Raw genomic sequence first — 60,948 nt, forward strand, 5'->3', positions numbered from 1 at the left:
TGGATCGTTGGCCCAGCCAATTGGAAACTTTGCACCAAATCCGTCGAACGGGTAAAACTTTCTTTCCAAACCCCCGTCGGCTCCCCTCCCCTCCCATAGCGCTATCTTACCTTCTTCAATCAACGAGCGAGGCACGGGGGACACGTACGAAATGTGCGAAAAGTGTCGAAAGCAAATCCATCACTTGAATGTCTTACGGAAAATCCACGAAAATTCCTTTCTCCCCTTCCCGCTGCCCAGGACAAGAGGCAATGCGAAAGGTAACACAAACCGTACCGCTCGTAACTTTCTTGGGCAGCCAATGAAATAAAGCCCAACGCCGTCGTCACCCGTCGTTTCTTCGCGAAAGTTTCAACGAGCGATGCGTCGCCACCAACTAATTCCAGTGTTTTATTTCCTTCACCCCTCCCCCCCCCCCCCCCTCCACGGCACAACTGCACAGCTGATGTAATGAAGATGGTGCGAGGACAGGACACATCCGCTCAGGACAATACCAACAAACAACGGGGCCAGCAAAACAAAAATCACAACAACTTTATCATGCCAACATTCCCATTCCTCTCCAGCGCGGTTGAAGGTAAATTTGTGAATCTTTTAGCAGCTCCCATTCCACCTCGCGCCCTAGCGACAATCGTGCTGCACCGGGAGGGCTGGAGGAGGATCCATTTGGAAATCGAAAATTGGCTCCGTCAATGCGGAATGCGGCACACAATCTATGCGATGGATTAAAATTAATCGCGCCAATTATGGGCTACAAATTGGTTCGCCGTTGAATTTTACTGATATGCCTCCTTTCCCGCTCTCCCTCTTACGCTTCTTTAGGGATTTTCAGCCTCCTGTAACATAGTACGTGATGAGATTATGAAGGACACACGCATTTCGGTACGGAAAATCCCACGGACCGAGTTTATTGAATCCAATTAATATTGCAATAAACTTCCATTAATTTTGCGCTGCTCTATATGCCTGCCCACCCACTGCCACTAGCAGTAGTTGCCTTTTTGCTATTACACACTACATTCGGCAAACTGCTTCCCTACCACTGGAAGCACACACACACGCATGACGAACTGCGAAGAAAATGGGACGAGCGATTCACGGGGCACGGGGCGAAACCGTTCTAATGCGCATCCTAATCCCAGCCTACCTACACCACGGCTAGCGCCAAGCGAGCCCAGCACAGCAGCAGGAGCTTAGCATTGCGGCAATTTGTTTGACTTGGTACGGAAAGCGCAGCTTCTCCTGCTTCTGCAATCCCTCGCGCTCAATCTTGCCACCCGGGATTAAGGCAAATCGGAAACGGGAAAGCGGTGTGCAGCAAAATTAGCTAAATTTGTCATCATTATCGTTCGGTACGCAGTTGGGTAAGGAAAAAGCCACACAAAAACAGGAACGCACGCGTGTTGTTTTAGCTTTTTTATACGTTTAATAGTATCACGATTTTATAATATATATAATATATACTTTTGTTTAGTGTATTATACATAGTTCCATAATAAATTGCCTAATTTTTTGTTTCACATTCAATCCCCCGGGCTTCCCTCATCTTGTTTGCCATTTATCTGGTTTAATTCTTTGTTTATTTTTCGGCATTTTCCCCCTTTCATGCTTTTTCTCCTTTCTTTACAAGCCTTCTTAGTCGATTCGTTTGCCTCTGGATTCGGCAAACCTTTTACACATCGTGTGCGTGTTCGTTTCGTGCTTTCACCGCTCACTATTTGATTAAACATGGGCCATTAAGTTTTTTAGACATTTGTTTTTTTTTTTTCAATCATTGTTTTTGTTTTTCGTATTTTATTTCAACACTTTCTCCACCATCTTGCGCACTTCGTATTTGCTTCATTATAGCAGAGTCTTTCGTTTTCAGTTTTTTTTTCTTCTCCAAAATGTATCCCTTTCCCCACTCGGCAATTTCATTTCCACACTGAGCACTCCGCACTGTACCGCTTCAGTAGAGAGTTTGCTTGTTTATTCGTAATTTTGTTACCAAAAAGTATTGGGGTGTGGGGTGTGTGTCAACCGGAAAGAAAAATTAAGTAACATCCAACAAGTGGGGACTCAATGGAAGAAAAATTATCAAAAACAAGATGAAAATTACGTGTAACACTAGCTGCTCGACAAGCAACGAAAGGAAGTTATCGAGGAAATCCTGATCACGGCACCATTTCTGTTCGTAGATTCTGCTAGTACTGGCGACGAACACAGCACGCGCACCGCTTGGACGTTGTACTGGTATGTGTGTATCAGTCACAATGTAATGATTTTCTCATGGCAATTTCTCCCCCATTTCGCCCCACACCCCCTCTCTCCCACCGCCAGTTGGCCAGCATTCGTTGCAAATCAATTTCATAACAAACAATTCGTTTAATCGTAACATATAGCCTAATATTTACAAGAGCTAGAGACGCGACCAGCCAGCCAGCGCTTTGGAGGGAGGCATAGGAAAACGGAAAAGTCTTGCCGTGCAGAAAATCGATACCTTAACTAAAGCCTCGACCCACGTTACTCATTAGTCAACAAGAAGGAGTTCAAATTCATACTTTCTTTTTTTTTCCTTTTTTGAGTAAATAAACGAAACAAAAAAAATGACATAAATTCAAACAATAGAAAGTACAGCGCTGAAGCAAACAAAACCCTCGTCCAGCTTCGGCTCCGATGATTCCGAGACTACTTACTACTATTACCACGCGTTACCTGCATACTTTCGAGCTTTTCCTTTTTTCCCCCGAATCGGCAAATGGAACTATTGTGGAGTTTGGCACAAATTCACCCTACTAACTTAGTGATGGCTGCCGATCGTTGGTAATAGGAGCTTTTTTAGAAGAAACCAGAAAGCCACCGAAGGGAGAGTAGATTAAGAGAACATGTGTGAGTGTATGCATGTGGTTGGAGTACTCATTACGTTGTAGATAAATGGAATTTTGGCTGGAAGCTTGAAATCTTATTTGTTTCCTAGTAAGAAAATGAAATTATTAGAATACTTCGGCCATGTAAGACATAACCAATGTAACGAGCCTATTTTGATGTCAACGGAAGGTAGGAGCTTCTTGAACATTATTCAAGACGTCATATACCAAATCGCATACATTTCACAAAAACTATGAAACACAACTTAAACAACTGAAAACTTACTTATTCTACCATCCACACAGCTCATTTCATCTCACTCTCTTTCATTCTCTTTCTCTCCCTTCTTCAACTCCTTCAACCTCACTGTGCGCTCTTACGTTAAGGAACCATCATTTAGCTGGCCGTGCTGAGGGCCGCCTTGATATGGGCCGGCGTACCGAACGGCGACGGCCCGCCAGCAAGTGCGGCGGACAGGCTGCTGCTGTTGTTGTTGTGATCGCCACCACCACCACCACCGCCAACCCCGGGTCCACCTCCAGCCCCGCCACCACCTCCTCCACCGCCCGCTCCAGCACCACCTGCTCCCGCGTTGCGCTGACCGACCAGCCCCATCAGATTCCCATTGGCCGGCCCGTTCTGCTGTGGCGATGGCATACCTCCTCCTCCACCTCCTCCTCCGCCACCCACCATGCCCTGTCCTTGCATCGGTGGTCCACCATTACCGCCACCAGCACCACCGCCGCCGCCACCACCACCGTGGCCATTTTGCATTACAGGACCGCCGCCGCCGCCCTGCGAGATCTGCCGCTTCAGCATCGGATGGTTCGCCATCGACGCGAACACTAGCCGCTCCTCGTAGTCGTACTCGCACAGGATCTTATTCTCGCACAGGTAGAACTTGTCGCCGACGCAGAACCTGCCGGTGTGGTTTTGGGGAGAAGAAAAAAAAAACAGAATTGACAATCAGTCGAAACGGACGTTAACATCACAAGCAGGTCGGGGTAGGACACAGGCAACCGTTCAAATATAATGAGCGCTACGCGAATGGTTTGAATGTGTGTGTGTGTATGTGTTTGTGTCATATGGATTTCCGCGTTTTGGCAGCTGCGAGTGGTAGCAGAGAGAGAGAGAGAAGGAGAGTCGTTGTGGGAACGTGCCGTGGAAGGGTGGGGATGTAATTAATTCAATCACGGCAACCCTTTTCCCAAAAACGAGTCGTGACATGGTGACAAAACGATCACACCCGGTGTAGCTAATTTCAGCTGCATGCAGAGCACAGCTTGCAACATCAACTGCAATTGCCCTCGCCCACCTCTCCCCCTGCCGGAGCAGCTATTTAAACAGAACAAAGCGGAAGGGGGGGGGAATCATCATCATCGCACCGGTCGCAGGACACAGGATGCGCCTGCATGTGAGATAAGGTAAAATCGAACGTCCAACGATACCCACAATGCGCACTGGGGAGGGAGGGGAGTTTTGTCACCCGAAAATTTGTGTGTCACCCATCCCCCCACGCCGGTGGTGCTCATGGCGCTCTCCCTGTTGGTGATGGGCCCATCGCTCTCTACATAATGCACTACACTCAGTGATGGGTAAGGTTAGCAAAAAAGTCCGGAGTCAACTCCGATCCGACTCCGATAAATTCGGAATCGACTCCGGAAGGTAGGTCCGCCCTGCATTATCCGGAGTCGTCCAGAGTCGTCCGGAGCTGGAGTCGGAATATGACTAATAACAATCGGAGTCGGATCAGAGTCGTGGGTGCGCTCCGGAGAGTACATCACTACACTACACACACACACACAGCATTTGTGTGTGGCCCCAACATTCATCTCCATGCGAGGGGTAATGTCCCTGTTTTGTAAGGTTATCTTTTTTGCAGGAAGCGGTTGGAAAACCGCAAAATTCATACCGGAATTGTGGCGCTGGCTGAACGGGATAAAAGAGGGGGTCAAACTCAACCACCAAACAAACTGCCACAACTATCTGGCACTGCACACTTTTGCTCTCATCCCTCTTCCCTCGCTCTCTCTCTCTGTCACTCACACCCACAGAGCGTAAATTTATATGTCGAGGATTATAAATCAAATTAAAATAATATTATATGGTAGAATAATTTTCAACATTGTGTCCCTTTTGCGCCCGAGATTCCGCACGAGGGGGCCACCTGAAAGTCATTACTGGCGTAGGATGCAAAAAGGGCCGGGGGGAAGGGGTTGGGAGTGCCAGTAAGAAGTGAAATAAATACCAACAATTCCCCCTTCTCCAATGTCTCCTTCTCTCTCTCTCACACTCCCTTGCTGATTGGATCATTTTTGGTGGGCAGATTGGCCAAACGTGGCGTGGAAGCGAAGTTGTGTTGTGCGACATTGATTCTGGCAGCTCTGCCTCCCTCTCCCATACACTTCGGCATTGTGTGTGTGTGTAAGTGTGTGTCTGTTTATGCTCGAGAGGAAAGGGCTGACACGATGCGGAGCATTTCGAGCAGTTTAGCTGCACTTGACACCGACGACGAACCGAGAGTGCGTGCGTTCGCGCTCGATGTTCGAAAAACGGAATGAAATGTGACGCTCATTTTCCACACACCCACACAAACACAGCTTAAGCCTCCCGCTGCAAACCCTTCCACGACCCGGGCGGAAGTGGAGATCATGGGCACAAACAATAAATGCTCAAGTGTAATTATGAAGACAATCGTAATAATTTCCCTCGCCGCGCCGGTGCCCTGTGAGCCTGTCGGTGACAGTGATGCCTGCCGCCTGGACCGCCGCCGGATGCTCGAATTTGACAGCGATGCTGACGGTTTGCCGCCACTCGGCGGCATACCCCACCACACCCCCCTGCCATGCTGGACACAATGATAATGATGAATTTGATCTGGCCCCGTGGGCGAGGATGGTAGTGGATGCCCGGAAAGGGATTTTATTCAAATTGCATTACATTAGGCGATGGTGCCCGTTTGGCAGTGGCCGTGGTTTTTCAATCCATCTTTTCCGAGCGGGGAAGGGGAAATGAGGATGGAAACGGATGGACACACACAGAAGAAAAGTGGCATCATAAATCAAGCGATGTTTAGTAAATAGTTTTTCCCGCGGTAGCGGAGGGAGTATGAAACGCAGGGTTTAGGGCATTGTGTCCTTTTTGTGGTTCTCTCTCTTTCTCTCTTTCTCTCTCCGGCGCGCTCTAATCAGTATTCCGGTTTTGTTGTGCGTCAAAAACTTTGCTGCACGGTCCATGTGGAAGCCGCACTCGGGGCGGGACGGGAGGGAGGGGACATAATTTCATTTTTCTGCTCCAACAACCTGCCCGTCCCGCCGCACACGCTTCGCACGGGTTTCGGGAGTTTCGAATCAAACCGACATTTTGACCACGAGTGTGCTCCAGAGTGATCGGCGAGGCATGGCTGAGGATGATTAATCATTTCTCACACCGTCCTCACCGTACTCCGGTTTTGAATATAACTTTCCCCAGTTAGGGGAAGGGGAAAAAAGGGGTTGAAAGGGACCGGACCGGAGAACCATATGCGACCGGATCGAGAGCCCTTTTTCCTGACCGGTTGCTGATTTCCCCCGCGGCCCATTCGAAACGGTTCCAGTACCAGAACCAAGCGGGCAGAAGGCGAATGAAAGGGTAGGCCAGAGCGAGACTATTGCTAACCGAACTGTCCGGAGGCTACTGTCAGGAAGTGGGAGAACTTGTAGGAGAAAGGAGGAGTACCTCATAAAGAATGAAAAAAAAAACGAACAATTTCTCTCCAATGTCCACGAAAACAATACATACCGATGGTTACACTGCTGACAGGCGAAGCACTCCAGATGGTAGACGTTGTTCCGGGCACGCATCACCATCTCAAACGCCGGAATTACCTTGTTGCACGCAGCACAGAAGCCCGTGTTGCCGAACAGTCTGCGAAATAAAGACGTTCGCTCGTTAAGTACACGCCGCTCAACTAATGGCCGTCGAATTAGCTCGAAGACTGCCATAAGACTGCACACCCATCAGCAACTTACCGCAGGTAGTCACGCTTGCACAGCATCAGGTTACCCTTGGTGTAGAGCGTGGAGCCCACCTCGCCGAGCCGGCAGTCGCAGCAGCCACACTTGAGGCAATCCTCGTGCCACAGCAGATCGAGTGCACGGAGCAGGAACCGATCCTGGATGTGCTTGCCACACCCCGCACAGAGCTGCTGCTGAGGGTGGGGTGGTCCACCACCACCACCGCCGCCACCTACCGGTCCGCCACCCACGACGGATTGGTTGGATTGTTGCTGAGACTGCGGCTGCTGGGACTGTTGTTGTTGTTGTTGTTGTTGCTGCTGCTGCTGGGGACCGGTTGGGACGAGTCCACCGAGTGACATGCTGCCGGTATTACCACCACCTCCACCCATACCAGCCGCAGCCGAGGGAAGCTCCGGCTTCGTGACGTCCATCGTCATCATCTGCAAAGATACGGGAAGAGGGGATATTAGTTGGACACTCGGAATCTTCGCACGGGCTGGTAGGTTTTTAGGATCTATGCTGTAGTTTACTTCAGGGCAGAGATGTTATCATCCAGACATTGCTATTGTGAAGAAAAACTATGCCCAACAGTTTTTATCGGACATTACAGTTGATAAAGTACCTGTCCCAACACCTCTTCAATCGACCACGGACTGAACAGCGCAGAGGAAAACATTTCAAACCTTTCGATAGACATCCCACAGTAAAAGAAGTGTTAACAGGTAGATATGTTGCCAGTACAATGCTAAGGAACTGCCCTTCATAACGTGTACCACGAAACAAGAGACCACACTGCCTGGGTCATAAAACACACAAACGATTCTCCCGCAACAGCATCCATGTTCGCCTTTTACGAGCGTGCGAACTTTTCCAATCACCCTAATGGAGTGGAATGGCCGGAAGTTCCTTCTACAAGCACTGTCTTCCGAATGTCTTTTACAGGTGCAGCATCTGAGCTCACCTGGATGATAAGAACGTGCCGATCAGCGCGGCTGCTGATGCAATTTGCGCCAATGAAAGTAGAACGGGTTGAAGTGGAAACGAAAATCGCATATCTTTAAACTTTTTCCTGCAGAATTTCACATTTTGTCCCCTCCTCTACGTCCCTCATCCCTTGCTGGTATAGCATTTTAATCTTTTAATTAACTTCAACGGGACCTCCAAAACGCCCACACCGAGTGAATGGGACCGGCACTCTCGGCAAACTCCAATAAATCTTGCACCGCCACCGGACGCGACGGCCGCTCGGACACGGTGTTTTCGTCCACTCGGTAAAGTTCTGTTCCGCCCAGGCAAACCAGTTTCAAAATCACCCACGTCCACTCGTTCGCGAAAAACTGATGGCGGGGTTAGGAGGGAGTGTGCGGGTATAGAAACAACACGTTCGAAAATATGTTTTCCCTCAGACGAGTAGAACAGCAACAAAACAACATAAAAGCTCAAAACAGCGGGTAAAACTTATTCACCGACGATCGAAACATTTGCCGTCGACGGCTTCCTTCGCACAGTTTAGTACACCCCCACTCTGGTGTGATGTTAATGGAATTGCAATGCGAACAGCACTCACACCATAGCCCGAGCAGGAGGCAAACGTCATTGCAGAAAGGAACAAATGCAAGAAGTTACTCTATACCAACAAACGAAGCGTCAATTGCACCAAAGCAAAAAGTTGGTTACCAGGAATTCCGCTGTTGGAAAAACTGCACTCAGCATCAACAAAACAATGGAAATGGAGAAAGAGAGAAAAAACAACGAATGGCTAAACAAACAAAAAAGTATGAGGGAAGCCTGACTCCGCGCGTTCAAGAGTTTTCAAGTTGTTAATGAGGAATTCCGTTCAATGTGTCACGTTTTGCAGAAGGGGGTTTCAAACTTACTACACAACGTCCCAATAACAACAGACATGTAATATCTGAACTCAGATTGGACGTAGGCGTTTCAAAAAACATATTTTTTTTAATTCATATAAGTTGGATTAAAACAAAAAAGGTACTACAAAATATGAAATACAATATGATAAAGTTGATAAAAAATTTAAAATCGATAGTCCCTTCTTTTGTGTTCTTTCTCTGATTCCAAAAACTGGCAACAGGATGCAAATTAATTATTTGAAGTATCATATTCATAAATTATTTGACCAGCAATTTAATTCTATGCCAAAACTATGCACAAATATTTATGTATTTCTTTCTCCTCCTTCGGGACATCAAATGAATGAACTGCTGGAACATTTTCCACGGTAACAGGATTTAAATGTTTAGAATTTTCACTAAGAAATACTTTAAATAGCATAACATGCATTTGTGGATGTTTTAGGTACATCTTTCCTTTAATGCACTCACCGTCACCCAGTGAGAAAAACTGATGCACTAGGCGTAATTACCGCAATACGGCTTCGTTGTATTTTCTTTTTTTTTATTATTCTTGCTCCCTTTGGTATGAGGTTGAAAGCGAAAGAACTCCTCCAACTGCATTCTTTCATTCTCGCCCCCTCCCCCACCCAACTCGGCTTGTCAGGTGAAAAAAATGGAAAGATTTAGTGGCCGTTTGTACGCGGAAAATGTTTGCACCTTCACCGCCCATCGGCGGGCCGAAATGTCACAGCAAAGTAACGAGTAAAGTGTGCAAAGCACACAAAACGCAACGGGAAACGCTGGCCACGCCGAAAGTAAACAAGGGAAGGGAAGTTTTTACAGAAGGAGTAAACCTGTAAAAAAAAAAAACAAGGAATGCCTGCTATATCGTTTCCGTGGCACTAGCTACGAGAAGATTGTTTGTACTGCTTTACCCTCCCCCATAATTTTCGCCTCGTGAATTTTCGCTTGGCGTATGTTTCTATTTTTTTCCTTACTTTTTTATTTGCCTCATTCATTGCTGCTTAATTTTGTGCTCAATTGCTTCTGGTGGCGCGTGCCTGCCTCAGCATCACGTTGTTGATGGAGCGATGTTAAGCCGGCTGCAACGCTTCTTGTTTCATGATTTTGGTGTGTGTTTATTCTTTCTGTTGGTTAGTTTCTATTTATTTATTTCACCGCTAGCTCGCTAGCACCGCTGTTTATATTTTGTTGTAAAGCCGCCGTCAGTAATCGGAGAAAATGGTTTGCATTAACACATAATAATAAATAACCTGCCAATGGTGCCAAGTAAAGGCGAACAAGTATGCTGATAACTTTCGAGGTAGATGAACACGAGCCCTTTAAGCAAAAATTTGCAGCTTTTGCATGTTGTGTTGTTTTGGTTTTCTTACATTACACAGTTAGCATGCCTTCCCCGCCATTACCTATACGGGACTGAGGGTTTTTGCAAAGCTAACCGTATCTTAGTACTAATGTTATATTTTTTCCAATCTCATTTCCAATGTTTTCTCAGACATAAAGTCTAACAGATTTTTTTAGGAATTTAGGCATTTGACAATTGTCACAATTGATGTGTAAGTAGGAATGAAAACTAGTTAAAACGATGTTTACTACGCAATAAAAAAAATTACGTACTATTTTCAAACAGAAAACTGGAACGTGCTGAAAATCCAATTAGAGGTGCAATAATTATTTGTACACGATTACCTAAACGTAATGTGGTGGAACAAACCTGTCAATTGAGTAAAGACAAAAAAAAATCAGTTGATGAATATGAACTAAAACCATCGCAAGCGATAGTTGTTGTATTTTTTGATAGCGATAGCGCAGTATATTTTAAGACAGAACGCTGAGCATGCAGCCTGCCAGAGGAACAATATTCATCATCCGGATAGTATCCATTGACAGCTTTGTACTGCCATATTGGATTTCAACCTTTGTTTCCAAGCAAAGAAATTTTTACAATAATTTTGTTTTCGTTCGGGCTTTTGTGTTGTTTCCTTTTTTTAATCTGTGGCTTTTGGCGTATGGTTTTCTATCGAGTGTTTGATTTCAGCGAACTTGATTTCAGTCGTCAAGTGTCAAACTCCATACAATACAGCAGACAAGCGCCGTAATACCATTATTGGATTGAAAAAATCGATCGACAATTTTTCAATATCTATAAAATACGTAACGCATCATCACAAGGAGTACAACTTATAAGATAGGTGATAACCGCGGCATTTGTCCGCTAACAGGAGCAAGGAGCAGTGCTGCAAAATGTCACTGTCAATGTCATAAAAAAAATCCATATCAGCGTCACGTACTCAATTGTGATAATCAGAGGTGATACTCAAAACTCGATTGGTGTGACCAATACATGCTCATGACATGTTTGCGACCATCGCTTGGTCAGTCACTATATCACGACTTTTTTTGCTGTGATCAAGTTTGCAAAATGTCACTGACCTAGTCATGACAAATTACGGCTGAAACAAAATCATGTCAGCGTCACGAGCTCTACTGTAATAATCAGAGGCGAGCCTCAAAGAGTTGGTGCGACCATCACATGCTTGGTGACATTGTGTGCAACCAACTCTTGGCCAATCACTTAGTCGCGACATTTTCAGTCGGTGATCATCGCGATGATCATGGGAGATATGCGGTGCGTGCGAGTGGTTTCAAGAAACAAAATGAGCATGTTTTCTCGCTCTGTTTGACCCGACAGATAATCAAAATAGATAGAGGGAGAAAGCATGCTCATTTTGTTGATAGAGCCCATGCGCCAAGTATATTCCAAGAATTTCGTGATTATCGCCGACAAAAATGTCGTGACCAAGTGAGTGACCAAAAGACCAGAAAAAAACATGATAATGCTTGCGCCGGCATTAAGCTAAGCTTGTCAGTCAGAGTATCGCGTTGGAATCAAGAATTCACATGTCGTGTTCAGCGTGTCTTGACGCACTTTTATTGACTATCAGCAATAAGCATCAAGCTACCACGTATATGTTCATTGTTTTCGTTGGCGAAAATCTCGTGATACTCATGACATTTTGCAGCACTGGCAAGGAGATGTTCATACTTTGCATTCAGTTACGTAATGCATAGATGTCCCCTTCACTACTATAAATGCTCTTAAAAAAAACAAACACACATTTTATAACTTATTGTCCTCGCAGATTTGTGTACAACGTTCACTATGTTTCGAATTGCAGCAAAAACGGGCAAAAAACACACAACCTCACCCGTAACACGAATCCATTGATTAAATAACGTGCTCTCCGTATCCCTTCGAAAGTTGAAACAAAAAGGCAACATGATGAATTGATGGACAGCGCCGTTTCACAGTTGGTACCTCCGCTGTACTGGCTTGTTGCCGTTGCGCTTTTTTTCAGCTCCACCACCACCCCCTCCCGCACAAAGAATCCAGTCAGGCATCGAATGGGCAGTCCACGGTCGAGAGCTCCCCTCGACTCGTTTTTAATAATTATTTTAATTGCAACTGTCGCAAATCGTCACGGTGCGCAATTTTCCCACATCTGTTGCACACGGGGGAGAAACTGCCGCCACTTTTCACCCGCTGCACCCCCTGCCGAAATGACACATAACGGGCGAGAATTTGCTTGGGCCAGAGCATGCGGGCACCGGGTTTCACATTTCACCATGCAACACGCACAGAACCGAACAAACGGTGTGCGGTGGCGGCGAATATTAAAACATCATCAGCAAAATCAGACTTCCCCCAAAAACAGTATCAAACCCAACACTACCGTTAGCTTGCGAAGTGGGGAAGAGATCGGGGTGTCGCAAAGGGGTGTTATTCGAGATTTTCCACCCGGAATGCAAACACCACTACACCCGAGAGCCGACGGTCCTTCCGACGGACCGGCGATGGATCAAAACATACTTCTGGTTTTGTTGATTTTGCCTTTCCCCGTTGTGTTTTTTTCTTCTTCTTTCGCTTCTGTTCTATTTTTCCCGCCGGGTTGTTGACTTACCCTTGCTACGTTGCTCCAAGTCTCCAAACACATTCAGTGTGTGGTCACCGAAACCAGGAGTTAGAAGCGACAAACAAGATACAGCAGCAGCAGCAGCAGGACACGAGCAAAGACACGAGGTGTTTGATTCAATTATATCCTTGCACCGTCTGTCTGTACGATGCCGGCGACCCTCGGAGCGGCCTACCACAAAACCGGCAATCGTTAACATTCTCATCAGCCACTCATCAAGCGTCATCTTTGGTTAGGACGGCCAGGCCAAAAAAAAAATAATACTGCAACCATGTTTCACGTACGTGCAGCAGCGCTGGCAGGTTAGCGATTCGCTAGCCTCCACGATTCCCGCACTGTGTGTGTGTGATTTACGAAATGAACCCAAAAGCGTGATCCCTTCGCTCTGAGCTGCCACCACATGCGGGGAGTGTTACGGGTTGTTGTAGCTACTCACACCCATAAAACAGTGTCGTGTGCTCTACATGGGAAAGTGAAAGAAAATTGACCACGGCAAGGCAAGTGGCGTGCGGCACACAGTTGGTGGCAGCAATGTGGGGCCGCCAGAGCGTTGACATGTCCAATTCAATTTCGTACTGCTGCGCAATGTTCAGTGTCCTGATATTGGTTGCAAAAATTGGGAAAATCCGACGCTTTGCACTGTTTCCGGCAAATCGAGCTCAGCTGGCTGGAGTGGCTTCATTTTTTTTCACTAGCCCTGCTCTGTCCTCCGGCTGGACAGTATCAATTAGTGAGCTGTTTTTCCGGGTGGTAATTATTTGCCTCGTTCCGTTTTATCGAACTCGATGTGCCACCATTGTGCGAGGTTGTCGGACAAGCAGTGCAAAAATAATCTCTTTAAAATGTGGCATGTGGCGGATACCAGTTTCCTTTTCCTTCATGCCAAGCCCACACACACACACACACGTGGCATACCGACACTGAATATCTTGGTAGACATCCTTTTCCATAGTACACACACACACATTCATATAAATCAATCGGACGGCTGGCTGGATGAATTAATGATTGAAAACCACCGTCGGGCTCAATATTTGATGAGGCGTCGATTTTGGTCCTTCGAACCGGATCCGGTTACATACGCTACCCGGGCAAAGATTTGGTGTGCGGACCAGTTGAAAATTGGAAAATTGGCTCGGCAACCTTTCTGTGTATGCGCTTCGAAATCCTCGCTTCGTCCTTTATTTAACCCCACGGGATGGGAGAAGAAAGAGACTTCAGGAGAAAGGGATGAGTAAAGATTGCTTCCCTTACCCATAAAAAGAAGGGGGGTTAGTGCAAAGAAAGTGAAACTATGTCTTTCACCTCCACACACACACACACACACACAATTGGCTGCAAGGCATTCGGGATTAGCACACAACGCGTAACATGAACACTAACCTTCGGTTGCAGCGACATGCCAAGACATACCAACCAGCACACCACCCCATGGCAACATCTAGAGCAGCTCCAATCCAAGGAGAAAGCGAGTACATTCTTCGGATGTCTCCGGCAAACTCGAATTACTCTGCCCCTTCCAACTCACCTCCCAACCCCCCGCCAGGCAGCAGTAAACCACTTAATATAAAGGTAAACATAGACATTTTGGAGCAGTGGGCGAAAACTTTTGGCTCGATGGAAAATTCCATCTTTGAACTGGCACTGCCTGCACACATTCTTTCGCTCAAATCCTACATGCGTCGGACGTTCTGCTCCCGCTCCACCCCCGAGTAGTGGTGCCTCTCGCCCTCGCTACCTTGGCTTGTCGACCCCTTTAGATGTGGTTAATTTATTTTGATCTTGCCATCCGCTGCCAGGCAATGATCAGAGAATATCCGACGAAACTTTGATCGATCTCTCCTCAAGCCCTCGAGCCACCAAAAAGGCTCATCAATAGTAGAGACACTTTAAAACCCATCGCACAATCGATTGAATTTTGCTCGCTCGAATGAAGCTGTGCGTCCGAAATTCATCTAAGTGCATTGTACGTTCTACTCTACCTTGGGGGTGGGTGTCTGGGATTGAGTTCAAGAGAGTCCAAGGAAATAAAAAACTAACTAAGACATGAACAACTTATCTCAGTCCAAAGTGTATTTCCTCGAGCTCTTGTGCGTTATCCCTAATAAAGTATGCATAATTCGCAACAGAAACGTCATAAATCACGACCCAGGGAAAGATTCCTGGGTGGGGTGGGCAAAAATTACGAATGAAACAATCTACCTTCTGCGTGGGATTTGCCCCACACCCGTCCATAACTTAAGCCGAAGCCAGAGGGGTTTTTTTTTTTGGTTCATCTAGCCAACGTCTTGTGCCAAATTCTTCCCCGAAAGACTGGTAGAAGAAGCAACAGCAGCAACAACATACAAACAAAATCACATCGAAGCAAAGAAAAGCAACAGGAAAATGCGCGAACCACTGTGACACAGGCGGAGCAATTTGTTTGTTCATAATTTTTCCATCTTCAACTCCAACCGCCAGCCAATGGCGTGCGGCGAGCCGGCAAGTGACCGTGGGAGAGTCCGGGAAGCAGAAAAAGGGAAAGCGAACAGGCGAGGCCAGAGTGGCAGTAGGACGGGCCGGAAAAGTCCGCATCCACGAGTGGGAATAATTTATAAAGAGATTATGATAATTTCCTTCTTCCAAAGGCGCCCGTAACGCTATGCGAAGAACTTGCAATCGCCGGGGAAAATCGGACGTACACCGAAGCCGGCTGACCAAGCCGTTGGACGTGATTTTAGCAGGACGGGCAAATTGGTTGGAAAGAGCATTTCTGTGCCGGAGTAGGCAGTGAATATCGAAAGAACGCTTCAGTCGAACCAAACAAAAAAAAAGTCAACAACATCCCTCCGAGTCACATTATCGTACCACGGCTTGCAATTAAATGATGATAAAGCCAACGGGGGGTGAACCAAAAAAAATGCGCTGCGGGCGAGAAAGTTGCGCTCTTGCGGCACAGTCTCCCCAAACAAACAGATAATGGGCTTGGTAAATACTGTGGGAAGGAAACATTATCGAAGGATAGAGCAAACTGAGGAGCGAGCGCGACCGGAGGATTCATAAACGGCGATAGGCGGGAGGCGGAAAGCAAATTAAGCATTAAATTTGTTTACCGATTCGGGGAAGCGGGCACAGGAAAGCTGATTCCTGTCTGTCTGTCTTAGCTGCGCTTTCGCACCGGCTCCGTCCACAACCCTGCCCAACATCCGTGCTCTGTTTGACACGCTGTTCTGTTCCCGGCCCAATTCCTTCTGTTTGTGTTTCCCTGGTCTGATGATCCTTTAGCAGAGAAAGGTACCAATAAAGCATTGCACGCACTGTGGATGAATGAAACTGTTTGATTACTTAGGATTGTTGGTATCTCCATCATTCACAATGATGTCTTTACAAAGGTCCTTGTTTTGTTGGAATGTTTTTTTGTTGTGTGCGATATGTTGTCTTGCGATCTGCCAATGGAGGACTGCGATAAGATTTCAGGTCCTTTTTTAGGGTAAACATTGTTATCATATGGATCTTATGGAATGATTTGGCACGATCAAGTCTCGCCTTATGAATATCTCTCTTTTATCTCTTCGTCGTATATACCTGCTTGGTTATCATTGCTTACATTCAAAGACCCATTGATGATACCAAAGCTTCTTATCTATTAAAGAAATGTCTTTTGCGGTCTTAATCACGAAATAAATGTGCATTGTATACGGGATGGGTTTGAAATTATTGTAGTTATTTTTGATTCACTACAACATCAATTACAATAGCGAGAAATCAAGCGATGATAGTGGCCAACAGTCTAAAGCAGGGTCCAACGTCTCCAAACTAATGTATGCGAGCTGCATATCAGAACAGAGAACCTATATTGAAGTCTGCAATGACTTTGTGAAGGTTAAAATAAATGCAATGAATATGTTATACAATAAACATTTGGGCCCGTGAACTGAAAATTTTGGAGACCCCTAGTCTAAAGTGTTTTCAAGAATTATGACCCTCCAAAGACCTGCCGAAAATCTACAAATATTTGTCAATGTCACCTCCAAGTACTTAAAAAACTTCCTTCCTCTCTGTGCGTCCCATTACTAACTCATTCTGTATTTGCTGAAGTTATTTGTGTATCTAATCCTTTTAAACTGGATGCCTTTTTGAACCACTATTAATTTTGGAAAGGTCGTATTATTTTGTTTTTTGTTCGGGTATAAGCAAAAAGCCGATGTGTTGTCCATTGAATTATCAAATCCATCCAATCCTGTTCCTTTTGGCCTTCCTGGGCCTATAGAATCCACTAAATTAATAATATTGGGCTGTCTTAAGAACATCTTGTTCCAATGTGGCGAAATAGTCAAGAAATATATTCAAATTCAATGAAAAATTTGTAGATATACAGCACATCAAGCGATTATGAATTAGAATGCAAGACTCATTTATAAATTTTGAAAAGAAAATATAATAGTAAACTAAAAGTGTAAACTAAACATAAAGTGTAAGTAAAACTTTCATAGTTTACAAAAATTGACAATAAATTTCTAGCGCAGTTTTTACACACAAAAAAATGTACTTGTAAAGTAATGAGTTTTGAGCATTCCTGGACAGGTAAAGCGGCGTCCTTGGCTCATTTGCTCTTGGAGTAGGATAGCGGTGGATGTCGGTTCCTCTAACAATCTGCTCTCCAAGATATCTAGGGGATATACCATGTAGGATTTTGTAAATAAAAAGCATAGTCTGCTACACAACTCTTTGCTTGACTGACATCCCATGTAGTATGTCAAGCGTAATAGCAGATGAAGTGTATCTACCAAGACCCAAAACTAATCTCATAACTCTATTTTATATACGCTGTAATCTTTGAAATTGGGTTTGATTCCCTAGAAACAGTGGCACAAAAATCAAAATGTGGTGAAATCAAAGATTTGTATGATTGAACTTTCGCAACAAAAAAAATTGAGATCTTTGTTTAACCTACTGATGACCCCAACTTTCTTGGCCACCTTTGCTATGACGTTGTCCATGTGAGGACTAAAAGTAAGTTTATCATCAATAATTATTCCTAGATATTTAATTTCACAGACTTGTTCTATTTGTTCCTGATTAACACAAATTGAGAGCGGAATTTGCAGTTTTTTATTTGATATCCTCATGGATTTTGTCTTCTTTGCGTTTAAAGTCAAATTTTAGTTAAACTTTTTTTCCCATTCGCATTGTTTTCCTGCAAGAATGATGTATACTGACAACATTGACTCTTGTGGAAATAATTATAATGTTACAAGGTATTTGAGCAGATTTTTGACAACTGTAATTAGAGATTACCAAAACAATACCAAAATCGTGTAATTTGATTGTTTTTTTGTGAAAAAGTAAATTATCAGGACATTCTGTACACCTGGAAATATATACTGTTTTTTTTTGTCACTCTATTAATGTTTCCGGTTAAGGCCGGTCTCGTAGTACAGTCGTCAACTCGTACGACTTAACAACATGCCCGTCATGGGTTCAATCCCCAAACAGACCGTGCCGCCATACGTAGGATTGACTATCCTGCTATGGGGGGGAATCAATTAGTCACTGAAAGCCAAGCCCACAAGTGGGTACAGGCAGGCCTTGACCGACATCGGTTGTTGAGCCAAAGAAAAAAAAAAAAAAAAAAAAAAAAAAAAAAAATTAATGTTTCCAAAACAATTAACAATTTGTTTGGAAAAAACAATAACAATTTGAATATTTTAAATTCTATCTATTAAATTATTCATTTCTTAATATAAACTTAAAATTTTCCAACATACAGTTTCAGTTATTCGGTTAAAATTTGAAAGCAAAAGTAAATTTACTTAGAGTCAAAAATTGATGCCTTAAAGACAAAAACAGATGCGCAATGTTAAAAATTGATACCTTAGAGGCAAAATTATGAGACGCTGTCAAAAATTGGTGCCTTAGAGATAAAAGTAGGTGAGTTAGAGCCTAAATTGAGCGACAACGACTGTCTGTGTATACATTTGAAGTATCTTAAAAACTTCTCATAAAATTTTGTTATTTTACAGTTATTTATTACAGTTATTAACATACCACCCAAACAATTCCTTTGTTGCTTTACAGGGTTTTCCAATTGAGTTTAGACTAGCCGCATACTTTTTTTGAATAGTCGCAATAGATTCTTGACTAGCATCCTCTATTTTTGATTACGAGCAATGGATTATTGACTATGAGCAATTGATTTCAGCAGACCGGTTGCTGGCGCGGAGTGACCAGATTGTTTTTAGAGGTTATCGGTAGGAAATCTAAAGCAAATTCGGTAATTTTCAGTAAAAACAACTTTTTATTCACTCATAAATTTTATTAAATTCCAATTTTATGGTTAAACGATCAATACTTAGAAAAATATTTGATTTTTGGTTAGAAAAACTGAGTTTTAGTGTGCTCAATTGTAAACCGATATTTGATCGAAAATCGATACAACTATAAATGGTCACTCTGAAAAACTTGCTTAATCTAGCTTTTGGTTAGTTTATGCCTGTGGGTTCACTACTGCATATTTCAATTCAGCCGTTAAGTGCTTTTGTGTTGTATTGTGCATTCATAAAATCAAAACAATAGCACCAAAAACCTATCAGATAAAATATATCTTATTTTGTGGATGATATATAGCAGTAAAACAAACGCTTTAAACTAATGTGCGAATGAAATTAAGTATTATCCACAGATTATTATTCAAGTCGATCTGTCACACCGGGTGATATAAACGCGACGCTCTTAGGCTGTCAAGCAGGGACCTGCTGAAATCAATTGCTCCTAGTCAATAATCCATTGATCGTAATCAAAAATAGAGGATGCTAGTCAAGAATCTATTGCGACTATTCAAAAAAAGTATGCGGCTAGTCTAAACTCAATTGGAAAACCCTGTATGGATCCTACACAATAAAGCCAACGATAATCCTGAGTACGCTGGATTCAAACTTGACAATGACAGTTGCATTCTTTACAACGTTAGACAAGAGATGACAATGTCTAATTGAGGGAAATTTAGCGAACACCGATAACTAATTTACAATAACGAATAAGCTATGAAAGCCCTGTAATGGTCATGACAGAGTTTCAGCATGAAACTTCCCCATTGCTTCCATCGGACGTGCAGGCTTGCAACGTCATCAAGCAGGTACTGGCGGTTGCTAAATTTATTCTTGGGCAGCAGATCAGCGACCCACCACCCCGGATAATGGCACCTTACATAAAAGTACTGAGGCAAGAGCTGAGATTCAGTCACATCAAATGATAAAAGTAGCGCACCATAAAACATCACCCGTATCTGTTTGCGTGTCAGTTGACAAAACGCTTAAAATATCTCGCAGAGACGCAGAGACGATGCAACCGCGCAGAAGGTTGCGCGCGATAAGAGCCCAGCAACTCACAGACAGCCTTCTCTCGAGCACTCCTCCGCTCTGCACTCATTGCAACATTCTTACACGCGAACGTATGTACGATATTCAAATTATGATAACTGCATGACACACTTCGGTCGTGCACAGTCCGTTTGCGAAAGTGGTGGTAAAATAAAGAACCCACCACCACCGGAACAGATTCCTCCTTCCTTTCCACCAAATAAAAGCGCATTTCATGCCCAACGACAGTTGCTAGCTAAGTTGGCTTGTTTGTTTGTAGTTGGATTTTGATGTGATATAAATTTCCACCACACACCAGCCGAAGTGGTTGGACGGAAAAAGACGCATAAAAAATACACACACACACACACACACACACCCTGCCATGTTTTGACCGGAACCACCCGGCAGCATTTAACAGCGGTAGGCAAAAAGCAAACACACACACCCTTGGCTCTCGAATTGGCAATTTTCGGTGGCACACGTAAAAATGTACACCCCCCAAAGGCTTGGGCGGTTGAGGGTATGCTGCGATGGTAGCCGCTCCCGGAAGAAGGTTACACAGTTTCCCCTTATTTAATTAGCCCACTGCCGACACAACACAAGCCACTCCATCGGGCACACAAACGAGCGAAGCGCATAAATTTGTCAACCATTCCACAACAAAACCGCCCGGACGGTAAGCGCGTACGACGACGATTGTTTTACGACTGTTGCTTACCTGGGACGCCTTGTTCCGGAGGCTTCGAGCACCCTCGCGCCAGGCCGCGTTAGGTGCCCGGGCGACGAACCGATAATGTGACACGTTTGGCTGCCGGCACGCAACGCTGTCTGGGGGGAGGGCCGCAGAAGATTGGCGCAGCATTTTGAAAGGACCTTTCCCCAGGACATGTGCACTAATCGGGCTCGTTACGGGGCCAAGTCTTAAGCGCCAACGAGACGGGGAGGGCGAAGAGCACTGTGAGAGATCGCACGGATAAATATTTGCCCTTTCGGATATGTAAGTGTGTGTGTGTGTGTGTGTGTGTATGTGTGCGCGTCTTGCAGGTGGAAGAATCCGCTCCCTGCTCGGACGTTCACGGGACTGTGCGGACATAATTGCCGTCGAACACGCGACCGAACCAAACCGCTTGTTTGGAGAGCACGGGAGCCAGAGCTTTGGCAAGCGACGTAAGACCCAGAACCAGCAAGCCATGCCCCCCCCCCCCCCCCCCCCCTTGGTGGAAGGGATACATTCTTCTGCTCGACCATTTCTGCTCCCTCGCTGCAAACGGTGCCAAATTCACCCTCTCGCAAAGCACATCAAAACAGGATAATTGCGATACGCGGCGGGATGGCGAGATGGAGGGTTTCATTTGTGTTTTTCGGTCGCCTTGATGAATTCTGATTGCGCTTTTACTTTGCGGTGGGCTTCAACACACACGCCATCAGCAAGCAGCAAAACGATCCCCACAGTTACGCTTACCATCCTGTGGGTGAATTAAGGATACCTTTTCATTTAGAAACCGTGCGGCCATCACTTTTTTAGTGTGCAGAGGGTGCGCGTGTGTGTGCGGGTGAATTGCTGGAAGACGCCCGCACGCAGCGCTACCCCCAGCGCGAGAGCCAAAGGAGTGCTCGAGGTTACACCATTAAACATTAATTATCCCCCAATACAACGCGCGTGCCGCGAGATGTACCACCGCCAGGGTTTGCCTCCTTTTTTGTGGCCCCCGGGCGAGCATATCGGTTAATCGACGTCCTCTCCTCGCCGTGAGAAATGCGCCCGTACAAGGATCTCCACGCATCCCAGCGGGAGGATTATCATTACCGGATGCTGTTTTCCCCCGCACACAAACACACACACACACGAGGAGCCTCACTAATTGCACTTACATTGCCTTCATTAGCTGCGAAATTCTGGAGGGCGAGCGAGAACGATATGCGATACCATGGGACCATCGCCGACCACAACCGGCTGTGAGGCATGGATGGATTAGACAATTAGGAAAACCTATCCTAGGATACAGACACACACACTCACATACTCACAAAACACACATATCCCTGAATAACTCACATTTGAGGAAGCCTTTTGATCGTTTTTACCTTTGCCTTTGCTGTGAGTGCTAATCTACAATTGATGGAGCACAAGCGAAAAGCGTATCAAATTTTAACGCAACAAATCGAGCCGGCCTCGACGGTGCAGTGGTTAGAGTAAAGGGCACGCTCTACAGTGGCACTAGTTCTAGACGCGATCGGACACAATAACGTTACTGGTAAAAATCGGTAAATATACAAAGAAAAACACATAAATTGACGCTTAAGTATTGTGCCGATTGACGTTTAATGCCGTGTTGTAATTGTGAAAATAGTATTTGTTGTGTAGCTTTAATAAATTAAAACAAAAAAAAACAAAAAAAAAAAGAAAATAATATGCAATCCGAGTAGTTAAGAGTAAGCATGAATCAGTTTGTCCTTCCCTGATCTAGAGGGGGATTAAATTTACTGATACCAAAATCAAAGCTACCATCATTGATAACGAACAGATATTTAAAAGAACAACAGTGTACGCCTGTCATATCCAGAATTATAATCAAAAGATAAAATTCCCCTAATATTTAATTAGTCCCCAAAAACTATCCATGTCCCGAAACTGTAACAATAGAATGTACATATCTAACAGAACGCATGGTAGAAAACCCAACAGCAAATGAAATACATTAAATGATACACATAAACATTCATCCATCTCCATCAATTACAAAAAAAAAAGTTCAGCATTGAAATGGAACACAGTATGGCAAAATATTAATTCTAGTCAACTCAGCTCATAACAAAGAACCTTGAACTACAGGCGTCCCCTCGAGTTACGACGATTCGCAGATACGACGATTCGCAGATACGACGATTCGCAGATACGACGATTTTGATTTTGACAGTTAAAAGTTGTCATTGAGAAGAAATGCATGTATATTTCTTTAATTTCTGTGCTGTAAACCGTTACACACACATTTCCAAAGATTCCACAACTACCCGATCTTAAATATCTATATCGTGTAAACGGCTTTTGGAGGAAAATTAATACATTATCCAACATAGGGGCCCTTCACGATTCTAGTCAATTTTTTGTAAGGAGTTTGACAGTTGGAGGCTGAAATCATACAAACACTCCACACAAAATCACACACAAAACTAGCCTGCAATTTTCAGTCTATAATATTCTAGCCTTAAAGCTAGAATTAGATTCGAGTACCTCCTCGAAAAATGGCAAAACAAGGTGGTGTTTACACTTATCCCAAGGTGCATTAAAGAGATCAGGTGATAGAATCCAGAATCACAGCAATGGGTGAAAACTTTTGTTCAAACAAGCATTCTTGAGGTTTGACGAATACTCAAAACACTCTTAAAATCTTCACTCCTAAACAGAAGCGATAAAAATCAGCCTTCTAAATCCATACACCTTGGGATAAGCCCACCTGTATATTATACCCACTTAGATAGCTGCTCGAAAACTGCTATACAATGCAAACAGCTGACAGGCTGAAATTTCAGCCTCCGAACTTAAAACGGAAAGGGCCCTATTATTTTAAATAAAATACACGATATCATAGATTGGGCTCCACAATTTCGGTTATAAACTTTATGTTCACAGATATTTGTCATACGACTATTTCGACTTACACCTTGCTTTGGGACAATTTTTCGATCCCAAACACAGTCGTATCTCGGGGGACACCTGTATTTACTAATAAACGAGAAAATCAGTACCAAAGAACAAAAATTCAAACATAATTACAAATTGGTTATCAATCCTAATTACTTTTAATATGGAATTACAAAAGCAATGGAAAACAAATTTAAAAACTGCAAAAACATTGAAGCTTATTAGAAAATGTGGTTAGAAATAATTGAATCGTACGATATAAACCTTGCTGCATTCATTGATGTTATCAAACCAGAACTGAATGACATAAATAATAAAAATGGCACTAAATCCATAAACTACATTGAATTGCAAGAAAATAATGAAGTTAAAAAAGTATGAAGATTTTTTTGAATATTATAAACAGTTGAATATTAGGGAACAGTTGAAAAGCAAACTTACGATCTACTAATTTATATTATTTTACATAAAAAAGGAGTACAAAACCTGTTCCAAAATGTTATCCCATAGCGTGGTTACTTCTTATTTGGCGTAATAGTCGTCTAGATCTGCCATAGCTACTCATTAGCCTATAAGTTGATTGGTTTACTCATAGAACTGGACAAACAGTCTTGAGTATAAGGCACTCGATCCATTCAAGGTTTCAGCCCATGAGAGGCATGTTTCAGTTTTAATCATTGAATCATTCAAGAATCAATGGAATAATTTTAGTTCGAGCTTTGCTAGTACGTTTGAGCCATTCCTGTACGCTGCATGTAAAAAAAGGAAAATTGATGAACCTCGATTTTCCTATTTTTTGTGATGAGAAACTCCAGTCAGAGTAAACAAAACCTCTGATCTAGCAATCTTTAAAATGTATCGATTTAGATAAGTTACTCGCATAGGATGTTAAAGAATAGTTTCATCTCGATTGTACAAAAAATTGATCCAAATGTTATGAAACATTATATTACACACGGGTGTCAACACGGTGGGCGGAACAATTTTTTTTTTTTTGGTTTGGAATTCTTTAGATATTGAGATACTTGACGTATGAAAATTCATACGCTGGGGATATAGATTATCAAATACGGAAATCATTTAAAAATCACGTTTTTCTGGTTATTTTCTCACCAAAAATCAATTCATAAATTATTTTCATAATTGTGATAGTGAAAAAGCACTGCGACTTCAAACAAATATATTTTGTGCATCGGTTGCAATATGCCTATATTCGTTAAGTTTTGGTAGGATTCGTAGTTATCAATTTTATTCCTTCAGACTTAACTTCCGATGATTTCGATTTAATTTTCCACCGACACAAAATATACGTAGTCGTCTTCGTAAAAAAATGTACAGCTTCAACGGAATATCATGAAACGAGTTTATCTCACTGAGGTTAAAAGATACTGTAGCAGCCCACAGCGTATAAAATGTCATGCGCAAAGTAAACAGATATTATTAAGCGATTTTACTATTTTCTTTAGTATTTGTGCTAGATATCATTTTTACACTTGACATGTAATATTTTGCCTAAAATTTAAGCAATAATGAAGCCTTTAAGATAGAAAAAAATCAAACGCAACGAAAACAACAACAAGATGGCTAATTGAGTGACTCTGACACAAAAAGCACTCTTCAATTATCAGCTTGTAAAATACACTAAACTGTTTAGTTTCATTGGATATAGCTTTCCAGGGTTAATGATGCATTTGAATTTTTATTGCCTTTATTTCTGCAGTCATTTATTGCATTAATTTTATTTTGCAGTGCACCATAATTTTTTTTAAACGAATTTGGCATGTTAAGTATCTTCTTCTTCTTGACGTACAGCTGTTTTTCCGTTTTAACCGCAACATTGTGGCAGTAGTTACCGGAACGTTAAGTTCATAGGCTTATACAACAACAAGTCTTGTACAACCCAGTATACAACTATACAAGTCTTGTACAACCCAGAAAAGAGCCTAATTAACAATAGAATCTATAAAAAAAGATGTTAAAAATTACTTTTTATACGCCTGAGGAGTAGTTATAGTGCGATGCATAACTGTACATACAGACGTAAATACAAACGTTTATTTTTATTTATAGAAAAATCAATGAATCATCAAAGAGAGTGATGCACCGCACATTCCACAAAGCCACATTTCTAGATTCAAAACATATATTGTTTGACGCTGCACAGTCTTAGGATCTTTTTATTAGAAACACACTTTTTATTTGGCTTATATTTTGTAGTATTTATGTATTATTATCTGAAAGATGTTCCTGTGCATTTTAATTTATATTCGAATTAGCAAGAGAATAACAACATTGCCACTTGCGAGGAAATAAATATAATATACATGAAGTATAGCAGTCAAACTAGAATAGATTTGTTGAAATGCTCTCAGTTTACTTTGATTGAAATATTAACAAGACTTGTCTTCTTTTATTCCATACCAGCTCAAAGTGAAGCCATAAAAAAAAATAAAACCGCTAACATGATTTTACCGATTTATTAATCCTGGACAGTTACAAATCTCTCCCGGCGAAACACCCATCGTCATCGACATACAGAGACAAACTTTTGGAACAGCGTGGTCGATAAACCTACCAGTATTTTTCTTTTTTTTTTTTTTGCTTACCCGCAGCTCCCAAACTTTCCCCTTACGTGTTAGCTCGTTTTTTTTTTAAGTTAGTTTTGGCACCACCTGAACGGCAGTGCACAATCTGCATTCTAAAATGGTGACCAAGCCCACGCTGACAACACTGACAGGCCACTTAACGGTCGTCGTTGTCGCCGCCGTCGTCGTCAGTCCGGTGGAAATTAGAGCCCGGAGGAGCCAAACTCAGCAAAACCCACAACGCACCGGCCCGGTTGTACCGGCTGGCAAAGGGTTAGAGTAGGTTGGGGAAGGAGGTTGGTATGGGTGGTAACAAAAAAAAACAAAGGGTCCGCACACGACAGGGCCGTAGTTAAGTCCCGCAAATAAAAGCGAGTCGGTTATCGCGGACCATTTTATCTTCCTGGGGGAGCAGCGGTAGGACCACTTTTTGGATCCGTCACGTCGGGCAATATGACACGGGGCATTGTTTGCATGCGTTTGCATGCTGGAAACCACAGCCGCCCAGCTCGGCAAACTCTCGCACCGGGGGAACATACGCACTCTGACTCACGGTAGCGCATCTCGAATTGCAACCAGGTAGGATGGTAGGATGCACCAAACAGGATACTCCACAAAAACTAATGCAACACACAGGCTAATGCGAAGCGGGAAAACGCTTTCATACCACCAAGAGAGTGTCCAGATGCATTTTACCAGCTTTTCTACAGGTAGAGCCCGTTCCGGCCCGGCCACAGGGGTTGGATCATTGTCAATCGTGCGATCTGGTGCCAACCGAAAGGGGATGGTCCCCAGTTTATGGCGCGGGTTGAAGTTTGAAATTCCACACCGACGGATGACGCACCGACAAGACTTTCGAGGTCCCGGCTCACTTTATCATGCCTCGTCTGGACCAAGCGGGACAAATTGACGTCGGACATCGTTCATACGGGGGTTTGATGTTTGTGTGCCCCGGGACTGCGATTTCTAATTCCATACCTTCACACATGTCATTACCGTTTGGACATTGGATGCCAAGAAACTTCATCTCCACGAAGCCTACGTAACAATTATGCAATAGTTTTGGTGGAGAACACAATGTGTCAACAATATGGACCCATGAACAATTGTCTTCAAATTGAGGGAATAAAAAATAAAAAAAAAATCCTGTTCGAAGGACCAATTGGAGCTGCGAGAAACTTCTGCAATGCACGTGCACTAAACGCCAAAAATCTGCCACTCTCTTTGTCTCTTCTCTCGAAAGGAAGCATAATCCTCTTTTTGCAAAAAAAACATAACACTTCAATACTTTCAGCCGCAATAATTAACAAAAAAAACAATCAGTTGATAATGGCAAAAAGAAAAGCAGCGTCTCGCTTTCCACTCCGAGATTGATGAAATCTAGCAAATCCAATTAAAATTCGACTCCGACTTCTATCGAACTGGCCAGACAAAAAGGAGGGGGAGGGGGGGGCGGCAACGTCATCGCAACCCTCGTAAAAAGAGGGTGAACATTTCCAGCTTTGAACTGAACGTAACTAGAACCAGCTCCATTTCTGGATAATTCTGATTTTTAGGGTGAATTAAATTTTTGTTCAATTTTTGCACTGTTGATTAGTGCAATTCGCGCTTGGTTCTTTGGTTCAACCGCTAAAAGGAGGAGAACAGGGCAATCCAGGCAGCTTGTCAAAGATATTATTTATAACGTATTTGTACAATTTTATGAAAAACACGACTTGTGTCACGCAAAAAGTTAACTCTCTTCAGGATTTCCTTCCCCTTGAGTGTCCTTACCCTTGTCCGAGTTCAACCCCGTACCTGCTGCTAGTAGGCAAACTTTTTTCTTCCAAGGCACGTGTCGCCCTTCCCATCCCTCTTGTCTGGGCGCACGCATTAGCTCATTCAAACCGGAGGAAAACCCATCAATCAGGATCCCTACGCTTCTTGCTTCCCCCTAGAGTCCAGAGTGGACTTAGGAAGGGGAAGGATAATTCAAACAACACGCACACACACACACACACATGAACTCGAGGAGCTGTGAGTGGGTGACGGTTCCTTTGCAACTCTACCGTATCTTGCATAACAGCGCCAAAGGCATGGGACGAACACACGGAACGGCGTGGATAATTGAACGTAATTCAAAAATTAAACCGCCGTAAAAATGGCCACTACCGAACGCTGAAGGGACACCTCTGGATCTCCCCGTACCGGCAGCGGTGCAAAACCAGCCCAGGAGCAAAGCAGTCCCCTTTCTCTCCTTTGGGAATATAAATTGCATTTTAGGCGGGAGGAAATCGACCCAAAAATTGTTCGCTACCGAAATGACCCACACCAAGCGGGAAGCGCTGGAGTTTTAATTGAATTTTAATACACCATGGATGATGGATCGGTGTGTTTGTGTGTCCGTTGGCGAGTGGACCATGTCCTTTTCGGGGTTTTTTCTTTTGTTTTTTTTTTGCTTCCTTGCTGTCAACCTTTGCGGTAGTGTTGAGAGTTGTTTCGGAGAGTTTCAATCTCACTAAAGTGTTTTCCCGACTCTTCCCAACCATCCCCCGACTCTTCAAGCACACCTTTAAATGGACCCGAAATGTCAATGCTTCCGGGATGTTTTTTGTTGCCTTCCTCTTTCCTTTCCGCTTCATGGTAGAAAGATTTGCAAGCCGGCACAGGACAGGAACGGAGCGGCAAATGCCTGAGAATGCAAGTTACCTGAAGCACTATTTGAGAAGATCACCACTTCCGAACATAGGATCGTCTTATTTCCTCTAAAATATCAATTATACTTTCTTACATTTTACATCAGATCCTACTCTACTCTTAAGCAATACGGCCTTTTCGGACCGTTCCTCCTGAATAAAAAAAATACATCAGATCCTTCTTGAACTCAAGCAATAAACTCATCCAGTAAAGTATTCAAGTAGATAATTAAAGGCACCGACAGAAATATGACGATGGAAACTTACATATAACTGCTGACTGTTGGCAACTATCTTGCGGCTGGGTTACGTACGCTCCCGTGTACGTTCTAGTTTTAGCACGATCTCTTCAACAACCCAAGAATCCTGCACGGATTCCAACCTAAACACGTGCTGTGCAGGATCACTTCCTAGAGTAGACGCTTCGTATCACCACACACACACACACCACTACCACTCACGTTATACACTTTCTGTTATAGCTGTTGATGGATGAAAAAGAGGGAAATGAATTGTTTCATTCTAACGAATATCACAACCAACACGTGGAATACGGTTTACGAACAAACTTTCTGTACAGGATGATCGTTACTTGACATCCACTGCTGATGCGGAGTTTAAGCCTGAACTAAGCTGTAGGGCTAATATCGCTACAAGAAGCAGAAATTAGGAAGTTCCAAAGCTTCTCCATTGCAGTGCGTTTAGACAAACCGCCAGAAAGCAGCTAATTCGATGAAATTCGATGAAAAGTCCATGGACAACAAAAATCACATTTCCTCCAATATCATCCCACCAGACTGGATGACAATTGGGACTGTGCACACACTAATGTTGATCCCTTTTTGTTCAGGCCCAGTGGCGCCAAATTTTAACGTCAGAAGGCACTGTTAGAAGATTCGTAGATTCGTAGGTTGATTGACGTTAGAGCGTTTGATGATCATGTTTTTCGCCTCGCAATCAGTTTGATGGTAGAAGCTGCTGTCCGGCGTGCCAAAGCTTTCGCAACACGTTGGAAATTCGCATTCCCACTCGTTCTCGTTTTGTTTTGCTTTTGCTGAGGGAATTCACGGAAATTCACACACCGCAACTGCAACTGCTACCACCAGGCAACACACGCTAGCACACTTACACTAATCGCGCACCACACGACAATAACTTCTTCGCTCAAAATTCCGGCTACTTCTGGGGCTATTCAAACGGGGCAGGCACGTCCGGTTCGCGCGACAATCGGCACAGAACTTGCGCTGGCTGCGTCGGCAAACGGGCCCGGTACTCCGGTCCACGGCACACTGGCACACACTGTGCCTTCTTCTTTCCCTTCAAACTGTGCTTGATAAGCACTGCTCTCTTTCGCTCTCGCTTGACACTAACGGAGCTAACCAAGCAGCAGCTTGGGCGCGAGTGTCAGGCGAGATGTATCTGGAATTTCCCCGCCAGCGTAGCGCAATGGACTGGCGTGTTCGGTCGCACCAAGGCACACCGATGCGGTGGCACGTGCTCAGTCCGCGCTCGTTCGTGCTCGCTCGCACGCACCACCGACAGCGCAAGCCCGTCCGCCCTCCAGATTCTGACCAGAGCGAGTCGAACGATGCTGCCTCGTCTCGCTCTATCCCAGCGCAGCGCACGGCAATCGAGGGCGCTGGCGCTTTTGTTGGTGTAGTTTTTTTTCTCGTATTGTCCTTTCGTTCCGTTTGTGTGTGTGTGTGGTGTTTTGCTTTTTTTAATTGCAAAGTGCATATTATTGGCGTTATAAATTCCCTGGAATTAGCTGGAATTAGCTTCTATGGTGACGTTCGCTTTCGGATTTCACTTTTGGAGATTGTGCAGAATGTAATAAAGCGATGGATCAGCAGAACTGATGATCGCAAAATTAATCGATTGATGTGTTATTTCCAGATATTCACGATGTAATTCGCGATATTTTATGTTGTGAAAGATCACGAAAGGTTTTGATTACGGAGTGAGCATCTAAACTCTATGGAGCTACAGTAACTTCGCGGTGGTCTAGGCGCTGGGCGATAATCGTGTTGACATCTTAGCCGAATCAAATAATTGAGATTGACATTTTTTGGAATCAGCCCAAGACATAGTTACATGATGTCTAGCGGAGCCAAAAGAAGAAAAGAGATCTCATCTACGTGATCTCCTACAGTTGAAAAAGTTCCTATTCCGGACATCTTGTTCATCTTTCGAAACGACGAATCGTGGTGAGTAAGCTCAATTTCAACTATTTTTTTTTTCTTCAGTTTTTTAGATCAAAAACCATTCCAGACTCTTCTGCTTTGCTTGTCCGCTTTCCCCCTTTGCAATATCTGGTGTAAAAGCCTGGGAAAACGCGACCACTCCCGGCAAATGGCATCCAGCTACCAGCAATGACCCGGCGAACGTGCCGACAAGCTTCATTAGCAGATCAGCTGTGACATGAAACCGGCACAAACCCAGACATACTGCCATGTAGCAAATCCGCTGTGCCCCTGCTCCCGGACCACCCCGGACGCCAAAACGGACTTCTGGCGGACCCGCTTATGGAACCGCATAAAATTTAATTTCCAGGATAATCGGCCGACCGAACAGCCGCGCACTGGCAAAGGTTGCTAGCTGCGTCCTCCGGTGCACTTTTTCACACGCACGCGACCCTTCCCGAACAACAACAGCAACAACACAACAACAAAAATGCTAAAAAGGCGTGCCAACCCGGACAGCACAGCGCACCGCCGAGGCACTCTGCTGAATGCGCACGAACCGAACGCTGCTGCGCAAATGGGTGCAGTTAAAAACTGTTTAAACTTGCCTCGCCCTAGCCTCCTAGCCCGTCACTCGCTGCTCATTTGGAAGGAATTGTCCTTTTTTATTTTCTTTTTTTTTCTGAAGCTAGCTGCTGCCCTCCCTTTTTAAGAGCGCTTCAGCTCCTGCGGCGGATACGGCACAAGGGATATCAAGATCGACGGCACGCGTCAAAAATCATTCAAATCCACAACCCACAACTGCTCAGTGCGACCGTTCGCGGACCGTGCATCGCCATACAGTAGGGAAATAATTACATTAGCTTAAGGACAGTTGCGGTTGGGTGGGATCTGTACACATAACGTTTGCACCTACCTTCGGTCGCGTTTCGCGTGCGCCACGTGTCCCACTGTGTGTGTGTGTGTGTGTGTCGCTACCGACAATCTCGTTATCGGTCCCGAAAAATCCCCGAAAGTAAAAAAAAAATACACATTAAGAAGACGACGCATCGAACGGTCCTGCGGGAGTGTGCTGAAGTGGCGCGTTTATTACTGCCACACACACACACAAGGCTTGAACGAACGAAAGTGTCCTACGCAGAGGGATTGTGTCGCTCTAAAAATTGGCCGCATTGACTGGTGCTTCCGCTTTTCAATTCCACTCCCAGGCTCCCGTGACGGGAACATTTGTGTCGTTTTTTTTCTTCGTTTCGTTTTCTTGTTTCTTTGGCAAGAAAGTCCTTCGGCCGGATTCTGCCGGCGAAATGGAATCGATCTACAAACCGGCACCAGGACAATAAAACAGTTCGATGATTTATTGCCGATTCTTAGCGCGCCTGACTTTATCATCATTATTTATGTTTCTGTGTGGGGTTTCTTTTTTGGAGTTCTGTTTTTTAGATGATGCGAGTACTTCACCGCCCTCGCCGCCCAAACATCGCATAAAAAGGAGAATATTATTCGGGCGAAAGGGAGTGATTGACTTTTTTTCTACTATTCGTAACAAAGAAACCTAACGAAGGTATTGCATTGTTTGTGGCATTGCTTTGGTCCCATCTTGATTATCTCGCGTCCTGAATTGCGGAATTGCGTGGGTAATAGATGACTTGCTCTGGCGCCCACAGCGAGATTTCCACGAGCAGTAGCACCAGAAGACGTTACACCGGGTAGAGTAGACCGCAACCAATCCGGCAAGCAATTATTATCTTCCACGGTGTGCTCCTTGCTGGGTTCTCCATCAATTCTTCCAGCAGTTGGTAGCATTAACGAAAAGGTTTAAAACATATTCCAACAAAACCAAAACCAGCGGAAGCAGAGTGGCACTCCGTTGACACTGTCCCATTTTTGCAATCGACACACCTCGGCTGGTGAGTTATGAATATAGATGACGGATAATTGAATGAGACATAAATAAAATATAGTCAGCGAGGGGGGCCCAGCTACCCGACAAACCCGAAGGACGAACCCGAAGGCAACCCGGCAACACAGATGAGTTGATGGGAAAAGTGTCAAATCAAACGCTGCCATATCACGACGTGCGAGGGAAAGCAGAACCGAGAGAAAGGCGAACAAAAAAAAGTGAAGTCCTAGAAACGAAGGGGAAAAAATGAAAACAACCTTTTACTAGCAATTGAGACGGCGCCAGCGACACGGCGAAAGACACACGCCGAATATGAAAGGGGAACGGATCTGTTTTGTGTACCTAGTGAAGGGTGCTGACAGAGAATGGGAAGACCCGCGGTGTTAACCGATGATGGAGAGCCCTTGGGACGCATCGGGACTGGCTCGAGAGGCGGCAAGGGCCGGTCACTGTTTAGCGACGCCGGCACAGATCCCGAGTCCCCGTCATTGCCCCCTTTGCCTGCCCCTGCCTGCCTGCCTACCGTTGGTCAGTGTTTGATGTGCCGTAAATGAGGCCACTCGTCTAGATTCACCCCGGGCCGCGGGGTCCGTGGTTTCGCGTTTGGATTAATTGATTTTTTATTCAAATGAATGTGACACACCGGACCTTCCCCGTCAATTGCAAAGGGAAGGAGGGAAGGTTGGCTTTGGTTGACATTTGCCCTGCCATTTACCCTACCCAACCCTCCGACGGGCTAGTGACACGTGACGCAGTGTGATCTCAGAAGTTTTAACGACCATGAATGAATCACGGGTATTATTAACGTTTTACAAAGATTTCTATTTATTTTTTTTTGTAAAACGCGGATGTTTTGTGAGTTGGAAAATGTTACTTGAAGCAAAACAGTGCCAAAATTATGAATGTAAGATTTTGCACACCTTTTCAACATTTTTGGACAACTATTAGGGATCGGTATAGGGTAAGGACAACCAGCCAACATATTGCTGTGATTTAATATCGCTACAGACGTGAGTTGCTACGAACAAGCTTAGAAATAAACGCTTTGTTTTCCATTACGATGAGTTTAAGGTATCAGTCTCTATATTATACACAAGCTAAAAAACCACTCACACTAACTGTAAGCGGCATAGATTGCGCGAAACTTTATGAATCTTTTCAAGACAGTTTTGTGCATTTTCAAGCGAGCATCATTAAAATTACGAATGAAATCATGAATCTGAATCTTGGAAGAGTTATGGATTTAAAAAAAAGTGAATGAATCATTCACATGATGTCCAACTTGGTTTTCAAAAACTATTCGGAGAGTGTTGGATATCAAGATTCATGAGCCAACGTTAACTATATGGCTATCTGATCAAGTTGGCACCCTTTTCAGATTCCTGAGTTTAGGTTCTTTGCAATAGTCGTATAGTTGTATATGCAAAAAAGCACATGTCCTAACCGTGAGAATGTCCCAAACTGTGCTTCTCTCACCGTGACGATACACTGAGCCGATCTTCCGACACGTTCCGTTTGTAAATGTTGGGTATGAAGAAGGATAGCACTCCGCACCCGACCAGCAGCAGACCGGAGATCCAGAACGTAAGCTCACAGTGCGTGTCGAGCAGAAAGCCGACCAGATTCGAGCCAACGATGCTACCGAGCCGTCCGAACATCAGCGAGATGCAAACTGCCATCGCTCTGTGTTGCAAAGAGAAAGCAAAAACGTATCATCAACCCGTATTCCTCGAGCCAACCAACTGCCCCGAACTAGCTAGCTTACCGTAAATTCGTTGGGTACAGGTCAATGGTGCAAGCGTTCACCACACTGATGCAGAAGCCGCACGTGAGCAGGATGAGATAGAACCAGATGGCCAGCAGGGGCAGATCGATGAACACGATCAGCACGCCGCAGGTGCCGCAGAGCGCGAAAATAAACACCAGAATCGGCAGCCGGCCAACCGCATTGATGATGAGCCCGATGACGGCAAACCCGAGCGCATAGATCGCTTCCAGCACGAACGAATGCTCGTAGGCGGAAATGTCCAGCTTCTGGTGGCACAGGTCGGACCGTGCCGTCCCATTGCCGCCCAGGCCCGCCAGCTCCTGGATGTCGAACCTGGTGGCGTACACCGCATTGCACACGGTCGTCCGCTCGACACCCTTGCCCTGCTGCTCGGCTATCCGGTTCAGTATGTCCGGGAAGAACATGTACATCCCGCTCGAGGTGAGATAGATGCCGAACTGGAGCACACAGAGGATCGCCGTCCGCTTCAGGTACGAGCCCATGAACAGTGGTGCCGTCTGGTGCCACATCCGTTTCAGCAGGCCCATCATGCTCTTACCGCTGGCCGCCTCCTCACGCCTCACCTTGGTCTGCTGCGCTTCCGTTTCCTGGAGTACGCCGGTCAGCGCGAGCGGCGGAACCTTCCTACCGGCGTTCCACCGGTACATGCTGCGTAGTACGGCTATCGTTTCCTGCTCCCGTCCGCGGGACAGCAGATACTTCGGACTCTCGGGCAGTCCGAGCAGTACCAGGGCGGCCACAAAGCTGGGCAGTGCGCAAACGACCAGAAACAATCGCCAGGGCCGGTAGACGATGCCGAGCAGCGGGATGGCAAGCTCCCACTCCTGGTTAATGATGGACCAGGCGATCAGCGGCAGCAGGATCGAGCCGAGACCGAACACAAACGACGCCCCCATTATCGCACGGGAGCAGTTGCGCTTGCCATGAAATTCGCCCAGGTACGCGTAGATAGTGGCGGATGGGCCGGAAATGCTGTGTGCGAGACAAAGTGTAACCGGTGTAAATAGGGCTGCAAATAGGGTAAATAGGGCTATCCGTAAAAGCTATACACAAACAGTAGTGTATGCTTACTGCTAAAAATGCGCACTTATCTGCATGCATGTATGGCACTCATTTGAAAACAACAAATCTTAATGGGGCTAGGGTAGGGTAGCATTTGGAGAGCCCGCCCAGCACGTGCGCAGCTTGCTGCAGGCAGATAAGGTCGTCTACAGTCATGCTACTTACAAAAATCCCGTCAAGAACCGCATCACGGTGATCAACCAGAAGTTGGTGGTAAGGCTAGAGAGAGCCGATGAGGCAAAGGCAAGAAACAGCGTTGGCAAAATGATTGCCCGCCGACCACGTGTATCCGCCAGAAAGCCCCAAAGATGCGAGCTGCAAATGATGCCCGCGAACGAGATGGCACTCAGCACGCCCTTCTCCCTGGTGGTCAGCAGCAGGTCGCACTCGGCCACTGGCAGCACGTAACTGATGCCAAGCGTTTCGAGCAGCACGGCAGCCAAGATGATCCCGGAAATGGCGATCAGACACAGATTGTACAGCCCAAACTCTGAAGAAAAGGTTCAACATTAGATTGGCTCAGTGCGATGCTAGGGTATCTCTCAACGCTCGTTGAAGTCTTACTAGTCATTAGGAATGCCTCCTCCAGCTTTACGGGACGTGCCTGGGCAGAGGGCAGTGTCTTCGATTCTAAACAATAAAGATATTCACAATTGTAAACATATCGCACACTCTAACATGTCTAGCCTTGCGTACCTGTCGGTTTAGTGTCCATTATATCGCCTCTAGAATGTGATAGATGACGCTATTGTCCAATGAATGTATGTCGACTTTTTTGCGAGCCAAATAACACTGACTTGATTTTGTTGAAGTCACCTCTTTATATCCGAGATGTCCACGCCGTCGCCCGTGCTCGGGTTCAATAAAAAAGCGAACAGTTGTTGTAAATCTTCACCTAGTTCCTTCTCCATCAGCTGTGCATGGATAAAGCGTCGTAGATTACACCGGTGAGCGAACGCCACACCAGCTGAGTAAGATACCAACTACAAGATTGTCTGCCCAGTTGACTTAACAACAACTACGGTGTTACGGATATACCTTTTGCACGAAGTACGAAGGGAACAGACTTCCAGCTACGACCACGATGGTCTAATCCCAACTATTCCCTGTCGGGCAGGCAGACTCATGGTTCATCCTCCTATCATGATCGCATAGATTGTGTGTGGTGTAGCTGTGTGCGTATGGCGATATGGGATACCGAGAATGGTACAAGCTCCACAATGCCGTTGCTAGTAGACCACTGTATATACAAGAGCCTAGGCATAGTGTCGGGAGATTCTCGCTAGCAAACGAAGCCAATAAAGAACACGTGCAGACTGAGGGGCGCCTTGGTGTCATGTATTGAGTGATGGTGGTGCTCCAAACAAATTCTGAAAAATGTACTACCATCTTTACAGCTTCTGCTGATTGTATCAAGTTAACACTTTGTACACGCTTGACGACAAAGATATGTATTTTGTGAGAAGATGTTAACCAGGCGCACAATTCCAAGGGGTCCCGTGGTACAGTCATGAAAACGCACGACTTAACTACAAGCCCATCGTGGGTTCAAGTCTAGAATCTGTCCGTCCCTCCGTAGCGACAGTTGAATATCTGTCTATGTGGCGCTTCTTCATTACTTCTCTCATGATTCAAAAATTACTGAAGATATTTTCAGATAGTACAAAAGCCTTAAAGACTAAACAATTATCGACACAAACATACATGTAGTAACTATCAATAAGCTTTACGAACAAGTAATGCCATGTCCGGCAAATTGATAACTGATTTCTTAAGAAAAAGCTCCTTGACAACCGTTGTACAGGAGGTCTCCGAGATACACGGTTAATGGGGACCGAAAACGACCGCAAAATACCGCGTTTCTCGAATTTCCGCGTAAGTCGAATCTCGCGATTTTCAGCTAAAATATCACTAATTCTCGTGTAATGTTGCAAGTAGGGGGCGGTTTTAGTCACTATATGAATTATCTGATATGATTCTGACTGAATATAACAGTTTTAAACCTTTTGAAATAGTTTTTAACATTCGATCAAAACGGAAATTATTTGGCAATTTACAATTGATGTGTCAAATCAGTACAATTTGTTCAAAGAATTGTCAAATTTAGAAAACCGCGTATCTCCGAATCCGCGTATAAGAGGTACCGTGTATCTCGGGGACTGCCTGTACCCGTAAAAACAACAGTGTGTTCTTGTGACTTATTTAATCTTGTTACTTGTAAAAACTAGAATCAAATTTTGTTAAATATTCGCTTCTGTTTTAAAATTTCCATCTCATTCTCGTAGATTAATGATTTACCATAAATCAAATTAATTTATTTAGCTTTATCTTCCCAAACACAACAATTCTCACCATTAAACATAACAAATTTACGAAAAACATTCCATATTTTTCTAACTATGCAAAATAGGGGTACGTAAAATAGTGATATGGTTCATACAGTCGTCGTATTGTCTTCTTATACCATTTTTCATTAAAATAGGTTGCAATAGCGCAGAGGTCTCCAAACTTTTCAGTTCGCGGGCCGCATTACTTCACATATCATTGAGTTAAGGGCCATTTTTTCGTTGCCTGTAGTTATTGTGAACGTTTAAATTTCGTCTTTATAAGAAAACACGACCATAATATACAAAACTTATATAGCTTTCTATTAATGAAGCATTGTCTACGTCTCTGAAAAGCAACAATTTCATTTTCTTCAAAAATAGTCACAAAAATTAGCTATTTATTTAGATCTTTACTAAGCTGCCACAGGCCGCATAATAGGCTCTCGAGGGCCGCATGCGGCCCGCGGGCCGTAGTTTGGCGACCCGTGCAATAGCGCATCATAATATTTGCAGTCGCCGCCCTTTTATTGACCTTTAATTGACTTGCGTCGTGTGTGAAACCTGTTGCGCTTATTTTTTGTTTGGATTTGGAAAGCGTTGGTCATACATTCAACATACAACAGACTTTTATTTCAGGTAATCATTTTTTCAATGCCAGCATCAATCAATCGATTCAATGAAATGTATACCTCAACTGACCGAAAGTAAATATATTCGCAACATTCCCCTAGTGTTCACGAATATTTGTAGTAAATTGACCTCTGCGTAATTTTTCCTTGAGTCCTCTGCAAAACCTGCTAGGCCACTTTCAATTTGAATATTTTTGAAAGCGTTGATCATACATTCCAAAGAGTGTTGGCTATCGTTTCTATAAATCAAATCTCGAACATTAGCGTCAATCAATAGATTGAATGAAATGTGTAGCTAATCGGAGTGACAATAAATATATGGCTGTAGTCAACCCAGGCCTGGAAGGTCAATCACATAGGTAGTATACGTATGTGAATCCATACTAGAAAGAAAGGGAAGAAGTACGACTGACGTTCTATATCGAATCGAAAAGAACGCTGAGAAAATCAGGTTCTCATTGAACCTTTATACTTAGTTTGAGTTGTGTGATTGCTAATGAGACGCATGAGGCGAGGTATGATTTAGTACGTTCGTCTGATATGAACCAATGAGTACCTGGTGGGAGGGTAAGCTTAATTACTTGTACTTTTATTTGGCTTAGTTGAGGGTTACATAATAGAATGTTTCAAGTGAACTGCGCCAGCGTTCGGGCAATTTCAATTGATCACACCAACCTGATACATCAAACAATTCCGATCGTTCTCATTGATCCGAGCATTCGATTCCTTCTTTCCTTTTTCGATCGTTCTGACAATGCCAGTTACCGGGTATTTGCTAATGTCCACTTTATGCAGTGACGGGGTTCAAGTATATCCACTTCATTGCTTACACGCTGGACCTTTTCCAATTCAGGGCGAATCATTCACCTCAAATACTCGCTAATACACTCGCCGAACCGGAATCCAACGAGCGGCATGTGCCAATAATATTGAAAAAACCATCGAAAACCTCATATTTACTACTAAGTTCCACCCGTTTTAAAAGTGATTCTAGAGACGATTCTAATATCTCAACTCGTTTCGTTCGTTCCGACTATAGATGGGTTCTCCGGATCGCACCCACGGTTCCGTTTCTGTTCTGGCTAGGTTGATTCCGATTCCATCTCCAGAGACATGGAATCGTTCAGAACCATTCGGAATCGTATGAAGTTGACTGGAATCGTCCGGAATCGTAGTCACACTTCTGTCAAATATGCCCTCCACAAAATGTTTGAAGCATTGGTGGAACCTCTTTGTATACCGGTAACAAAAGGGTGTTTGTCCTTTTGACGGTGTTCAAGTGTTTTGAGGTGTTCGGTAGGGCATTCGGCAGTAAACTCCAGTTCTCAAGATTCTGAAATGCAAAACTTATCATTATTTTAAACATTTTTTCCGTTGTTTTCGTTGTTCGTTTTATGGACAAGAAAAAGAAAAGCATCATATTCTAAAATTATACGAACTAAGGCACAGTACAGTTATACAAAAAGAACCATTGAAGTCAAGAAGTAGTAGTACCTACTAGTGATGTGCTCTCTGGAGCGCACCCACGACTCCGATCCGATTCCGACCGACTCCGACCAACTCCTAACGACTCCGGACGACTCCGACTCCGAATGACTCCGGACGACTACGGGCGACTCCGGACTAGTGGTGGGAGCTCGGAATCGGACCTACCCGATTCCGATTCCGTGTTCGGAATCAATTCCGGAGCCGATTCCGATTCCGGAGTCGATTCCGGAGCCGATTCCGGAGTCAATTTCGGAATCGATTCCGGAGCCGATTCCGGAGCCGATTCGGGAGCCGATTCCGGATCCGATTCCGGAGCTGATTCCGGAGCCGATTCCAGAGGCGATTCCGGAGTTGGCTTCGGAGCCGAGCGGACTCCGGAGCGAAATCAGTTCGGGAATCTCCATGAGAATGGATCTTTTACAAGTAAATTTGGATTTTTGCGGTTATCAATACGTAGTATGATTGGACCCAAACGCCTATTTTTATGGCGATGCCGAAACTGACTCCGTTTGGTAACCGATTCTAATTTATGAGCCATTTTCGACTCGAGAGCCGACTTCGATTCCGGAACCGATTCCGGAGTCGATTCCGGAACCAAATCCGATTCCGGAGCCGATTCCGGAATCAATTCTGGAGCCGATTCCGGAGGCGATTCCGATTCCGGAAGCGATTCTGATTCCGGAGCCGATTCCGATTCCGAAGCCGATTCCGATTCCGGAGCCGATTCCGATTCCGGAGCCGATTCCGATTCCGGAGCCGATTCCGGAATCAATTCTGGAGCCGATTCCGGAATCAATTCTGGAGCCGATTCCGATTCCGGAGTCGATTCCGATTCCGGAGGCGATTCCGGAATCGATTCCGGAAATTGATACCGGACCTACTATCCGGAATCGATTCCAGAAAACTGCGGAGCTAGCCGGAATCGATTCCGACAAAAAACTACATTTTTCCCATCACTACTCCGGACGACTCCGGGCGTCTCTGAATGACTCTGGGCGACTCCGAACGACTCCGACATATGTTCGATTTATCTAATTGTGATTTACCTAACTGTGACTTATTGCTGTAGCCTTTGCAGATATGTTTGCTTTGTCCATTCAGTAATCGAACGGGCATGTTGTTAAAGTCGTACGGCTTCAGAACTACAACTATGTTCTTAATAATGGCAGTGCGTAGCTCTAGATCAAATCGCCTTTAGCCTTTAGATCAAAGCAAATCTTATTTTTGCTTAACGATCCACGCAGCCATGCTGGCCTTTGCCGGCACACTTATATTGCCGGTGTACTAAGAGGGTATACTTGCCAGAGGCGCAACGCAATGATGCATAAAGTGAAAGATATATCAAATGTGTCTTCTCACATGCACCAATATTAGCCGATTACGTTTCCAGGCAATTCCGACGATTCCAACGATTCCGGACAATTCCAGGCGATTCCGGCTGGTCAGATTTAACCTACCGTTTAGAACTGGGTCCGAAATGTGTTGGAACCGTACGGAGTACGTTCCAATTTTTCATGATATTTGCCCAGCTCTAGTTCCGACTGTTCAAATCGTACGATTCGTTCCAAACGTTCCGACCGAATCTTGTAGGTTTGAAATGTCGAACCTAATTCCGATGGTTCCGATTCCGAGCTAACCATACAGGGTTTGCCACGATTTATTGGTTGGTTCCCCTCATTTTTTGGTTGCTCCCCATATTATTTGGTATGTTCCCACGATTTATTAATTGCTTACCAGAATTGGTTGGTCTAATTGTAATGATATCTAATCGAACGATACCAATGCATTATGCATGAATAAATCGTGAGACAGGCCCAAACAATTATGGGAACCAACCAATAAACCCTGTAATGTCCGTTCTGATTGTTTCAACCGTTCCAATCATTATCTTCTACATTTCCAAACAAAATTATTCGTTCGCTTTCTTATAGAAAACAAACGGGTACAGTTCCTTTCCGTTAACATTGAAATATTTCCGTATCTTTCCTTTATAATTATGAGACATAAAATCAATGAAAAATAGGGCCTCTATATAATGCATGTCATACAAACTCATTAACAAACAGCTTTCGTCTATTTTCCGGTTTAAAGCATTTAAAAAACACGCATTTCCTGTCGCGCCAACTGCCCTCTACTGTCCGTAACGGCTTTTTGTAGGTTCGAATTTGAACGCACTGCTCGAACGGCTGTTCGAGTGGCGTCGCGCCCGAATACTGCAAATTGACAGTTGACAGCGAGCGACGCAGAAAAAAAGGAAAGAAACAGGAAAAGGAAAGAAAGATTGAACCTACAAAAAAAAGCACACAATACAGGTGTCCCCCGAGATACGACTGTATTTGGGACCGAAAAAATGGCCCAAAGCAAGGCGTAAGTCGAAAAAGTCGTATGTCGAATATCTATGAATATAAAGTTTATAACCGAAGTTGAAGAGTTTGAATTTATGATATCGTGGATATTATTTACAATAATGTTCGATAATGTAATAATTATATTCCAAAAGCCGTACACAATATAGATATTCAAGATCGGGTTGTTTTGGAATCTTTGGAAATGTGTGTACAGGCGGTCCCCGAGATACACGGTACCTCTTATACGCGGATTCGGAGATACGCGGTTTTCTAAATTTGACAGTTCTTTGAGCAAATTGTACTGATTTGACACATAAATTGTATATTGCCAAATAATTTCCATTTCGATCGAATGTTAAAAACTATTTCAAAAAAGTTTAAAACTGTTATATTCAGTCAGAATCATATCAAATAACTCATAAAGTGACTAAAACCGCCCCCTACTTGCAAAATTACACGAAAATTAGTGAAATTTTAGCTGAAAATCACGAGATTCGACTTACGCGGAAATTCGAGATACGCGGTATTTTGCGGCCGTTTTTGGTCCCCATTAACCGTGTATCTCGGGGACCGCCTGTATAACGGTTATCAGCCCAGAAATTCAAAAAAATACATCAATTTCTTGTCAATGACAACTTTTAACCGTCAAAATCAAATTCGTCGTATCTGCGAATCGTCGTAACTCGAGGGGCGGTCGTAACTCGGGGCACGCCTGTACATGGACGGGCGAACTGTCAGAGGGAATTTCTGAAAATCATTTTCTACCTCTTGTGCTTCTTCTTCCTCCTCGCAGTAAAGGGCAAATAGTGCGAGAACGCGTTTTCGCAGTGCACAGTGCACACGGTGTTCGTGCAGAGTCATCCCGAAAGCGAAGCAAAAAAAAAGGAGCAAACCCGTACGTGGGTACGTGCGTGTGTGAGGTAAAAGACGAGCGAGCGCAGGCGGCAGAGGGCATTTTACTTCCGAAAACCCTTGCCAGAACGAGCCAGAACGGGAGCCAGCTGGACGGCGACGGCGACAAGCAGAACTTTCCTTTACATTCGTGGCAACAGCCCGTCGAGCCCGTTCTTTGTGTATGTGTGTGTGTGTGTGCACGCATCGTGCCGTTGTGTCTGATTGCGTGCGTGCGCCCGCGTGTGTGTGTGGTTCTGTGGTGAAACACCAGGGGGCTTCTGGGAAGGCGTGTAAAGGCCACGGCCAAAACAGCAGCGCGTTAGCAAACAAGAAAAGTCCGGGAACAGCCACGCGCCCAACATGAAGATCACACTGAAAACACTGAAGCAGCAGACGTTCTTCGTCGAGGTGGACGTGGAGCAGGACACAGTGCGGACACTGAAGGAGAAGCTGCACGCGGAGAGCGGGCTGGCATACCCGGTCGACCGGCAGCGGCTGATCTATCTCGGCAAGATCATGGAGGACGACCATCTGCTCAGCCAGTACAAGCTGGACGACAAGAAGTTCATCGTGGTGATGAGCAAAAAGCCCCCGGCGGACGAACCGGCGCCGGAGCAGAAGGAGTCGGGCGATGGCAAGCCGGCCGACAAAGACACAGCCGCTGGCAGGGGCGAGGGCACGGGCGAACCGGCCACCAGCGCGTCCAAACCGTCCACAGGCTCCGCCGTCACCGCCACAGCCAGCAGCACCGCCACCCCATCACCAGCACCAGCAGCAGCAGCCGGTGCCCCATCAACCGCCAGCGATCAAAAGACAGCGGCCGCCGCCAGCCCGGCGGCGGACAGCAGCAACCCGACCAACCCATCAACCGATGCCGTGCCGGAGGAGATGCGTATCAACATTCAGAGGCTAACAGGTAAAACAAAACACAGGGCAGGAGGTGTGGGGAGGGGGAGAGGGGGTTCCTTTGTCTCCTCGGAGGGAAATATCTCGCATTGGCCTAGACCGGGTTTTCTGACCTTCCATCCGTCATCCGTCTTTGTGTGTGCTTGCTGATGTCATCTTTTCTCTTTGTTCACCTTTTGTTCTCGCCAGAGATGGGCTACCCGGAACAGAGCGCCCGGCTTGCGCTGGAAATTTGCGCCAACATTCCGGACCGGGCCGTCGAGTACCTGCTGTCGGAGATGGGCGGCGGCAGCGACATGTCGTTCGCGCTGACAGCCGCCGCCCAGCTGCAGCAGCAGCAGCAGCAGCAGCAGGGACAGGGTGCCGGTATCGATGGTGCGGCGGTGGCCCAGTCGGGCGACGCCAACCCGCTCGCCTTCCTGCGCGACAATCCCGTGTTCGAGGACATGCGCCGCATCCTGCGGGACGATCCGTCGATGCTGCCGTACCTGATGCGCCGGATGCAGGCGAGCAACCCGGACCTGCTGAACATCATAGCCGAGTATCAGGACGAGTTTCTGGCGCTGATCAACGAGGGCAGCAATGCGGGCGGCCAGCCGGCCGGCCAGCCGATGTCGCGCGAGCTGGAGAGCATTGCGGCGGCGATGGTCAACAGCCTGACGCCGTCGGACATGGACGCGATCGAGCGGCTGAAGGCGCTCGGCTACCCGGAGCACCTCGTCATCCAGGCGTACATTGCGTGCGAGCGGGACGAGTACGATGCGGCCATGTTTCTGGTGACGCAAACGCTCGACGAGGAGGAGTAGGGCGGACGGGCGGCTTGAGATAGACGGGCAGCCCGGCAGCATGGACACACACACACACACACGCACACGAACGAACAGCTCCCGTTTACGCGAGAGAAGAGAATGACGGGAGACGGGGTGGGGCCATCGTTCAACGGTTTTTTTTTAAATTCCACGTGATGCACGGAAAAATATATTTTGGATTTTGTAATTATTCACCAAGAAGGGCGTACCCGGATATGTGTGTGGGCGTATGTGTGTGTGTTTTTGTGCCCATGTATGCGGGGGGCGCGTGTGTGTGTGTTGACGATGTTTCAAATTTTTGCAACCCTTTGTGTATCATCACTTACATTTTTAATTCATTTATTTGTAACCCCATCCGGGCAGGCAGGAAAACAGATTCAAATGGAAACAAAAAACAAAAACTAGCGCAGCGCCCCCTCTGTTTAATGACTGAGACGACAGACGTCTTGCGATTGGGAAAATCGTCCCCTCCTCTCCCTCCTTTTCTCAGCAGCTAAGAAAAACACAGCTTTTGCGAAGAAAGGGAGAGAGCGCGGGAGAAGAAAAAACACAACGATGGGCAAAACGGGGCCGATTAGAGGTTTATCTAAGACCATCTGGACCCATGGAAAAACGAAGCGATTAAACGATGTTAGCGCGAAACGGATGGGCACCAAACATTACGGTTCTTTCTTTTTGTTTTTTTTTTCCCCCTTCTCGTTGGTTTGTACCACAAATATTCCCAACAACAACAAAATACACAATCTAAAAAACCAAATTTCTCTCTCTCTCTCTCCTTATAACGGCAACAACAACAAAAAAACAAACCAAGAAATTGCACTACTTACGCATTTTGCCCCAATTTCCCCGGGAGTTTATGTTTAAAATAAAAGCTCTGAATTCTGGTTCGTCCAAGAAGCAACTCGTTTTCGTACGCTTTTGTCGCTTATTTATTTATTTACTCCATTAATTGCATCTGGCTTCCGCAGCCCTCATACAATGCTTAAGCCTAGACCATCCGGAAGAGCATCCAAAATCACGCGAAATGTTTGAACACTTGGGTAAACTAAAGGACAGTTCGACAGTAATATAGCAATCATTGAACAGTTGAGTTATACTAAGCAACGGATCGTTAGCACAGACGAGAGCGGTGGTCAATGGCTAAAATTTGTGAGGGTCTTAAACTCTGTTCCGTAAAAATTTTACGAGGACAACTAGTAAGGAGCATGAATGAGTCCAGTCAACAATTTAAACACGAATAACCCACGATTCACCAAAGTATCAAGCCCTAACAGTCAACAGCGCGAGCTGTACGATGGAAGCTCAGATCGATGTCTCCAAGGCAGCCTACAAATGGCAACTCTAGTACATTTGTTTCAATAATTGTTTCTATCCTATCGATTGTAGTAATGTGAATCGGGGTCCAAGCAACAGACGCTTACTCAATGATCGGACGGACTAAACAACAATACAACGCTTTTAGACACAAAGGATCATGAAGCCTACGGCTAGATCTAAGTATAAAGCCTATGGTGCTGTTTGCTCTGGTAATAATAGCGTCAAAATGTTGATCTAGGCTTACATTACAGTCCAATAGAATACCTTAATCCACTCAGAACGAGGAAGTGTGACGACAATAAGTTTGTAATTGTGTTTTAAAGAGTGCTTACTGCGAGAGAAGGATATAACAGTACTGTCGTTGGCAGATAACATATTCGCAAAACAACAAAATTGGAACAGGGAGACAGAGTACTGCACTATTTAAACAGTCACTACTATTTCTAATCGCAGAGTACATTTTTAAATTGTCAGCATATAATAACGTTGAAGATTTCGGTATTGCCAAAACTACGTAGTTGACAAAGATGTTAAACAGTAACGGAGCTAGTACGCTTCCTTGAGGGACACCTGCAACATTGGAATAATCTTGCAAGATGCTATCTCCTATCCTGACGATCAAGGTACGATGGCAGGTACAATTTCAAAAAGCTTGCTGTCTGCGCAAAGCATACAGCAAGAAAATACCCCGAACGAAGTGACTTGTTGTACAAATAAGTAAGAGGTGGAGCCAGGGATCGGATGCACTTAGTTAGCTACAACAATACCTGGTATGCTGTCCGGACCACACGCCGTAGACGGCTTCAGTCCCGAGGCAGCTAGAAGAACATCTTCAAGTAGGACGGCAGAGGAACGTCGACGCAGTCTGCCGAAGTCGCGCGTATTTAAATGTTTCCCGCTGAACTGCTGACCAGTGACCGGTCGGTGACACTGCCGCTGCGACACTGTCTACTGTGTGCTGCCCAGATTGGTAAGAGATCTTCGACAGTTTCAGCAAAAACTCGTATCGAATGCAATTTTTTTTTTCATCTCTTGTATTTTTTTAGGTCGTCAACACGGAACGCGCCCCGGGGAAGCTGTCGCTGTTCCGCGTCTGCCGGAAGTAATCAGCTTTTGGGGCGTAAGTATAGCTGAGCAGGGCCACGATCAACGTCTTGCGCTGAATTGAGCGTGTCGCAACGCGTAAAGCGCGGCAACGGCCACGCATTGACCATTCGCTGCGCATTCGTGTTTTGCGTGTCCACCAAAGGTGTGTGTTTGGGGATCGGATTTTTCCGTTTCTCGCAAACAGCAGCCGGTGTCTTTCTTCCACTCACACACACACACACACACGTCGTATTTGGGATGAATGGGTGGAATGAGGAAGCGAAAATAAATACTGCTCGATCATGTTCTTCCGGCGCGCGGCCGCAAAAGAAGAGCCGAAGTGCGCTCATGCGTGCCGTGGTCTTGAAAAATGCGGCTTTGCGGCGGTACACGGTGGTGACAATTCAGCGCGGGCCAGAGATTCATGAATGTTACCTCCTAGCATCCCCCTCTTTTTTTCTTGCCGTTTTGGAGCAGAACAGTGATGTCAAACTCGCTTTGGGTCGCTGGCCGGTATGCAGTTAAAAATATTCCCACGGGCCGCAGTTCAGCGGAAACGGGGAGGTTGCGCTGATTTCATATTCCAGTTTTAAATCCGCATTAAAATCTAAAAATAGGCAGATAGAATGAGTAGGTTGTGGAGGTTTCTTTTACTTTTTTTTTTAAGATTCTAATCAAGGAAAGGCGTAAAGGGCATATGCATAATTTTGCCACTGTTTTGGAAGCATTTTTAAATAATAATAAATTTTAGTTGTTGTTCAATTGTTAATTTTTCCTTAGCCGTTGCTTTCCATCGGTGAAAATCATTAAAGACATATCCTTGGACCTAGAATCATATCTACTTATTTTGATAGGCTTCAACGAATCAATTCATGGCAAATAATATCTCATAAATCGTTGATAATGTTTAAATAACGAACAGGAAAATAACACTTTACTACGCCAACCAGTTCATAATATTTACTTACAGGGGTTTCCAGGAGTTATCATAGCTGTGGGACACTTTATTGAATCTTTCTTAGGTGAAATGAACTTAATGTAATGGGAATTAGACTCTATAGCACCCTTGTTGTACGAAAGCAATAGGAATTTCCAAGGGGCCTGTCCAAAAACGGTTCCTTGGAGTCCAATTTCCAACATATGGAGTTCACTTCTAATAAGAAAGAGTCAAGGAAGTGTCCGACAACTAAGAGAACCCCTGGAAACCTCTGTACATCTTCAGTGGTAGTCGTCCTAAATCAAAAAATTTATGGATAAACCACATATGTGATAAACATTTAAGCCTTCCTGAGCAGTTTTTCAAACGCTTCGGTTGAGCGTGAGCGAGAAAAAAACAGGCCAGTATCTCAAAACATGAATTTCAAATGCAACCTTATGGCAGCGCCAATGACTAATAACGATAACTCACTACATCGGTAAATATTAGATAACTGTATGAGGTCATTCTGTTAACGAAAAGAAACTTTTTTTCTATGGGAACGCTCTGCGGTTGCCATACCAAATAAGCCACTATGAGTAAATTAGTTGAACTAATAAGACTCAATGTTGAAACCTTCATCCAAAGCGAAACAAAATTAGCACAACCTAATTCCTTTTTTTATGATCCAAAAACTATTCCTGCTAAGCAATAAAAAAAAAACTATTCCTGCTTCATGCCGAAATAACTGCCGAACTTCATCGTGGGCCGAATTAAAAGCCTTCGCGGGCCGTATGTTTGACATGTCTGGAGTAGAATCTCGAACACAGAACGGGACACGAAAGTTGAACTTTGCGATTTTTGGAGCCGAGCCGGCGGGCGTTAGCACAAAGGGGGAAGACGCTTTTTGTCGCCGAACGAAAGAGTGGGGTGGTGGAACGAATAGTCAATGGATGGCGTTGCGAAGATTGCCACTACCCTGGCCCTGGCCCTGGTGAACCAGCAGCGGGACGCCCAGGGGCCGGTGGTTCTATTTAAGCCTACCGACCGACGCTCGCCACGGTCAGTGTGCGCACGAGTGTCTTCCCGCGTGGTGTGGTGTGCAGTTGTTTGTGAACCAAAAAAGAAAAAAAGAATGTTGCTAAACAATCGGTGCAAGTGTCCGTGCTCGGTGGCCCTGCTGGCCCTGGGTTTGGTGTGCAGGCTGGCAATCGCGTACGCCTACCCGTACGCGGACGATTTCCCGTACCAGGTGCACGGTCGGCCCATCGCCACCGTGTCGGGCGGCTCTAGTTCGGCCGGCGTGAAGAAGCTCGTCGCCGGCAGCTCGCAGGATGCGCGCGGCGAGGGTGGCAGCGATGCGCGCGACCACCGGAAGGAGCACGCGTTCGACGAGGCGGGCAGCATCGGGTCGGCCTCGGACGCGGTCCGCTACCATCAACTCGACAATCAACTGGACGGGCACCGGGTGGTGGACGCTAGCAAGGGCAGCACGGTCGACAAGGTGAAGCATCTGGCGGGCGAGAACTTCGAGGCGGACAAGTCGCACAACCGGAAGCATATCAAGTCCGGCTTCAGCAACTCGTACCACAAGGACGAGAGCGGCAGCAAGAGTTCGTACTACGAGGACTCGGACGACCACGGCGGCAAGCAGGTGTACGACAACCGGCACAACCTGCGCAACGACTACGCGGACAAGCTGTACAGCCAGGACCGGCGCAACGACTACCTGCGCGACCATTACGATGATCGGGCGTCGGGCAGCGAGCTGCTCGGTGGTCACCAGTACCGGCGGGTCGGGGCGCTCGACCGTGGTAAGTGGTTTGCTTGAACAGGCCAGTCTGTGGGACATGGGAAGGACTTTGATTTCGCAAAAGAGATAGCATGAGTTTTAATGATTGATTCTAGAATATTTCGGAATTCTTTTCGTTGGTTGTTGGAGTTGATTACCCTGTAGTCGCTAAGTTAATGCTACCTAATGTCCTTGTTGTGTCCATTTTTCCCATCACTAGTCGGGATGACAAGGAAGAATAAAGTTTTCTGGAATCGATTCCTAAAAGTGGGTCCGGAATCGGCTCCGGAATCGGAACCGAAACAGGCTCCAGAATCTGAACCGAAATAGGCTCCAGAATCTGCACCGGAATCGGAACCAGAATCGGCTCCGGAATTGGAGCTGGAATCGGAACCAGAATCGGCTCCGGAATTGGAACCGGAATCGGAACCGAAATCGAAACCAGAATCGGCTCCGGAATCGGAACCGGAATCGGATCCAGAATATGAACCGGTTCCGGAATTGAATTTGGCTCCGGAATCGGAATTGGCTTCAAAATTAGAATCGGCTTCGAAATCGGAGTCGGTTCCGGCATCTCCATAAAGAATAGATGTTTAGGTCCAATGCGTATTGATTGCATCGAAGAATCCAAATATACTGGTAAACGATCGATTCTCATGGAGATTCCCAGACTGATTTCGCTTCTGAAACTTCATACATCAATTCAAGAACTAATTCTCGTTGCGGAATTTCCAATTTCAATTCTGGAGTCAATTCTGATTTTTTTGGAGCAAGTAGCGATTCCCAGGTCGATTTCGATTCTGGAGCCGATTCCCATTCTGGAATTGATTCCGGAGCCAATTCTGTAACGAAATCGGAATCGGCTCCGGAATCGGAACGATTCCAACATCAAAATAGACTCCGGAATTAATTCCGAACAAAGAATCGGAATCGGATAGGTCCTTCAGGTCAGGAGCTCCCACCAGTAATCCCAACACCTATTAAGAATAATAACAAAATGTTCTCTTTCCCTTAAAAAACAAACCAATCCTCCAGGCAACGCATACGGACATCGGGACGGCTATGCTCACAACGACCACAGCGACCAGCACTACGGCACGCAGTCGTACGGTGGGTACGATCACTATCAGCCGGCCGCCAACTACCACTACGACGATCTGTACCGGCGCCGCTCGTACTACGATCCGCGGCCCGCCTTCGCCACCGCTCCCCTAGCACCCGCCCCCATTACGATCTACGAGGATCCCCGCGACTACGCCCCGTACCCGGCGGCACTGGCCTCGCCCTATCCGGCGCGCGAAATCAGGGACGGATCGGCCGTGCTGAGCCGGGACGAGAGCAGCTACCACCATCACCACCATCGCCTGCACCAGGACCCGGCCGCTGCCGGCGGTGGTTCGTTCGGGCAGCGGCGCCGACTCATCTACCGGCCGAGTCCGGTGGCCGCAGCCGCACCGTTGCTGAACGGCGGTTACGGCCGCTACTGAACAACTTCGCCCAGCGGGGGCAATCCCATTTTTTTTAGGTTTAGCAAGCGTCGAGCGACTTTGTGAGTATTGGAACACACGTAAGATTTCCAACCATTTCCAACCTGTGTCGCGACGGTAAAGTATTGATTTTAGCTGTGTAATATTTCGCCTGTAGGTCGGATTCGATTCGATTGCCAGGACGCTGGCCATAGTTGGCGTTCTGACACGAAATAAAACAATAAAAAGATGCTTTGGCGATACATCGCAGAAGCTTTATCGTAACTATGTATCGAATCGTTTTCATTGACCGGGTTGAACGATATAGAATTGTAAAATTATTTGTTTAAGTATCCACAATGGAAGTGCTTTTATCACGACTGAATGTACAATTTCTGGATTAAACATTATACGCAACTAAATACATATTTAAAATCTAATAGTTGTGTGCATTTTTGCTAAATAAATAGTGCTCAGCTTGCAACTTTCTCGCAGCAGAATAGCAAACGTTAATGTGTCTAAACCTGAGTTTCAATAAAAAACAAGCATTCGCCTGAGACGGAACACACATGAAAATGTGTAAGTTAAACTATATAAGGAGCAGAAAATGCATATCCTTACCCATGAATTCGTCTTCGTGTTTCAATCGATACGAAGTTCGATGCGTTCTCGACATCGCGGGAATTCTCGTAGGAATTGAATCCAGAAAACGAGCCTAGTGGTTGTAGGGCACTAAAATTCGTTCGATACGATGAATTAGAACTAATTAAGTTATTGATTTGATTTTCACACCTTCTACAAAAATTATTTAAAAGTAATATGATGCCGTTCGGTCGAACATTCCATTATTTTGTGAAACGTGTCAACATCGTTCCGGAAGCGATCAAATGGCATAAAGAGACTTATATTCTATGTACAGTCTGTCCCAAAAAGTATTCGTCTAGCTGAATATTTTACAGGAAAAGGCGAACTATGGCCGCAATAGGCATGGGGTGGTAAAAGTAATGATGAGGTATGATAAAGAAACCAAAAAATAAGCATTAACATAGTGCAATAACAACTAAATTTAAAAAAAAAACTAAAAAAAAGTCGTTTGTTTGGCGCGCAAAAAGTATGCGGCGTAACATGCGCAAGAAAACAAAGGTTATTGCAATAAAAAAATGTCTTGTTCTTGGTTCTTCTTGCATTTTTAACTATTAGTGACTACTTGACCAACACGATAACTCATTTGAACCTTAAAACGGGCGTATTGCATTTCTGGGCCACGTGGCCAAATTCAATTGAAAAATTGCCAACGGATATCTTATTGGGAGTCTACTGAATCGTTTTCATCCCTTCGGTTTCAGCTGGTTTGGTGTTTTGGGCAAATGACATTGCTCTCGCTCGACTGACCTGGAAACATGCGGTACTTTTTAAGTACAATTGTTCAGCACTGGGACTTAAAGAACTTAAAAACTGCCAGAATATATTTCCCCATCTAGTTTTCTATCAATTTGAATCATTTTTCTTGCTCACTTTTCCTCACCGGGCCCTTGTATCATGACACCATGGTGCTAACGTTACACGAGATTTTGCTGCTGCATCTTAGTCGACTGTTCTCGCCTATACTAGACGGCGGCCGCATGATCTCGATGAGTTACGCCAAACGCTGATCAAATGAAGAACATGTTTTGTAACCTTCAAAAATGGGTAGAATAAGTTATGCAAATGATTAAGATATGATTTTCGCCATCATGCTCGCTTCCTGTAAGTCTTCTATGTCCACGGAAAATAGGCATGTTCATATAGTGGTTATAGTCATGGAATGAGTAAAAATAGTTCATACGGAAAATCTTTTGAGGATATGTTTGAAAATGCAAAGAAAATAATTGCATGTTGATCATTTACGAAACATTCGCTCAACATTTGCATACTTAGCTGATTGAGAAATCGACGTCAAATCAAACACACCATTGGTTGACTATAATCGTTACTCAGTGCTACTTTCAATAAGTTTCATCAAACACAATCATACCAAAAGGCATTGAATTTGAGTTAAAATAATCGATTGCTCGACAATTACGTACCAGAGTGGCTCACTTTAACTTTTAAACCTTTTGTAAAATATCAGAGATTAAAGAAAAATATATTGAAAAATATCAGATCATATCGTATTATCATAAATAACTTTACATTTACCCTATAGCAGTGCTCTCCAACCTTTTTAGGATTACGGACCACTTGTGTTTGAAAATACATTTGCCGCAGCCCACATGTATGAAACGGTAACATATTTTTAGTAGACTAAATTCAAAGCTTTTCGGTCAAAAATATGTTTTAAATTATTCTAACCATACTCGTTGAAAATTTAATCCTGATTGTGGGAATTGTAATAAGCTTTTTCGCGGTTACTTGGTTTGTTTTTCATAAATTTGTTTGTGCTTGTATAAATGATTGTTTCGATATATTAAACGTATTTCAATAGAAACATTCCAAAATATGCATTTACTTTCCCGGCAATTCGAATGCATTAACCTTTGTCTCAATTACCAAATTTACGCCCTGATTTCTACGGCTGGTATACCCAGGTATTTAATACATTTTGTATGGGAAGTTATACTTTTTCATACTGAAAATGTAATAACTATTGTTGTATTGAAAATTAAAATTTATAATTTGGTACAAAGGTACGGACATTAGTCTTATTTATTTTAGCGAAGAAAGAGGAATTGTAAGTCTCCTTCCCTATTTTTTTAAAATATTTTTAAGGTTGACAGCTCTTAGAAGTTTTTATTGCTATTTTATCTAAAATACATTGAAAGTGCCATGAATCCATGAATGACATAACTATTAATGCATTTAATATTGTGCAGTATTGAAAGCTGCCTTTGAAAAAAGCGGTGTCACATATAAAAAAAAATTAAAAATAAACCTTTATCTTAAAACAAAATCTGAAATTTAGAAAATTAATACCACCAAAAGATATTAAAGCTTTAAAATCAAAAAGTTTCACAACCCATACTAAACGTATGGGATACCCGGATATGCCAGGTCGTAAAGATAAGGGGTATGAAAAGAAAGATTTAAAACTAAAATTTTCGAAAAATAACTTCATCGTGTGCCCTTTATAAGAATTAAATTTCCTGCCTCGAGTTGAATGCCAAATTTCTCGACTCGAATTGAGTATGAGAATAGAACAAGCCTGATTGTGTATGTGCGTGTTTTTTTTTGTTTCTCAACTCGACGGCAAAACTCACCAATCAGCAGCTCAACGAACGCGCAACACACAACCATCATATCTAGGTGTAACTAATTTATTTTTCATGTTCATTTAGTGCACCTTGCCCGGGGCACGTGCACATGAAAAGCACAAATGCGTAGCGCGTAAACCACAAACAAACATAATAATGATTCGAATGAGAGATGGAAAGCATCAAACATAAAAACGTTGTCTTTTGCACAACAAGCGCGCGCGTTTGTGGTTTTTAAGAAACAAATGATACGTTATGCGCACCTCTTAAAGTTTGCGTGTGCTGTTAAGTTCTTCTCTCTTTTGACCTGGCATAATTGCAAAACACAATTGATGGATGATTGGTTGGGATGGGTTGGTAGACCGAAACAAAAAAGCGCGGACAATCGTTGCCTTCGCACGTTAGGCGGCGGATAATAGCCGACGGCGCAGCTCCTCGATGAACGTGTCTAGGGCGACCTCTTCCTCCTTGCGGGTGGCAATCTCGCGTAGCTTGACGACACCGCGCGACAGCTCGCCATCGCCGAGTATGACCGCGTACGGGATCTGGTACTCCTCGCAGTGCTGCAGCTGGGCCAGCAGCTTCGGGTTGAGCTTGTACGAGTGTTCCGCCTGTGTTGAGAGAGGAGGAAATGATGTAGTAGATGAAGTAGATGATGTAGGCACATCATAGTAGTTTTTGGTAAACGTTCATTATAGTTAGTCCTGTTTCGCATACAGTAGAGTCACGTGGGTAATTTAGTGTTTGATTATTTTCCCTATAAAAATGCTGTGGTATAACTCCCCTCAACAGGCAATGGGCCCAGAAGTACTGACGAACAAGGTTGTGTGATATAAAAAGAAATTCTCGACAAATTTAATCTTGAAGAAACTCTCAAGGAAAATGAAGCATTTGCAGGCAAAGGACTGCCGGGAAAAATTCTAAACCAGCAAGTCCTTGACGCTGCATGGACTGCGAATGATGAACGAACTAGGGCATTGATCGGTCTGTGGTTGGACGACAGCCAACTCATCCAAGTCGTGCAAAAGTTTAGCGAAATACATATGAGATGTGCTGAGGAACTATGCCACCTTCGACTCCCATTGATTGCGCTGGGAGAAGAAATGAAAGATCCGTCCTTTGTCGCGCTAATGTTATCAAATTTGCCAAAAATCCTATGATGTTTTGATCATGGCTTTAGAAAGCAGGGCTGATGAGGATCCATCGGCGGATTATGTTAAAGGCAAACTGTTGGATGTAGGAAGACGTCGAGCTGATGGTGCAGACGAAGATAAAGCATTACTATTGGGAGGAATAAAATACAACACGACATTTAGGAACGCCAAGAAACTAACAACCAACAAGGAAAAACAGTGCCATTGATCCATGGGCTGAAGACAAGAGAAGTAAGCAGGATGGTGGTTCCATGGTGTTTCGATTCTCCCAGGCAACTTCTCTTACGACGAACAATACGTCTATTTTGAAGATTAGTACGTCAGCATTAGCAAACTAAGATTCCACCAAGTCAACCGGTGTCGGAAGCTGGCGGATTTCAGCTGGCGAACTATCAAATGAACGTTAGGCGTTATTGAAATGAGCGAAGTCTACGTAGGTCCAAGCGAACTATGAAAGGTATCGCACCTGTTCCCGATTCAGGGAAGAAACTTATGTGGTGGGATCTGCTGAACGAAATGAAGAACCCAGGAATTTTAAAGAAGTTCTCGTCTGTGAAGCACGTGAAAAATGGGTATCGACAATTAAAAGTGTGATAACATCATATGATTTGAAACGGAACTTTGGATGTGGTGTTACCAGCAAGAAGATATGTTACTGCCATGCTAACGAAGTAACTGGCAAAGCAAAAAAAAACTGAAATGCTAGAACTTCGGGATGACTCTGACTTCGGGTGGAACTAGTGATTCCTATTTTGCCGGAGTCGTAATCGGACTAACAATACCCAGATTTTGATCGGAGTAGTAAGTGCACTCCAAAGAGCACATCATAATAGTTTTTGGAAAATGTTCATTATAGTTAGTCCTGTTTCAAATACACTAGAGTCACGTTAGTGACAAATAACCAGAAGCTAAATTACTGTGTTACAAACTCCGCTCCACAGAATGGACCTACCTTGAGGCCGGCCGACCACAGCTTGTTGAGTATTTCGAGCCGCTTCAGGTGCAGACCCTTGTGGGCGGACGCGACGTACACCTCCGTCTCGTTGGTGCGCGTTTTGCCGCCGGCCCGCGCCTCCAGGATGGAAAACAGCCGCTCCACCCCGATCGACACGCCGACGCACGGCACCTGCTTGCGCTTTGGGTTGAACATGCCGACCAGATTGTCGTACCGGCCGCCGCCCGCCACCGACCCGACCGTAATCTCCTCGTCCGCGCTGCTGCCGCCTCCTGCGCCACCGCCCCCGAGCAGGACCGCCTCGTATATCACGCCGGTGTAGTAGTCCAGCCCGCGGGCCAGGCTCAGATCGAACGACACCCGGTCCGCCACCTGGAATATCTCGCAGTACTGCAGCAGCAGCCGCATGTCCTCCAGCCCCTCCATCGCCACCTTGATGCCGCGCAGCGTCTCGTCCGCCGCCAGCCGCTCGATCAGCTCGGTGCCGCCGTGCAGCGTCACGAACTGCCCGATCCGCCCGACCGCCTCCTCCGACAGCCCCTTCTCCTCCACCATCTCGCGCCGCACCTCCTCCCAGGGCGTCTTGTCCAGCTTGTCGACCGAGGAGCAGGCGGTGCGGAACTTGTCCGCCGGCACGCCGCACGCCTCGAAGATGCCGTCGAGCAGCTTGCGGTGGTTCAGCTTCACCACAAAGTCGCCCACCCCCACCTCGGCGAGGATTTCGCACACCACCTTCACGCACTCCGCGTCCGGCAGCATCGGGTCGTACGTGCCGGCAATGTCGAAGTCGCACTGGTAGAACTCCCGGTACCGGCCGCGCGTTATCTGCGGATTGTCCCGCCGGTACACCTTCGCGATGTGGTACCGCTTGATGTTGAACACGTTGCCCATGCCGACGTAGCGCGCGAACGGCACGGTCAGGTCGTATCGGAGCGCCAGTATCTCGCCGCCCTGGTCCTTCAGGTCGTAGATCAGCTTCGAGTCCTCGCCGTACTTCCCGGTCAGCACCTCCTTCAGCTCGAACACGGGCGTGTCGATCGTTTCCGCGCCGTGCCGGCGGAACACGCGCACCACCTGGTCGAGCACGCGCTGCCGCAGCGCCATCGCTTCCGGGCCGTAGTCGCGCGTGCCCTTCGGCGTTTTCAGCGACAGGTTGCGGTTGCCGGGTTCACTGGCCGCCGCTGGTTTGCCCGGCGCTGGTGTTGCTGCTGCTGTCTCGCCGCTGCCATCGTCGTCGACGGTGAGCTGCTTGAGCTGTTCCTTCAGCGCCAGCAGCTTCTGGACCTCCTCGTTGATCTGCGTATGATGCGAAAAAACAGACGAAATAGTCATTAGTTTCCAATTCATAGGCGAGAAGCGAAGCAATAAAAATCCCTTCAATCCCTTCAATCGATTCGAGGGGGTTTCCCCCCATTTCTCTATCGCCTGACCTGAGCGAGCCGTTGCCGGACGTCCTCCTCGCCCGCCCGTATTGCCTGCATCGTGCTGGCCACCACCGCACCCCGACTGGCGGAGGAAAACCGGCGCAGCGAGCAGCCGGCTCCGAGCAGCAATTGTCTCGCCAGCATTGTGCAATGCCCTTCCCGCCCCACTCCCAAGAACCCTATGCTTTGTAACGCGGGCGGGAGTGCACTTTCGAGCCACACTTTTCTGCTGATTTTCCTTTCACTTTCGTTTCGTCACTCGCGTTCGTGCTGCTGCTGACGCAATTGTACTCTCTTTCTCTCGCGCTCGCACCTAGCGTAAATGGTAAGATGGAATGGAATTGAGTTTTTGCTGGCCTTCTTTCCAACAATTGGAACTGCTTTCCCCATTTGTGATTTGCTTGTGGTGGGTGGTTTATTGGGCGAGCGGGGATGGTAGTAGTGGCTTGATTGCAGACCGCATAATTTGCTGCGGATTTCCGCGGTGAAACTCGATCGCGTTGCGGCACTGTTCGATTTTTGCACTCTCAGCAAAAAAAAAAATAATTGTTGGAAGAGGAAAAAGAAACTGTACACATGAAAATTGGCCCCCAGAAAAGTACTAAAATTTGGGGTTAAAATGTACCAAATTGTGGCTCCCCTCCCACCCCACCCCCACGTGCTTCATGCCTTCTTAGTCGCCTGTGGACCCCTGGGGTGTCCGGCTGGTCGCAATTTACCTTCGCCTTATCCTTCGTGGCGGCCGACTTCAGCTTCCGCACCACGTCTCCCTGGGCGGTGATGGCAGCCTCGAGCGTATCCTTTGCCGTCATCGCTGCTGCACACTTTCTACCTTGTCGACCACGCGCGTGGCCACACGGGGGAAACCAAAACTACCGAAATGTGGCACCGATGGGAAATGGGAAAGAAGTGCGACCCTGGGGCAAGGGCACAGCGACCGCGCAACACGACCCGGCACCGGACTGTGTGTGAGTGAGAGTGTGCGTGTGCGTGTGGAAGGAAAGCGCGTTGTGTGCGGACGTACTACCGCTGCTGCCGACGCTGATGGCTGTACTGCACTCGCCGAACTGTCCCTTCCGCCTTTCTACCAACCCGCTTCCCCGCTTGCCTGACCAAACCACCTCGTGCACACCCCTGCCACAAAACGGTGGAAAGCGTATTTACACGTTGCAGACCTACACGAGCGGTATCCCCGACGAGCGGCCAGCAAAACAGACCCGCAGCCCCGGCTGACAGTTGCACACCGTGCAATTGTTGACGTTTCGCTCTGGCGCAGGCTGTCAGCGTTGCGATTAAGCACCCTTCTACACCAAGCGAGAACGTTTGCGGCGCAACAATTACAAAAACTCTAGAACAATGTAGGAATTATCATTTACTGTGCTTCCTGCGTTTTTTTAATTGTTTAGAATTTTTTTATACTTTTCTCTGGATGTTGAATTTGCATTCTCATAAATGTATACGGTCCCATATAACCACCCTACCTGCATTAAACGGCTTTGAAGGCATTCAGAAGGCATTTCCCAAGCGCCACAGATTAAGCTTAAACGACTGGAAAATTGAATATCCATAGAAAAAAAATGAAAGCTCCACAGCTTCATTGGTTTTATCAATAGATGGCGTATTAAAATTGATTATTATATTGCTATCCTTTTCTTGCAATGTGTTTCGGCAAGTTTCATCTTATCATGACCTATACAACCTTCTAACTTTCCGAGCAAAAATCTATATGAATGGTCGTGTGGTCAGATACACCCCAAGCGCCACAGATTAAGCTTAAACGACTGGAAAATTGAATATCCATAGAAAAAAAACGAAAGCTCCACAGCTTCATTGGTTTGATCAATAGATGGCGTATTACAACTCATCATTATATTGCTATCCTTTTCTTGCAATGTGGTTTCGACAAGTTTCATCTTATCATGACCTATATAGCCTTCTAACTTTCCAAGCAAAAATCTATTTGAATGGTCGTGTGGTCAGATACGTGGGTATCAACACCAACGACCATTACTCAAATCTCACTTGCTTTAGTGCTGGTGTTTTCCATTGGAGTTTAGTATTTAAACAATCGTATCGCCGTTCTAGTTCTAGCGATGCATAACTTCAATGCGAAACCATACAACAGTACAGAGGAAATGAGAAAGCTCTCCTCCAAGCGAGGAAGCTCAACTGGTTGGGTATCCCACAAACAGATGGCGCCACCAGCTTTTTTGCTATTTTTAGAATGCATGAGTCGTTTGCCGTCTGCTAAACGAAGTCTTTCTATATTCCGTTTAGGTAGAGTGCTTGAGTCGTTTAGAAGCCGTTTAGTGGTCGTTTAGTGGATTTGTGGCACTT

At 45.3% G+C, this 60,948-nt stretch overlaps 5 protein-coding genes across 9 annotated transcripts; 2 read left to right on the plus strand and 3 right to left on the minus strand.

The window, feature by feature from the left end:
- Positions 1-1,403: 1,403 nt before the first annotated feature.
- On the minus strand, positions 1,404-30,296 carry LOC1272320 (uncharacterized). 2 transcript variants are annotated; one of them, XM_061650373.1, is made up of 5 exons: positions 30,019-30,296; positions 29,204-29,418; positions 6,858-7,285; positions 6,628-6,753; positions 1,404-3,766 (listed from the first exon to the last, which is right to left on the minus strand). In XM_061650373.1, the coding sequence occupies exons 3-5, from the start codon at positions 7,283-7,285 to the stop codon at positions 3,244-3,246; spliced, it is 1,077 nt and encodes a 358-aa protein (XP_061506357.1). In that variant the 5' UTR covers positions 29,204-29,418; positions 30,019-30,296; the 3' UTR covers positions 1,404-3,243. The 2 variants fall into 2 exon arrangements, with proteins under 2 accessions (XP_061506357.1, XP_061506355.1); XM_061650371.1 differs by having other exon boundaries at positions 30,066-30,292.
- Positions 30,297-33,863: 3,567 nt separating this feature from the next.
- LOC1272321 (synaptic vesicle glycoprotein 2B) lies at positions 33,864-36,970 on the minus strand. Its single transcript, XM_311267.5, has 5 exons — positions 36,567-36,970; positions 36,435-36,500; positions 36,036-36,360; positions 34,785-35,780; positions 33,864-34,702 (listed from the first exon to the last, which is right to left on the minus strand). Exons 1-5 carry the CDS (start codon positions 36,583-36,585, stop codon positions 34,492-34,494), a joined length of 1,617 nt encoding a protein of 538 aa, XP_311267.5. The 5' UTR covers positions 36,586-36,970; the 3' UTR covers positions 33,864-34,491.
- A 6,341-nt stretch (positions 36,971-43,311) lies between these two features.
- LOC1272322 (UV excision repair protein RAD23 homolog B) lies at positions 43,312-46,172 on the plus strand. The gene is made up of 2 exons (XM_311268.6): positions 43,312-44,472; positions 44,652-46,172. The coding sequence occupies exons 1-2, from the start codon at positions 43,917-43,919 to the stop codon at positions 45,266-45,268; spliced, it is 1,173 nt and encodes a 390-aa protein (XP_311268.6). The 5' UTR covers positions 43,312-43,916; the 3' UTR covers positions 45,269-46,172.
- A 3,127-nt stretch (positions 46,173-49,299) lies between these two features.
- On the plus strand, positions 49,300-53,991 carry LOC3289738 (uncharacterized). Its single transcript, XM_559373.5, has 2 exons — positions 49,300-50,404; positions 51,418-53,991. The coding sequence occupies exons 1-2, from the start codon at positions 49,540-49,542 to the stop codon at positions 51,867-51,869; spliced, it is 1,317 nt and encodes a 438-aa protein (XP_559373.5). The 5' UTR covers positions 49,300-49,539; the 3' UTR covers positions 51,870-53,991.
- A 1,134-nt stretch (positions 53,992-55,125) lies between these two features.
- LOC1272323 (histidine--tRNA ligase, cytoplasmic) lies at positions 55,126-59,868 on the minus strand. 4 transcript variants are annotated; one of them, XM_003437033.2, is made up of 4 exons: positions 59,791-59,862; positions 58,618-58,924; positions 57,185-58,483; positions 55,126-55,689 (listed from the first exon to the last, which is right to left on the minus strand). In XM_003437033.2, exons 2-4 carry the CDS (start codon positions 58,753-58,755, stop codon positions 55,480-55,482), a joined length of 1,647 nt encoding a protein of 548 aa, XP_003437081.2. In that variant the 5' UTR covers positions 58,756-58,924; positions 59,791-59,862; the 3' UTR covers positions 55,126-55,479. The 4 variants fall into 4 exon arrangements, with proteins under 4 accessions (XP_003437081.2, XP_061519179.1, XP_061519178.1 ...); XM_061663195.1 differs by having other exon boundaries at positions 59,787-59,851; XM_061663194.1 differs by having other exon boundaries at positions 59,331-59,846.
- Positions 59,869-60,948: the final 1,080 nt, after the last annotated feature.

The sequence above is a fragment of the Anopheles gambiae genome, chromosome X, assembly GCF_943734735.2.
Source record: "Anopheles gambiae chromosome X, idAnoGambNW_F1_1, whole genome shotgun sequence".
In the NCBI taxonomy this organism is placed as follows: Eukaryota; Metazoa; Arthropoda; class Insecta; order Diptera; family Culicidae; genus Anopheles; species Anopheles gambiae.

Coding starts and splice junctions, on each gene's coding strand:
- LOC1272320 (XM_061650373.1), bottom strand. CDS start 7,285: ATGATGACGATGGACGTCACGAAGCCGGAGCTTCCCTCGGCTGCGGCT. Junction 6,754..6,857: donor TGCAAGCGTGACTACCTGCG/GTAAGTTGCTGA, acceptor TTTATTTCGCAG/ACTGTTCGGCAACACGGGCT. Junction 3,767..6,627: donor TGTCAGCAGTGTAACCATCG/GTATGTATTGTT, acceptor CCACACCGGCAG/GTTCTGCGTCGGCGACAAGT.
- LOC1272321 (XM_311267.5), bottom strand. Junction 35,781..36,035: donor CGGTTCTTGACGGGATTTTT/GTAAGTAGCATG, acceptor TCTCGCACACAG/CATTTCCGGCCCATCCGCCA. Junction 34,703..34,784: donor CTGTACCCAACGAATTTACG/GTAAGCTAGCTA, acceptor TTTGCAACACAG/AGCGATGGCAGTTTGCATCT.
- LOC1272323 (XM_003437033.2), bottom strand. CDS start 58,755: ATGCTGGCGAGACAATTGCTGCTCGGAGCCGGCTGCTCGCTGCGCCGG. Junction 58,484..58,617: donor TCCGGCAACGGCTCGCTCAG/GTCAGGCGATAG, acceptor CATCATACGCAG/ATCAACGAGGAGGTCCAGAA. Junction 55,690..57,184: donor TGTGGTCGGCCGGCCTCAAG/GTAGGTCCATTC, acceptor CTCTCAACACAG/GCGGAACACTCGTACAAGCT.
- LOC3289738 (XM_559373.5), top strand. CDS start 49,540: ATGGATGGCGTTGCGAAGATTGCCACTACCCTGGCCCTGGCCCTGGTG. Junction 50,405..51,417: donor GGTCGGGGCGCTCGACCGTG/GTAAGTGGTTTG, acceptor CCAATCCTCCAG/GCAACGCATACGGACATCGG.
- LOC1272322 (XM_311268.6), top strand. CDS start 43,917: ATGAAGATCACACTGAAAACACTGAAGCAGCAGACGTTCTTCGTCGAG. Junction 44,473..44,651: donor CAACATTCAGAGGCTAACAG/GTAAAACAAAAC, acceptor TGTTCTCGCCAG/AGATGGGCTACCCGGAACAG.